This window comes from Equus quagga, chromosome 5 (genome assembly GCF_021613505.1).
Source record: "Equus quagga isolate Etosha38 chromosome 5, UCLA_HA_Equagga_1.0, whole genome shotgun sequence".
NCBI lineage: Eukaryota > Metazoa > Chordata > Mammalia > Perissodactyla > Equidae > Equus > Equus quagga.
The window spans coordinates 65415002-65483108 of NC_060271.1; the positions used below are offsets into that span (position 1 = coordinate 65415002).

A 68107-nucleotide genomic window follows, 5' to 3' on the forward strand; every position below is an offset into this window, starting at 1 on the left:
TGAGGTAGGTGTGTGCCCAGAGTGTTCAATCACAGGGTTACAGGGAGGAGCAGCAGGTAACACAGGGTCTCAGGGGCCACAGAAAGAATATTTTTTACTCCAAGTGAGATAAAGTTTGGTGGGTTTTGAGCAGAAGAATAATTTCACTTGATTTATATATAAACGTGATTCCTTGGGTGCTCTGATGAGAATAAATTGTCAGGAGTGGCATGGGGGCAAGTATAGCAGTAGGAGCCCAAGGCAGGAGCAAATTAGAATAATCCAAGCAAGAGATGATGCTACTTTGAAAGGTGGGCTAACAGGACATGCTGACAGTGTAGACATGCGAAAAGAGAGAGAAGACAAGGGTGAATCCAGAGTTTTCAGCCTGAGGAATTAGAAGGATAGAGTTGCTTTAATGAAATGAGAAAGCTTACAGAAGGCACAGGTTTGGGAGAAAAGACTAGGAGCCCAATTTTGATCCATCTGGAATTCATTTTTGCATATAGTATGAGGTGTAGGGGTAATATCATTTTTTTTCCCATGTGGATATCCAGTTGTTCCAGTACCATTAATTTAAAAAGACTTTTCTTTCCCCAGTTGGATTGCTTTGGTACCTTTGTTGAAAATCAATTGACCATAAAGTTGGGTCTATTTCTAAGCTCTCTATCCATTTCATTGATCAGTTTGTCCATTTTTATACCAATAGACACTGCCTTGATTACTGAAGCTTTAGGAACTCCATCTTGGACATGTTAAGTCTGAGATGCCTATTAGACAACCAAGGAGAGATCTCAGCTGGACAGCTGGATATAAGAGCCTGGAATTCAGAATAGAGAGGTCAGTGATAGACACATAAATGTGCTGTCGTCGCCATACAGATGGTGCTAAAAAGCCATCAGACTATGACAGAATATCTAGCAAGTGAGCACGAATTGAAAAATCCAAGCACTGAGCTGGGAGGCACTCCAAAATTAAGAAGTTGAGATGAGGAGGAACCAGAAAAGAAGATTGAAAAGGATTGGTCAGAGAAGGAAAATCAGGAGAGTGGTGTTGTCCTGGAATCCAGGAGAGGAAATGTTACAGGGAGGAGAAGTTGATCCATTGTCAATTGTGTCAATTGGAATTAAAATGGGCCATTAGATTTAGTGACTGCGGGGCTCATGGGTGAACTAAGAGCAGTTTCTATAGAATGGCAGGGGCAAAAGTCTGATCAGAATGGGTTCAAAAGATGATGGGAAGAAAGAAATTGGAGACAGCATGCATGGACAATTCCTTGAAGGAAAGAGTTGGAAAAAGGAAGAGAGAAGTGAGGCATTATCTGGAAGGAAAAGAGAAATGATAGCACTTTTGAATGCTAATGACAATAATCTGGTAGAGAAGAAAAATCTGGTGCCGAGGAGAGAGAAGAGAAAACTGCTGGAGCAATGTCAGTGAGTGGGTGAGACAAGATGGGTAGAGCACAGGTGGAGGCGTTACCATCAGCTAGGAACACAGTTCACCTAGGAACAGAAGAGAAGAGAATGTTCATGGGCACCAATGCAGAGAGGTCCACAGATGTACTGGGAATTATTAATGACTTCTCCAATAAATGTGTTATCACTTAGATTATGTAGGTTTAGAAGTTTGGGAAGACTTTGTACATTGAAGTAAGCAAGTAAAGGCTGTGGGCAGAGTGAAGCTAAAAGAAGGATGGAGACGAGTGAAATTCACAAGGCAGTCCTCTGACCATCTGCCAGTTCCTCTCCCCTTGGCTCTACTTGCCAACTCCTTCTCTGAGTTCTCAGAGACCATTGACATGGAAAAGGCCCCCCACAGACACCCAACAGACATCCCCTGCTTTTCAGAAAAACCCTGCTTCTCTGATTTCTCCCCATCCTCCCACTCTTCCTCGCCTCCTTCTCATTGCTTCTTCTTACTTCTTACCCGTTCACAGATAGGTAACATCCTCCCTCCTCCCTCTCCAACTCTTTCCATCTTCCTTATCTCTCTCCTTGGTTCCTCTCAGCCTTTCTAACTCTCCATTTACCTACCAATGTCTTCTCAGGATTTGAACAGCCCTTACTACCCCTACCATGGGGTTACTTATCTCTTATGAGAAGGTTCTATCTCCCAACTCTGGCTGGAAACTCTTGTATCCCTGAAGTTAGCAAGATTCTCTGGATAAAGTAAGAAAGAGACGGAGAGTACAGGGGCAATGGAGTGAGGGAGACAGAGGAAAGGAGGATACCAACATTTGCTAATACTGTCACCTGCCTGTATGATCACCTTTGGTCCTCACATGACACACTGAAGTGTTCCTTATTAACCTTGCTTCATGGATAAAGAAGCTGAGGCTACAAAAGTTTACATAACAAACTTAGATTTACAGAGCTCATAAAAGGGAGAACCATGCCTTAAACCAAGTTATCAAGCCCAAACCATTGTGTCTTTCTCATAGTTTTGCACATGGCATGCTCTGTGTAGGTTTTCAATTATATTGGTTTCCAATAATAATAGTTAGACCTCAAGCAACTCCTCTAAAACTAATAAAATGTTTGGACTTAGTGCTGAATAAAGGTCTTCCCTCTCTATGATACTTTCTCAAGAAAATATACAAGTTTTTATTTTACCATGGGCTCAAAGAGGAAATGAGGAACAGCCTCCAACCTACCACAAAATAATAAAATGTTCGTGGCCAAGGTTGGAAATAAAAAATATATAAAGAAGACCTTCTGCAATATTGTTGATGGCTCAACACACGCCAACTTGTAACAAGTTTTTACTCTGTAATGACAGTAATGGATACAATGGCTCAACACTGACAGAGATCAAGTCACTGAATCTTCCAACAACCCCAGGGAGTAGTTTGTAGTATAAGGAAACTAAGACTTGGAGACAATAAATGCTGTGTCCAAGATCACACAGAGTAAATACCAAAATCCTATTTCTAACACAGGCAGCCTGATCAAGAGCCCTAACTCTAAAACAGTGCTAGTCCCTTAATAACTACTATTCATAGTTGCCATTTTCAGGGGCAAAGAATCAGTGAATCTTAGAGTGAGAAAGAAGCTTAGAAATCATATCTCTCATTAACAGATGAGAAGACTGAAGAGCAGAGGCTGAATGGCATGGTCTGGACACTCATACACAGGCTTGAGATTAAAGTCAGTATTCTTTCTACCAGTTATGTTTGTACTAGTTGCAATAATGAGCTAATTACAGACATCCCTGGGGAGGAATCCATGATCCCTGCAAAAATAAAGAGTCAACCAAGCCTAAGACAACTAGGAGTATTGGTCTAGTTTGGAAAAATAACTCATTAACCAAAGGTCCCTCTTGGTACCTCAACATCTTCCACCATCACAGTGCTCAGGCCCCAACCATGCCCCAAACCATCCCCACCCCAGATTAGTTATTACTGAGTTTCGTGGTGACTGGCCTGAGAAGACTAAAAAAGTAATGCCACATTTTGAGGAAGAGTCCCAGGGACCAAGATAGCAACTGTCATAGCAACAGTCACACTGCTTTGGTCAAGAAGACTACCTTTTGGGGAACTGAAAACAGAACCTTGAGCACATCTGCTGGTTTCATTCTCATCCTCCTCCAACAGGCTGGGTGGTGCACTCCGTACCCTTTCAGAAGTTCTCTTGGCCCCCTGCACCTGGGGCTCTCAGAGCACCTGGCCAAGTCTGTGTCCAGCACTGGGATGGAAGTAACACCAACCCTAACCTTGTTTGATACCATTACTCCTAAACCCACTGCCCCATCTCCAGCCCTAGAGTTATTCTTCTGGAAAACCTCAGCCCAGAGTAGCCAGCATCCTCTAAGAGGTCTGATATGGTAACAGGATCCACAGAGACTGCACATGAGAAAGAAATTGTGAGCAAGCAGGTTCTTCATGAGGCCTACAGAGCTCCTGAAAATATCTGAGAGCAGCAAGAAAAAATTCATGTTGAATAGTTTGGGCATCTCAGGGATACGAGGCTGGGAAGGGTAGGAATGAGATATAGCAACATTTCAGAATGTGGTTCAGTAAACTTCCTAGTATCAATGACAGAAGCATTCTCTTCTACTATATCCCCCTTCCATCCATGCATATAGCCATACACACATCCATTCATCCATCCATGTATTCGTTCCCAAGTCACAGGGTTAGGTGTTTGCCCTTCTACACCAAGCAACCCTAACTACGTTAGACAAAACTTGTTTATATGATTGGATGTATGGACCCCCACCCTCATTCATTCCACAGACATTGATTAGCATCTTCATGTACCTGGCTCTGTACTATATCTGCAGATAACATAGTGAACAAGATAGAGCTCTCAACCTCAAGGAGCTCCCAGCTTAGTGTGGAAACAAGTAAGCAGAACTTGCAACATGGAGCAATGGGGTGAAGGCTGAGGTGTCTAAAGAGTTCCGTGGAACCACACAGACCTGACACCAAGGGTGTCCTCATAAATCACTCCAGTATTCAAGCCCTCTGACTGGGAAGCCATGGGTTAATGAGCTCTGATATGGGCACTCAACACTTACAAACTTACCCCTTCTTGGCCTTAGTTTCTTTGTCTATAATAAAGGAATAGTAATAAAATCTCTATCTCAATATCACTGTGAACTTTAAATGAAATATTGTATATAATCACTCAGTACAGGGCATGTCACAGAGTATGTTCTCAGTCCATGATCTTTTCTTATTTGCAATTAATAGGTTCTGGGATTCCGTGGTTGAACTCAATAGATATTCTCACTGCAGTGATTTCACAAGGAAGCCTTTTTAAGTTTTGTCTGAAATCTTTATTTCTTCTAGTTTGCAATAATACATCACAGTCCTTCTGTTCTTCTTTGCCTAATTGTCATGTAAAGGCAAGAAAAATCTCTCAATCTGAAAGATGGAGAAACTGAAGCACAAAGTGAAGGAACTATTTGTTGATACAATGTCTTACCCACAGGCCTAAGGATCGAGTTCAGTTCAGTATATTTCCCCCCAACCCATTCTGCCTGATGCCATAATGGAACATAGAAAATGTTGCAGAATTAAGGTGGAAGTTGCATTTCCCAAAAGACCAATATTTCATATTGAAAAAAAAAGAAACGTGCTCTCCAGTCATCAGCATGTGATTTCAAGTGGTCCAACCATCCAACTTTCTTCTCAATAAGAAGGACAGCGAGCTAAGGGTGTGTTTCATATCCTCGTGGGAAAGAAGACTCTGGAATCTGAGACATTACAAACTCATCTTGGACTACATGCCAGCTGAGACCTCCCTTTCCACCCACTTGGTTCATGGGCAGGCAGGTGATGGCTCATTTGCTGAAGTCCTCTAATGACTGGAACTGGTTTTTTGCCCTTCGCCATGAAAAGAGACAAATAACAAGCAGAAAACTAATATCACAGATAGAGGAGAATAAGAAAATAAACAGATAAATAACTTGGGGAATCAGAATATATTCAACCCAGTCTCTTACAACTTCTAATCCCACATGTATTCCTGGATTCCTTCATTTTATAGACATTTCTGAGCACCTGGTCTATGTGCTAGGGCCACGGAGGCGGATGAAGGAAGGTGGACAGGGAAGGGAGGACACAGAAGTCACTGTCCTCACAGGGCTGCAGCTAGACCTACAAACAGCACCTTGAGCCCTTTAAGATCCCCAGTCACCAAACAGAAGGTCAAATCTGTTCCCTGGACCTGAATAAAATGAGAAAGACCTCCTACCTACTCCCATTCAACTTTCACTGTACTCTCCACAGTCAAGGATCCACATAAGGGTTTCCAATATATATTCTCTTTTTTGCCCACCAAAGACAATAATCTAGACATGAAGAAATTCTGGATTGAGAATCACTGATCCAAGCAAATAATCTGCCCCAAACTTCTACATTCTGGAGAGATTTTTTAATTCTCTTTTTCTTTAAGAAATAGAAAGTATTCCACCTATGTGTGTGTGTGTGCAAGCATTTTATTTAGCAAATTAATGTTTACAAGTTAATTCCATAGTGTGCTTAATTAAAGTAAATTTAAAAGAAAGTTAGAGGGTAATGGATAAAGAGAGCTGAGAGGAAGACAAAAGAAAATAGATATGAAAATAATAAGGAAGGAAGGGAAAAGACAGGGAAACAGAGAGAAACTGCATAGGCTCTGAAGAGAGTTCTAATCAGAGGTCTTTCCCCTGAGAGCCTGGGCTGTGAGCTTCTGAGAATTGCTGTGCCTTGAGATGTTGCTCAGCTGGTCTGCCACTCACTGTACCAGGGTTCCATTGCTAGATGATATAATTCCAAAAAGTCTCCATTGCCTATATTAACCAGAACAGCCCACCCCGAGATGCAGTGATTTCCTCAGATTGCAGCAATAGTGAAGACAGCCACATCAGCCAAAGGGCTGGATGGTCTGAGGCTTCACATCCTCTTGTTACCTTGTCTTCTCCTCCCTTTCCCCTCCCTACTCTTCTAAGATTGTAAATGCTTGAGGACACACACAGTGTCTCTTAAATTGACCATAAAAAGCCAAAGTTCTTGAAATAAAAGAAGCTTAATAGGCATATATGAAAAATGATACAATCCAACTCTCATCGCCCCCACCTCAACACACACACCTACCCACAGACTCACTCTGTCTAGAGTGTTTCTCACTCCTGCAACCGGCTCTCTCTACCCTCAACCTCAACTCAGTTTTTAATATGCCATGTTGCTCAGAAATATAGTAACCCCTAATTATTATGTAAAAAAAAGGAATACACTTCTTTTAATCATTGTATTCTGTAGTAAGAGTTTATAAGCAAAATTAGAGTTTATAAGCAAAAATTAGAGTTTATAAGCAAAATTAAACAAGTTCCTAAAATTTATTTTTTCACTAAGCCTACCTGATATGACAGTTGCAAATAACCTTTTCACCCACGTTGTCAGATTCATGACATACTCCAAGACAATGAGGCACACATGCCTTGTTAAATGTCACACTATCAAATTTGTTAACCTTATAACTCTTATTAGCTATTTATCTGCAGGCATGTCAGAAAATCCGCAAAATTGGTTCTATTTCCAGTTGGCCTAAAGAAATCCAACCTCCTCCAGAAGATTATCTGTGAACAATGAGAAACTCTGACTTCACGCAGAGTCCACTCTCTCTTGACTCCCCACATCACTGTGTTCAGGACGAACCATCCACCACTCCCCAAGTCTCTCTGTCTTTATTTCCCATCAAAATATAGGTTCCTACAAGGCAGAGCCTTTTGTCCATTATAAAGAAACTGGCACTGTTTCACTTGGAAACCACGCACCAAAATATTTGAGGATCACAATAGTAGCTGGAGGACCTATAGAAAGTCACTCTTGAGCCAGCCCTGAAGGCCTAGTGGCTAAAGTTTGGCGCTCTCTGCTTCAGCAGCCCCAGTTCACTTCATGGTAGTGGAACCACACCACCGGTCTGTCCATTGCCATGCTGGGTGGTCGCTCACATAGAAAAGCTAGAACAACTTACAACTAGGATACACAACCACGTACTGGAGCTTTGGGGAGGGGAAAAACAAAAGCCACTCTTTATTTCCATGCTTCAGTTTATGATTCATCTACCATTTATTAAAGATCTGAACTAGAATTTTTGCACCTTGATCTTTCTATAATTTTGTCCTTATTGCAGTAAAGTATGGTGCCTCAGTTATACAAGCATTTGTTGAATAAATAAATGAGTGAATGAATAATGAATTGTTGATGGTTGATGTATGTTTGTAGGACTATTATAGGGGCTGTTTTTCTGTGTGTGTGGTTATGTTTGTTTGTTATTTGGATACACCAGCTCACAAAGTGTGACATTATTACCCTAGTTTACGGATGAAGAAACAGGACCAGAAAGATCAACAGACTTGCCCAAGTGGAAAAGCCATCTCTCAGATACCTGCCCTCTGATTTTAAGCCCGTTGCTCCTTTTGCTCCACACAACCACCTGCCTGGAACACTATTGGATCCAATGATCCAGGTCTTCCTGAAGAGTCCTGCTGTACTTGTAATCACTCTCCCACTGTGACCTTCAGGGACTGGTTGTCTTATTCCTTTGCTGTCCTTGTACAGCATGCCTGCTCTTGTACTGCCTTCAGTTCCAAAGAACGTTGCATGTAAGGATAGGGGATTGTACATTCTGGAGCCAGCCAGCGAGAAATGAAGTGTCATTTCTCATAAACCCAGATAATCCAGTCCAATTCCACCAACACCACTCCCTACCCAGCACCATGTCCATCCTCACCACCTCTGTGCACACATGATGGGCACTTCCACTTCGAATGGAAAGAATAAGTCCACTTTGAGGTATAGCGGTTTGACCAGAGGCAAGAAGTCATCGAATTCACAGGAGAGAACTGCTTATTTGCACTGAACTACCTAGAATTATTGCTCTTTCACAACTGGAAAGGAGTTTTTGTGTGTTTCTCCCCAGACAAATTAGTCAAACAACCTCATTTAGTTATAAGAATAAATCTTTTTTAAAAAATCATATGTGAAGTTATTTCCAACACTGACTAAAAAAGAAACATTGAATCTATAAAAATTCTAGGATGTATTTAAAATTTTGATAACTTTTTACTCTTAAGTTAAGAATGTTTTATAGACACAAGAGCGACTAAAAGAAGGATAGGATGACCAAGAATATTGTTTTGACAACGGTCCTAAGAGCTCAGGACCACTGAGATATAAGGGAGCTATAGGACATGAATGTCATAAGCCCTACCCCGAAGAGGTCTTTATGGAACAAAAACCATATCTTTGCCAAAAAAAAAACAAAAAATAGGTACAAACAAGGGAAAATTAGAATAGTACAAATGAGGCATTAATGCTTTGAGAAGAGTCAATTAAAAGTATCAGAATATTGTGACTTGATTTGAATTAATCAAAATTTTGTATATAAGAGCTGAAGGTTAATACATGGACTACTAGAGCTACAGAGAAATGGCCATAGAAATCAGACTACCTTCTTATTTTAAGCATTAAGGAGACTAAGCCCTAGAGAGGTGGACCGATTTACTCAACACTGTTAGTAGGTGAAGTCGAGCCAAGACTAGAAGCCAGGTCTTGAGGCTCTCTGTCCAGTTCTCCTTCCTCTAATCTACATTTTCAAGCAAACTAGGCAAGGAGGCCTAGAGAACCTGGCACACAGAGTGAGTGAAAAACGGACCCAGACTTCCCTGCGGTGGCAAGAAAGACTAGAAGACAACGTGAGCCATGCTGCTTTATTAACTTCTAGGCAGGAGGGAATGCTTGATCCTTAGATTCACTGGCACAAACACCCACATGTCTTTTGGACTAGTTTGCATTGGATTGGCTTGGATAGGGTTGAATTGATTTGATTTAAATTGAATTGAAAGCTAGAAGACCACTGAGGGTCACAGTTGTGTTGCATCTCTTCAGATTCTTTCCCTTAACAAGAACCCACCTACCCAAGCTGTGGAAGATCCAGTCCTAAGTATCTATTACTACCTACAGGGTAAGTCACTGCATGGAATCAGCGTGTTCCTGAAAAGGCAGTACATTTTTAATGAGAGTTCACAGGGAATTCTTTTGAAAATTGAGGGTCCATCTGCCAAAATAAAACATAAATCACCTCCTGAACTATCCATTTGCTTAGTTGACTGTTGATATACTCTTTTTCCTTGAAGGGATATGTGCCTCCATTGGGGCTGACTGATTTCTTGGAAGAACCAGGCATTTTCTAGAGAAGTAGAAGGACAAATCCCTGAAGCTCAGTATCAGAGCTTCCAGGGTCTCTCCCTTCCTTTAGATTCAATATCAGCTTGTAGGGAATTTGAGAAGGAAGATCCACAGAAATGTAAATGGAAGAGGACTCCAGAACCTATTGGATTTGTTGCCATTTTTTCTCTTTAAAAAAATTTAAGTCATTCACAGATCACAATGAATATCAGAAAGGAAGTCCTGCCTCAGAGAAGGCTGGAGGCTTCACCCAGGGACTGGTATAATATTCAATCCAAGTCCTTAATAAGTATGAAATTATTCAAAATATTTGGTCTATGTCAATTGTCAAAAGTGAAAGCCTAGAAAAAGGAATATTTTTGAAATTCATCCATAAGTCCATAACCTTAACACATCTATTATTTAAATTTCTCATGTCATATTCTTTTCTTTTATCTATATATCTTCACACATAGTCACAGGGGCAATTCACATCATTACTACAATTTTATGTTCAACTTCTTTCACTTGCAATTCCACAGCACTTCTTTTTTCTACTTAGATATAATATTGATCATTTTGAATGATACATGTCATTCTCTCTTACTGATAATGCATATTTTACTTAGCATTTTCCCTATTCTTTCCCCATAACCCATGGTCTTGACTCTTTCCTAGGATGGCACCATGCTGGCACAGCACTCTCTTGAAAGTTTGACTCAGAGACGATGACTGTGAGAATCTGCTCACTCTGTTTGGAGTACCTTGTCCCCAGTGCAGCAATTGGTCATGTCTTGACTTAAGTTGTTCTCTAATTCTTTTGAATGTATTTATTTTGTCTCATGAAAATATTGCTAGCTTCTTGAGATCAGAGAGCCAATTTTTCAGCCTCAAGTCTAATCAATAGCTAGCACTCATGAGCATAAAAAATGAAACATTATTTAACCCTAAGTGAACAAACATTTTCTGAGTGCCTACTGTGTCGGACACTTGCTAAGCAGCGCCACATCCTTTTCCTCACTTAATTCCCCATGAAGGAAGTATTATCATTCCTAATTTACAGAAGAGGAGACTGACACTTGAGGATCAGTTTGATCATCAGGGAAGAAAAGCCACAGGAGTTTTATAAATATCAATTTCTTAAAGTTTAATCTTTTAAGATTTAGAACTTCTGAGAGGAATCTTTAATTTTTAAGCCAAAAGGGAAGAACAGTTGTCATGGAAATAACCCTCCCAGATGTTAAATTAAATCACCTTTGTCTTCTGTGATTCCCAAGCACATACATCAGGACTTATTCAAGCTTTGAAAAGTGGTGCTGACACCTGCATTAGAAAGGGTTGTTGATACAGAACAATGAGATGTCAAGATGATGGGATGACGTACTTTAACCACCAAAAATAATTTTTAGTCCCAGCTTTCCTGCTAGAACAATATTGCTGGGAGAATTAAATAAGACAGCGTTGGCGAATCCCAAGATGTGAGCCCTAGTCAGAAACATGGACACAGAATATCAAAGCTAGGAAGGATCCTTGAGGTTGCCAAGAACAAGTCCTGTGTTTCACAGATGAAGAAACTACAGAGGTCAACTGACAAATGAAAGGTCCCACAGAAGTCTGGAAAATGCCACGATGAGGGAACAGATCTTCATCATTTCATTAATCTGAAAAACAGGTGAAGAAGCAAGAGCGTTTCCATAGTGCCACGTCAGACAGAACAGAGGCTTCTATTTTAAGAGCCTGGCCCTGCACCTGCTCTATGCAGATGGCCTTGGCAAAAGAAGAAACGAAAACAAGCTTTGCTTACGTGGCTGGCGTGAGGGTCCAGGTCACAAGTTGCTTAAGCCACAATGGAGGAGCCAAATATCGCTGCTGTGCACCCATGGGGGTGGGGCCTTTCCTCCTAAGATTCCCAATTCAGTTAGTACAGAGCTTGTCCCCACAACATCAAGGGGAAAAGTAAGGCAAAGCCAGAGAAAGAGATTCTCTAATACCCTGTCTCATGTGTCATCCCATGCTGTGCTGATTAAGCTGGAGGAATGAGAAGCAAGACAAGGTCCAGCCCAGCCATAGGCTAGAGGCAGGGAAGGTAAGAGCCCACACTCCCTACTCAGTATGTCCAGAAGAAGAAAGTTGTTAGATCTTGGAATAAACTGCCAAGAAAAGCAGAAAAATATTTTAATCACAGCTTCTTCAGTATAACAATAAAAGTGCAACAGAAAGATTGTGGACTTTAGAGCCAGACAGACTTGACTTTGAAGCCAGCTCTGCCACTAACTTGGTTGACTGGCCTTGAGCAAGTTACTAACACTGTCAAACCTCAGTTTCCTCATCCCCAGTTTTAAGATAATAACAGAGCCCCTCTTCGAAAGTTATTGTAAGAACAGTGACAACTGTGCCAGGCAGGGCCTAGGTGAAGGCAACTACTCTATCATTTTTATCAACCTACGTGCAAACATTGCTTTACAATTTTCAAAGCTTAGACAAGATCCTTCACTATTTTGTTTCTTCATTTTGTAACACAAGCAATGAATCCTATCCTCAGAGCTCCTCTAATGCTGCAGAGGCTACTCTCCAGGATCCTCCTCTTCCCAAGACCCTGCCATTCAAATCCAAAGGATTCTGTGAATTTTAGTTTAAATCATGTCATTAGACCTCCTGGCTCTATCAAAACCTCATGATTTAAAATCTGGTGTTTGCAATTATCAAAATTCACAAACTATTTATTCAACAAAAGAAGAAACAAAAATGACCAATGCAGGACTAAAGAAATTGCCAAATTTGTTAAGTAACCTCAGAAAATTCCCTGTTATCTGTCTTACTTCAAGAGTAGGTTATTCTAGTGAAAATCAATTGAGTAGATTTTGAAAGATCGTGACTGAAGTGAAATAAGACCAGTAGATCTGGTTTCTTTTCTTTAACAATCTTCTTTCTTCGATAACTCAGAAGTCATTTCAGAATCTCACAAAAAATTACTGCAGTACTAGAAAGGGGCAAAAATGTTGGCAAATTAAGAATCTATTTCATAAAATAAATTTCATTTTATGTATTCATACTTTTGCATGTGCAACAGCTTTATAAACTTTAAAGGACTTCGTAGTTGTGAGGGGATCCTGTGATTATGATCATTAGTTGCCTCTGATTTCTGAAGTAGTGCATGTTTCCTTTTGTCTGCTCCCCTTTTGCAGAAGAGTAAACATCAAATGCTTACTGTGCAGTTTTTAAAAACAAGGGTCTGGCATCTGAAGATGCACTGGAGTCCTTCCTCAGACACCACCTTGCTGACAATCTTGGACAAGTCACCGGGCCTCAGTTTCCCAGCCTGTAACTTGAGGGGGCTGGACTGGGTGATTGTGAAGCTCCCTTCCACATCTAAAATGCTGTGATTCCTACATGGCAATATGAAGAATTTTTAAGGTCCTTCCTTTGAACATGATTTCTTATCTATAATGTGGAAATAACCACTTTAATATGAAAAGAGGCTTTGCAATATTCCTTTTAGAGAGGATCTTCATTAAATTTCACCAAATGAAAGGCATAGGAAGAGGCACTGCTCTAAGGAAGATAACTAGCCAAAGAGATATTAAGGTAACAGCTCTACCAGAGACAGACCAGGCCCCGTGCAGATTAACCAAGACTCCCCTGACGAGCACAGCCTTGTGCCTCCACTGACCTTTAGGAGCTCACCACCTAAAACATGTGCTCACCCACATGGATGCTGAGAATATGCCGACAGAGTCCAAGAGCAAGATTAGATGATCCAGATTATTTAAACAATGTAGTCAGAAGGAAACATAAATTAAATCTAGAAATCTTGGTTTGAGTGTCAGCATTGGACAAAATCACCAAGACAACTGATCTACTTTTCCCTTCATCTGTGCTGTAGATACCGATTGAGAGATTTCTATCCTCAATGGCATGGTTTTAAATAGTCAAGTGGAAATAAAAGGAAATAAAACCTAGTAAAACAACACTGGTTCTCAAAACAGACTTGTACATGGTTCTGGTTCTGCTCCTATGTGAGGCTGACTGAGCCACTTAGCCCATCTGAAATAAACACAGTATAAAATTGAGGATTAAAATATCTGCTTATGTTCTATATACCGTTGAGTAATGGTCACACAATGTTCAAGAAACCTTTTGGCAAGCTTGTTATACACAACCTTCAAATGACAGCTCTCAGGATGAGAGCAGAATTCATTTCATGAAAGGCAACGTGGTGCACCTTCCCGCCCCCACCGGCAATGTGAAACAAAGCTGTTTTCTCCACATGTGATGGGGTCCCAGGTCTGCTCTCCTTACTGACTCCATGTTGAGTATTTACTTAGTCTTCTGTAATGAGACTGGTGGAAACAATTTCCCTCAACTCCCTCTTTCTGGAAAGACACCTGAAATCACACTCAGAGACAGAAAGTCAAAGTTTCCACTTTACTGTTCAGGGTTTGTGACAAAAGACTTAGAGAATCAAGTTATCAAGCAGGAACTAATACCAGACTTGAGGCCTGGAGCTAAGTGGGTTATTTCCGTATTTCTTAGTGAGATAATGTCTGCAGAATTTAGTGTCTGAAGCTCAGACATTCACAGTAAACATACATGTCTGTGTGTATGTCTATATCCTACTTAACCCTCAGGCACAGTTTTTTGCTGGCTGGAGAGGAGCGATATAGATGTGTGGAAATAAACTGCAAAATAATCCTCTTGTGGTTGAAAAATAACACTTATGAAACACTTAATTGGCACTATAAATCAGTTTAACCTTTTGAGGAGGAATTTAGTAACATATCAAAAGCCACTAAAATTCCATTCCCTGTAACTCAATCATTTCAAGAAGTCTAAAAATCAAACATCAGAAAAATCCTAAATGCCCAACAGCAGGAGGAACGGCTGAGGAAATGACGAAAAGCGAGTTCAACGGACTAACTTACAGTCATTTGAGAGGAGGCTTCCAAAGTCTGCGTGGCAACATGAAAAACTCAATTAATGAAGCATTTATAAAGCATAGGAATTTATATGCCTTACAATTAGCTCTACGTAGAAATATATATGCCTATGAACAAAGATTGGAAAGAAAACAATGCTAAGACTGTAATATCAAAGTACAAAATTGTTCATTTTCTTCCTTTGAAATTTTTGTTGTTAGAATATCATTTTTCCAATAAGTAATATTGAGGAACAGGAAAATAACGCCAGCATTGCATAGTAGACGTCAGAAGTAAATTGTTGTCTTGTTTTCAGATTCAGATAGAACTAATCCCTCGTGAGTACTAGCATTGTGCCAGGCCCTGGGCAGATCGTCCCACAGTCGTGGAGCCGCTGCCCAGCGCTCGAAGTCCAGCGCCATGACCTAACCAGAAAAATAGAAGAGCTAATTGCTTCCCAACAGTTTGAACTAAATGATTTGAAAGGTAAAATTTCACCAGTTACAGCAAACGCTTCTCAGAATTATAAACTATCTTTTATTGTCAAATGACGTGTGAACCACAAAAATAAGTTGAGCCATTCTGGATTGAGAACTGAAAATACTTTAGATTTAGACAGTTGTCTAAAATAAATTAATAAGGGTATGCTTGGGGACACAGGCAGGCATTAGTTAATAAAGTGACTTCCCTCTAATTTCTCATGCCCATTTGTCTAGTTCCATTCTTGAAAGTATCCAAAAAGACAAAATACGTTAAAGAAAAACACTGGAATGCATCAAATATTTTACTGACTTGATTACTGAGAATTTTTCCATGTAATTGTTGGAAAGGTAACACATGCACTTTGTAAACCATTCACACAGTACAAAAGAATGATCGTGAGAAGTAATTTTCTCCCACTCCATGCACCCCACACTAAGACATTTTTAATAAAGTATTTCAGCTCTAAGGTAGGTTTTTTAATAAAAGTGGGCTGAAACCAAAAACTGGTATGTTAGAAAAGACACATTAAGAAGCCAGAGTTAGAGGGACACGTTGCATAAGCTGTCCTCGTAGAGCGAAATAATTCTTGAACTACTTCTAAAACCAAAACTTTTAGAATTCACTTAAAATTACCCTTACTATAAAATTAAGGTTGTAAAAGTGTTAATTATTTTAATTACAGAAAATCATTCAGAAAAATAAGTTCTAAAGTTTAGTCTTTTATTTGGATAAATATGTTTGATCACCTACTCATTGTCATTATTTATATCTGATATACACTAAGAACGAGAAACGATCTGGCAGGATTCCCACAGAAAGGGGCATAAAGAAAATATATTTGCCCCGTGAAGTGAATTTATAATTAACGAAAACTTGCCATATGTCTGCAATTGAAACAAAATCTACAAGGTTACTTAGAGAAAGAAGGATTCCTCTTTTCTCCTCAAAACCTTTAAAATAAATAGAAAATACCCTATGCACACGTCTTATAAAAAAAAGTGATCTATTTTAGGAATGAGAATGCATTGTGGTGAATTTCATTGTATGTGAATTACACCTCAATAAAAAATAAGATTGTATTACCCCAAGAAAACTGTCCTTAAGAGAAAGGAAGTGATCTGAGGCATCAGCCCAGAGAACACAACTCTCAGGTCTGCAAAGTCCTCAAGAAGTGCTGAGATCAACATTTGCAAGCATTATCACTGGGTGAATACTTATTCAGAGACTCAACTTTTCTTACCTGAAATAGTTTACCTTGTTGAAACCATGCTTCTTTTTCACAATTAAAATTGCATCCATTGCCCTCTTTAATTGTATTTAATACAATTAATTGTATTAATAATAACTGCATTTTGCTTATGCAATCTCTTTATTTACACTTCATCAAAGCAATCTTTTCCTTTAAGAGTTTTAACTCATTTCCCAAAACAGAAAAGCATAAAGTTGTACAGCATTCTATACTTATTGAGGGAAAGGGAGCCATCAAAAAAGAAAGCACATTCTCTCAGTCAAGGAGCAAGGGAAGCAGGGGAAGACAAACTCTCTGGGATAACGTGAAATTACTCTTCCATCGGGACCTCCCTTTGATTTGCCAACAATACACACACACACACACACACACACACACACACACGCATGCACACAGCAGACTATGATGGGCATACAGCCTGGATGGACTCAAGGACCCAGCTCTTACCCGAGAGTTTCTGCACAGGCAGCAGGTTGGCAGCACTCACTGTGTGAGCCCTAGTGGCAGTCCAGGGCAGCTCCTCGCTGCAGGTGCCCTCAATATCAGAGACCTGCTACGTTTTGGCAATGTCCACTATTCAGAGTTTGACCCATTCTCCCCCAGGAAAGCTTCCCCACTCCCCAGAACAATCACCTGTGATCTCTGAGGACTTGTATGTAGATGTCCAGGGAAAACCACCCGCCTGAAGATGGAGGAGCTTCAGGCAGGCAGGAATTCCAGCCCAGCCCAGCCTGCACTTTCAGCTGTGGGAGAGCTTTGTGAACCCAGGAGAGCAAAGATAAGACTTAGGCAAGCAGAGCTGATCTACCAGAACCAGGCACTTTGAGTGAGATGGCTTGAAGAAACAGCAGAAACTGCAAATTATGAAGCCTCGCACACAGCAGTTTGAGGTACTTATTCAGGGAAAAGCCAGGATGGATTTTTAGAGCATTTGCTGATACATGACATCTAGGACTGAGAGCTCTAATCAGCAACACTGGCACCTCCGTGCAAGTCCCTTTAGGCCAAGTATAATCATACAGTGAGGATCAAGGTTCAATGGACACACATGTCAAACACCCCAACCAGACAAGGAAGGACCCTCCAGGTCCAGTGGTGCTTGGCTTGGCTTTCTCATGAGTTCTGGCAATAGCGTGCCTAAAACGGAAAGGAGGGGCAGCTCTGAAATGGAGGCTGACGGAGGAAAACCTCTGGGGACCGGGGCTAGCCAACAGGGCAACATCTCGTCTAGAGTCCTGCTGTGCAAGGGCCACCGGAAATCCCAGTCTGTCAGCCAGCAGTCGGAGTGTGACTTGTGCTAGGCTGGAGCGCCCCCTGCTGGCCCTCGTGAAGAGCGAACACCCAGCCCTTGAAGGGCCACTGACTAAGGCCTGGAGCTTAATGAAAGAGACCCAGTATACAAAACTCAGTTGTTTGACTGAATCACATCCATCCTGACGTACACGTTATCTCCCCCGCACACACTCGCTATTTTTTATTTTAATAATATTGTTTGGGTTCTACAGAAAATACAGAAAAACAAATGAAAATAGTCATATACAATTCCATTGGCAAAGATAACCACTTTTAACATCACTTAATGTGCAGAATTTTTATCTAGTTGAGATCATATGTGTGGCAGTTATTGTCGTTTACTCGCAGATCCATTTCTTGCCCTTGACTCCATTGCCAACTGGCTTCCAGCTAGACTTGCCTAATGAAAAGCACTGGCAAAAGCCTGGAGAGTGGGAAGAAGGGTTAAGCCAAGGTATTTGTCCCTCTCTGCTTTGGGGAGGAATTTTCCAGGAGTGGACACATCTCTGTGGTTCTAGCTTCTTCCAAGTGCCCAACATCTGGGTTCTGGGAACACCACCTCTCCAGCCCTGGGAGTGGAGTGGCTTCCTGCTGTTGCTCATCTCTGCGTTGCTTCAACATAATGACTGGCTTCTCTGCACTTCCATCACCTGTGAAGCATTTCCCATAATAAATGCCCTTTGTTGGAAATGCCTAGAGTGATTTACTTTCCTGACTAGATCATGACTAATATATGTCATGTCTATAATTTTTGGCTAATTTATCATTGAATACTATTCCATAAAGGTTTTTCTTGTATCTTTACCTCTTTACAAACCTATCTTAACGGCTGCACAATGTCGTGTTACATCACACTTTAACTGATTTGCATCCATCAAGTTTCTAATGTTTGCTACAATGTAACATTGGTATGAACATCTTTGTGCATAAATTTCTATCTACATTCCTAAGTATTTGCTCAGACTGGATTCCTAGAAGTCACCAAAAAGGATTGATCTATTTTAAGATTCTTGGTAAATATTGCCAAAAAATCCCCAGAAAAAAAGATTAGATCAGTTTGCAATCCACCAGAGGTCTAAAGAAAGCTGTCTCACCATGCCTTCTGCAACTCTGTTTACAACATTAATTTGTTAATTTTATAGGTTAAAAAAAAAGCATCTGGTTGTTACCATTTTAACTGAGATCTGTTTTGTTTTTACTGTAAGACAAACATGTTTTTCAGGTGTTTATTAGCCATATGCACTTCCTTTGTGGTAAATTATCTATTTTACTAAACAGTCCTGAGTGATTCTCTTATTGACTGGGTATCGGTCAGGGTTCTTAGATGCAAAGGACAGAAGTTGGCTCTGGATAAATTAAGCCGAAATGGGATTTACTGAAAGTATATCATGCAAGTCTAAAATGGATGGGAAGTTTGGAAAATTAAGTTCAGAAAGTAGATGGAATCAAGAAACCTGGTAAGCTGGAAATATGGCCAAGCTCCCACCTCTAAAATGGTCTGAAGAAGATGCCACTATTGATGCTGCTACCCTGAATGTTGTTCCTGGCATTTCTTCCACCCACCACGGAATTCTGGATGCCACTGGCAGAATGAATATTAAACTCTTTTTGTGCCTTTGTCATTCCTTGTGACAACTTGCAAACTTTGCATTAATTCCTTCCCTCATCAAGAAGTAGAGTCTATTTCTCCACCCCTTTGAATCTGGGCTGGCTTTTTGACTTGCTTTTAGCAACTGAAGTGAGAGTGGCATTGTACAATTTCTTCGGAAGCCTTGCAGCTTCCACAAGAATGCTCCTTCTGAGAATCCAGCAGCCATGATGTGAGGAAGCCCAAGATGGCCCATGGAGAGTGAGAGGCCCAGGCATCTCCCAGAGATTCCAGCCTCAGCCCAGTTGCCCCAGCTGAGGCCATGTGCAACAGAGATGAGCCTTGCCCACCAAGCTCTGCTCGATTTGCAGGACTGTGAGCAAATGAATGGTGATGGTTGTTTAAAGTGGCTAAGTTTGGGGATGGTTTGTTATCTGCAATAGTTAACTAAAACACTGCCTTAAAGTTCAAACCCCAGGCAGGAACAACCAATTGGCCAAGACCAGGTCCAAGGCCTGGCCACCAGGGAGCAGGGAGAATGGACATTTCAGCTTCAGTAGAGAGGGGAAGATATGCCCCACAGCAAGTTCCCACAGTGAGGAATTCCCCAAATAGAAATAGGGAATTCAGATACTGGGGAAGATCAGAAAAGAAAAAGCTGCTAAACTTAGTACCTGCCTTTTGTGTGCCTTTGCACATCTGTGTTTTATATACTGATCTATCTCTGCAGATACTGATCATTGTCTCCTTCCCCAGAATTATATTCCTTACTTCCATTTTATATCTTATTGTGTTTGTGAGATTCCTAAACAACTGATCATCTTAATGGAAACACTTTGAAGTTAACTGGATTTAGGAAGTTTCAAAGTTCCTGCCCTCACGGTAACTAGTGACACTCTACAATATCTCAGAAAAAATACCCACATGAGACAATGTTTCCCGGCAGTGGGAGCATCTCCCACAAGCCATACTTGCTGTGCCCTGAAACTTAAAATAAAACATGCCATCAGCCTTAAAGAAAGTCTTCAAATATGCTGGGAAGCCCCTTTGAACCATTTCTACAGATTCATAACTGATTTCCCTGGGCCAGACTCTGCCTCGTTCATCCCACCCTCCTCCCTGCAGCCAGCAATGACTCTGATCACACCATCCACCGCCTAAAATTCCCCACTGTCAGGATTAAGGCCAAAGTCCTCAGCTATGGTGAACATTGCTTTTAGTATGTGGTTCCTGCCTTCCTTTCTTCTCTCTCAACACTTCCCAGAGCCAGTGTTACTTGTCAGCCATATACAGCTCCTCCAAGTTATCTGTACCTCCTAGGTCCTCATTAACTCTTGTCTTTGCACATTCTGTTCCCCCTTCATGGAATGCTTCTTTCCACCTCGCTCTTCCCCCTACCCACCACTGCCTCCTGGTGATCTTTTACTTTTCCTTCAAGATTCCGCAACTAGATAACTACTGAGTAAGTCCCTAAAATATATATAGTAAAAAAGAAACAAAACAAAGAAAAAAAAAACAGAAGAATTAGAATGGTGACCTAAAAAATATTTGTTTAAATCCAAAGAAGCTAGTAAAGGAGGAAGAGAGGAATAAAAAGTAAAAGCAGGAAACAATGAAAACATGTATCTACATATCATAGACCAGAACCTGTACATGAATGGTCATAGCAGTATTATTCATTAAAAGTGGAAACAACCCAAATGCCAAATGTCCAATCAACTGATGAATGGATAAATAAAATGTGGTACATCCATACAATGGAATATTCTTTGGCAATAAAAAAGAATGAAGTACTGATACAGGCTACAACATGGATGAACCTTGAAACTATTATGCTAAATAAAAGAAGCCAGACACAAGAGAACCCCCATATATTGTATGACTCCATTTATAGGAAATGTCCAGAAGAGGCAAAGCTATATAAACGGAAAGTGAATTCATGGTTGCCTAGGGCTGGGGGCTGGGACGGAGGGGCCCTGGGTGGAAATAGGAAATGAACTGCTACTGGACATGGGGTTTCTCTTGGAGTTGATGAAAACGTTCTAGAATTGATTGTGGTGATGGTCGCACAACTCTGCATAGACTAAAAGCCACTGAACTGTACACTTTAAATGGGTGAACTATGGTATGTGAATTATATCTCAATAAAACTGAAAAAAGATTTTTTTTAAAGATTCAGCTAAGTAACCACCTACTCTACAAGGTTTCCCTGACTTCCCGAAGCAGAACACACATACACACACATTCATCTCAAGTAAACCTATATGGCACTTCACAAGGCCATATAAAATTCTTGTGACAATTTTTTCTTTCAGCAAATTCCAGAACAAAAGTTGGCAAGCCATTTTAAGAAAAATTTTATTATGGAAATTATCACACATGTAAAAGTAGAGAGCAGTGAACTCCCATGTACCTACGTCTCAGCTCATAGTGTCCCCATCTACTGCCCCCCCCCCCAAATTATTTTCATCAAGCCATTTTGTGCATCTCAATGCTCTTAATGCCGGGACCCAAGGCACCTAGAAAATATAAGACCACAGCAGTCGGAAGAAATTTAACATTGAGTGCTTTATGTCCAGTAAGCATTCTAAGCACCTGGCATGAATTAGTTTGTTTAATCTTCGAAACAACCATAAAAGCTAACATTATTATACCCATTTTACATGGAGGAAATCAAGGCTTAGAGGTGAAATAACTTCTCCAAAAGCTAGTGAGTGGAAGAAAGGAATTTCAAATTGAGGTTACTATCTTACTCATACTTCTCTCTCTCAGAAAGAGTAGCAGAACACAACTAAAATAATCATTTAACTTAGAAGCTGAAAGAATGGTGTTCTCTTTCCTGGAGTTAAGGCCACTTACAATGTCAAGAAGCACAGATGAAGTATCGTTGGTCTCAGGTCACACTCGGGCCACTGAGTGGACCTCCTGAGAGTGACTCAACTCTGTGGGCTCTGAGACATGTCTAAAGCCACACGAGGACCCCAGGCTTGCTCCAGGAAATTGAAGGAGGCTTAAATAAGCAAGAATAAGGACAGCATAGAGCTCCCCTTGAGTTCTAGAACTGTGTTCTCCTGTAGTCACTCACCAGTGGGGCTACCGAGCACTTGAAATGTGGCTAGTCAAAATGAGACGTACTGAAGTTAAATACACACTGTATTTTGAAGACAGTGCCAAAAAAAGAATGTAAAATATTGATTCCATGTTAAAATAGTAATATTTTAGGTATATTGGGTTAAATATTTTATTAAAATTAATCTCACCTGTTTGTCTATACCTTTTTAGTGTGGCTACTAGGACATTTAAAATTACATACGTGGCTCACATTTCCACTGGGCAGTGCTGTTCCTGACCATACACGTGCTGCCCTGGGTGCCAGCTCCCTGTGGGCTCTCACCTTGTGAAATTATTCTCACAGGTTCACAAAGAAACAGGAGGCGGCACCATTGGCACAGAAGAACATGGGCCAACTGCAGCCAAACTCAGAACAGAGCTCTGGAACCTTCAGCACTCATCAGTGACTGGAGATTGTCCAACCCTCCACTAAGAACAGCTTCTGAAATAAAATGAGGATGAACACAACTCTTCTATTTGAAACTTAGGTTGGGATATCCCTGAACCTGGGAACCCCCTCAAATGCAGTTCTCACTGTCATCAGGGAGACACACAGGGGTCTTAGTGTCACTGGTTCAAGGCCGAGAGAGATGCAGCCAGTCAGGCCTTCAGTTCCCGGAGAAGCTGCTTCCTCTCTCACCTTGCTGCTGAGCAGAGATGGTTCCCAGCGATGTGACATAAGAGAATGGGGTTTCAACACTGGATTTACTTCATTCATCAGCCTGCATAATGCACCGTACACAGAACACTGTGGACCAAGGAAGACCTTTCCCTCCCCTCTGGATTCTACCCCCACCCCAATCCCCCCACTAACCATCACACTTCCATCCCCCTTCCCCAAAGTACCTTTACAGATGTTTATTTGCAGAGGTGAACTTGGCACATTTGAATGCCAGGCTATATTGCAGTGTTTTGCTGTCCTGCAATACAATCCAGTTACTAAAAAAGCCAAGACACTGAACCTATGTCAAAACATCCCCTGATCATAGTGTTAGTGGAGAGTGAAGGCTGATGCAATCCTAAATCGGGCTGCATCAGCTAGCTGCCGGCTCTGACAGGAAGTGAACACACTCAGGCATTTGAGAAGGAAGTCATGAGAAGCGATTGTCATGGCACCAATGAAGTCCTTGAAGGCTGGAGCACGTCACAGGGTATCCGTGGCCTGATTCCTCCACCCCAGTGCCCAGTACACAACAAGTGCTCAATACCTGTTAATCAAAGGGAAGGAAAGAGTTGATCACAGAATGCTCAAGCCCTCTGGATCCTGAGAAAGAGAAACGCAGCCCCTGACAGCTGGGAACTGGCCTGGCTCTATAGTCAGGCCTTACTGTTGCTACAAGCTTGCCTGGCATCCACAGCCAGGCTGTTGTGTTCTCCTGTGGAACACAAACTATTTCACACAACACCATCAGACAAGGCCACTCTGTGACAGTGATGAAGCCAAAATCAGACAACTCAGTAATCACATCTCAACACAGACAAAACAGGAACATTGTCCAAACCACAGGAAAGACCAGGCATCTCCCTGTCCTGGCTAATGAGCGACTGCTGCTTCTTTACCAATCCCAGCTTTAGCCTCACTCCATGCTTCTTACCTTCTTGGTAAAAATGAAGACACTTGATCATAGAATTCTGCTTCCTGACAACGTCCGACCCAGACAGAGCAAAGCCCTGCTTCCTTGAGCCCTCCCCCAAAGCACCAGACATAGCCCAAATTCATAAGTGCTAAAACCCTCTGATTGAGATAGCCTGTGGCTCCCCACGGCATGTCACTTCCCTACTTCAATGGGTCAATAAAATCAATTTTGTTCAGCTACGTGTTCCTGAAGAGTCTTTGGCTAAAGAGAACTAACAATACTTAGCCATATACATTCCTTCCCCCTTAGCAATGCCTATGGTTGCCACTGTGCCCACATCCCTGGGCCTGGGAAGGGGAGAAAGGAAGTAAACACAGGAGAGGAGAAAATTCAGTGGTGGCAGGTAAGGATGTCTTCTAGGTCAAGGGCACTCTTCCATGGCCAACCCCAGATTGTGCAATGTGTTACTCCTTTCTCCCACTATAGAGAGCTTATCAGAAAACAGAAATTAATTAATATTATAGGATTGCCTATGAACCTAGACACACATACATAAAATAAACCATTTCACTAACTTCAGTACTTTAACAAATTACTTGTCACTCCAATTACAAATGATAGACACACAATTAAGGAACAAACTATTCAGGGTCCTACCAACACCTGGAATTAGGAGCAAGGCCCAGAGCCAGAGACGTCTGACCTGCTTTCAGTATATGACCTGAGCAAGTTACGTAAACTGAGCCTGTTGTTCATTCCACAAACTCAGAGAACAAACACCATAGACTGGCTGTGAGATAACAGGCCAGAGGCCCACAACAGCACCTGGCACACAGTGAGTAACGACAGGAAGCTATCGCCAGAATCACCGCATGGCCCACCTCTTCCCCACCATGCTGACAGTTCCTTCATGGTGCTCCTCCACCATGGCATTCCTCTGTCAACCACCTGTCTCGCCCAACAGGCTGGAAGCATCTGAAGCACAAAGGTAAACTGGAGCACCAGAGGTGTCTTACTCTTCTCTGCCCCACCCCTCCCTCCCTCCCTCCCTCCCACTGGGAATTGGCACCTGATGGGAACTCAAAAAAGTTTGATGAATGCAGAGTACCAAAACTTTATGAGCTCTAGCTGAAATCAAAATTGAACAGATTTCATTCAAACCTAAGTGATTTTTCCCCTTTGACACATTGCAGAAATGTGGCAGGTTAACTTAGTGATAAACCTTTCCCAAACACCAAACTTGCCAAGCTTGCCCTGTGCCCCCCTCAGACAGATCACAAGCCTGCAAATTTTTTCCACCCAACTTATTACCCACAAGATCACTTTTAACAACAATTTCATTTAAGAAACTTTAATCAAAAATTACCTCTAGAACACACTGGTGTGTATGTGCCTAAAGCATAGCGAGTGTTTTTCTTCAAGAAAACCCTCATACTAACACATACAGGAACTGTGGTTCAGTCACAGGTGCGAACGCTTACGAAACCTGCTGAGAATTTACATGTGATGTGGAGCATGCAGGTGTTTTTCAGAAACTCAGTTTAACTTTGTTGTTTACCTTTATCCCTGAGTATAATCCACCCCACAAGAACTTTAAAGGATTATTTCAAAAAATCAGCTCTATCAAGTTTTCTTGGCTAAGATCTAGTGCCCATTTTGTGCAAAACTAACCTATCATCCAGACCAAAACAGTCCTGAAGAAAACTAAAGCACTTCTAACAACAGATCTCCTAACAATGTGTGAGGCAACTATTTTTAAAGAGCACCGTGACAGCGAAGAAAAAGAGGAATCCAGCCAGGAAATAAGCCTCTTCAATGCTCAGTCCTGATTAACTTTTATCCTGCAATTTGATTCTGCAAGAATTGAGATGCCAACAAGTTTGGTAGTTACCATCCAAGCTTCAAAACAGAGGGCAAGCCAAGTGAAATGCCTGTGCCAACCAAGTACGGGGCAAAGTCAGCAGCGGGGAATCGAGGGCTCTCAGCATCAACACCTTTACAACAGGATGGATTCCAGTCCCGTCTAGAGTGATCACTGAGCTGATCACGGCCTTTCCTTACCCTGCCTGTGAGGCTTTCCGGACAGTTCACCACTCATCAGACAGACTGTGAAGACTACAGAGTGGAGAGGATGCAGAGGAAATTCAGGTTACCCACTTAACCGCTTGTCAGCTTCCATGACTACAGGTTTGACTAATAAAAACTTGGGGATAATTTGTGACTTTCATTCAGCTGTTTTGAACAATCCTCAATTAACAAATATAATGTCTTGTTTGACAAAGGTCTATGGAATAAAACCGACGTCAGGCTCTCTCAGAAATAAAGGAAATATTTACTTGCTCTTTGGTTCAAGATTTCTTGAGTGAACTCCACCCCTCATCAAAGACCCAATATAAACGGGATGAGCAAAACTGCTTCCTATTCTACGGCAGAACTACTGCAAATTCTATAAAAAAGACAAAGAGTCAAAACGGCACCATACTGTTTTATTTCAACTTTCAAACAATATAAGGAGGTGACAACTTCTGATGCCAAGTCATGCAAGTAATAATAAAAGGAATGGAAAAAATATTAACAAAAAGACAATCATTAAAAAGTATTTCACATTTCACAGCAGTGCTTTGGCAGTACTGGCAAGTATTTCTGGGCAACTGCTTCCGACAGGGGTCTGAATGAACCCCCTGATCTTAGCAGAAGAACCACCAGATTTTCTCCCTGACAGTTTACACTGGGTCACTACACACCACACTGCACCACTCACCAGACTTTTGTAAACCTCATCTTAAAATACGTAACCAGGTATTGTGCGTGATCACAACGAAAACTAAAAACTAAACAGAGTGTGGTAGAAAAGTAAACTAATGTTTCCAGTAAGGCATCAGGGAATCACTGCCGGCCGGGCCCTTCATTTTACCAGTTTAAAGAAAAGGTTTGATTTACATTTCTCAGCAAACCCAATATTCAGAAGCTTAACCAGCAGGCTCAAGTTAAAAGTTTAAAAGACAGTCCCCTTCTTTTTTTTTTTTTTTTGGTAAATGTTTCATATAAAACATGAAATCAAGTTCTACATTATAAAAAAAAACTGAGTATTTTTAATAGTAAAAATATATATGTTTATATTTCTTTTTTTAAAAAGACATTTAATAACAATACTTCAAAAGACGGGATTGAATCCAACCCTCGACCCTGCCAGCTGTCCGCCTGGCAGATCCATTAAGGCAAGGGCCCCTGGAGAGGCATGTGCACCTCGACTGTGGGCTGGAGGCTCAAGGTGAACACACTCCACTCCTACAGGGTCAACAGAAAGGCTTCTCCCTCATGTTCACTGAGCCGTCCTGCATGCCAAAGTAAACTCTCTCAGCCATGTTGATGAATAGGCCTGTATCCACCACGCCTGCAGGACAAAGCACAGAAAGAAGCATTAAGTTTCAGATTCCCAAGACAGGACAACAATCAAAGATCAGTAGGAGCAACTACCATTAGCAGCAGAGAACAAAATGACAAATATAAAGCCCTTTCCTCTCACATGACAATGAAAAGAGATTATGATTATTTTTATTTCTTCTTACAATCCTCTTCTCCTCTTCTATCTTGGCTTTCTTTCCATACCCAAACATGGAAAGCTCTGTCCTGCCTCAGGACCTTTGCTCATGCTATTTCCTTTGCTGGACTAGGCATCTTTGAGCCCTTCAAGGGGCTGGTTCTTCTCTGTGCTTCAGATATCAGATGACATCTTTTCAGAGAGGCGTTCCATGACTACTCTAAGCAATTCCTACTCCCAGTTATTTTCAGTCACACTATCCACCTTAAATGTGTTCCCCACAGAGCGCAAGAAAATATTTGCAATGTATATACCCAACAAAGGACCCACATCAAAATATATAAACAACTCTCCAAACCAGTAAGACAATCTAGTAGAAAAATGGGCAAAAGATTTAAAGAGGTACTTCACAAAAATGGCTATACAAAATGGCCAATAAACACAAAAAATGTTGCTCAAATTAATCAGTCAAAAGCGAATGCAAATTAAACCTATGAGATACCACTACACACTCACTAGGATGAGTATAATAAAATTAGACTAAGATGCAGACACTTCCACACATTCGGAGCAACAGTAATTGGCAAAACCACTTTGGAAGATGTTTGTTAGTACATCTTCTAAAGCTAAACACACTCTTACCTAATGATCCAGCAATTCTATTCCTAGGTATGTATGCAACTGTTAGACATACACAGAATAATCAAAATACATGTATAAGAATGTTCACAGCAGCACTTTCCTAATAGGCTAAAAACTGGAAACACCCAAATGCCCATCAAGGGTAGAATGGATACTACAAACATTTTTTTTTTCATAAACACAAATACAATGGAATAGTATTCAGCAGTGAGAATTAACTACAACTGTAAGCAATCTTTACCGAAAATATCTATATATATGCACATACTATAACGAGATAATACAGTTCAACTATCAGAAAAAAAGTTTGATGGACCCAGTGTGTAGGGAAAGCAGCAGCTGCATATGCTGCTAATGGGAGGATGAACTGGTGCAATCCATGGAGGGCAATTAGCCACCATCTAGTAAAATCAGATACATCATCCTTTGATCTAGTAATTCTTGTCTAGCAAAGGACTGGAAACAAAAACCCACTAGTGGGGATCTGGTTAAGTAAATTATGTGATAGCCATAAAATGGAATGCCATGCAGTTATTTCAAAAAGAAGAATGAGGAAGCTCTTTTGTGAACCATTATGTAATAATCTCCAAGACAGAAAAACATAGGAAGCAAAACACCTGTCAAGTGTGCTCCACTTGTGTAAAAAAGGATGGGGCGGGGGGAGGTCGGTTTGTGTTTATGAAAGACCAACTCAAGGACACACAGTTGTGGTAACACTGGCTGCCTCCAGACAGGGAAAAGGTGGCGAGGCGGAAAGAAGAGACTTTTCACTATTTATTCTTGTAATTTTGAACAATGTAAATTACAAAGGATAAATAAATTTAAAACTTCCAAAGACAGCCCCCAATACATAAATAATCTATTGGCAATGTGAAGCCACTAGCTAGAGAAAAGAGCTGCTGAGACATAAAGGTCCCTGGCACCACACTGTGCTGACACTAGTGGAGCCTCCCAAAGACAAGCAAAGTGGCCAAAGCCCATCCTTTTCAAAAATTCTGTAACAAAAGGTGACAGCTCCCACTTGATCCAAAAAGAAGTCAAACCAGGTTCAGAAAAGGCTTCAAAGAAAGAGCAGAGACAAATGGCAGAAGTCTAAGCTCTGAGCTTGGAGCAACATCTCTTCAGGTTACTGAGATGCTGCAAGTGACTGCACCATGCTCCCCACCCTCTACCCCCAAAATAGTGGAAAGGGCAGAGGTGGCTCCATGTGACCACAGGGGAAAGAAGCCCACTAGCTTTGACCCTTCAATAGAACCTCTCTGTTCTGGGTGTCACCCAATGGAACATCCAAAGGAGTGACCAGCCATGCAGCAGTTCAGCTGTCCTCTAAATGTCCTCACACAAACATGTGTGTGTGGAACATAGGCAGGATGACAGGGACAGACAGGGAAACTTGCCCTGCTTCTCCCTTGATCTTGGTCCAGCAGCAAGTATTATAATGAACCAAATGGGGAAGAGAAAGAGAACAAGCCACATTGATGATCTTGGTGGCAGTGTACTACAGGATTTAATATCTAGCCTCTTTTTTCACTTTCCTCACTTTAGGTTCCTAATAAAATTCTGAACTTCTCTAGGATCTGGCCTCGACTTACTGAGGTGGAGAGCAAAGTACGGGAGAAATTTCCTCACAAAGGACATCTCAATGTCTCAACAAGTCAAGAAAGGTCTGAGCCAGAGCAACAGAGCTACCTAGTGGGCACGGCAAGAAATCCACCCACGGAAGAACAGTGCCAACACTGGTGAGCTGTTTCCTCTGAGGTCCCCTGGGTTTGTCTGCATTATCATTAGGGGCAAATTCTCCATATTACTAACAGTGACCTCTACATCTTCTCTTCCTCCTGCCTTCTGGCTCTTTAGTTCTTCCACCAAAAAGGTAACACTAAGTGAGAAAATAAATATAATTCAACTCATCTTTTTTACTTAATAAATCTGGTAAAAGATTGTCAATAGAAGACTAAAATAGCAGACTAAATAAAGCTTGGAAGAATTAGCTCTTCATTACATGGCATATATTCACACCATTTTCATTCCCAAATAGCATGGATAACTTAGAATCTAGCATATTTAACTAATGGTGAAGATAGTATCCTTCGTATCCTTTTTTCCTAGGAATTTATTCAGTCAACAAACACTCCCTTGTGTGCCAGGCACCATTTTAACTCATTTAATCTTCCCAACAACCCTGTGAGGTAGGTACTAGAATTAGCTTTTTTTACAGAGGAAGAAACTGAGGCACAGAGATGTTAACTAACTGCTCAAAATTCACACTGATAGAGCAAGCCTGGGTTAGGATCCTTACCCAGGCGCTCTGCCCCAGAATCCACTCTTAGCCACTGCAATCTGCTAAACTGACCGTATCTGCCTCATTAGCCAGTTCTGGCCCATTCCATGTCACAGAATATTCCCAGACCAATATCATAAGACTAGTATCTCTCACATCTTCCTCCTCTTTTTAATCCCCTCGTATGATCCCTCAATACCTCCTCTGGCCTGGTCTCATAATTCACCTCCACACTGCCCACCCAGCCTTTACCCTAGATCCCAGGCACAAGATGCAGTGAGGCTCTCCACTGCTCCAAATGTTCACATCAGACAACCCTCCTCGACCTGGCACTCAAGGAAGTAAGAACTAAAAGTTGAGGGTCTAGAGGCAGATAATCCAGGGCTCCCATCTTGGCATTGCAGCCCTTGGGCAAATTGTTTAACCTTCCTCCACTGATGCCTTCCTCTGCAACGATCTCACCAAAACGCAGAATCAAATGAGACATTTTTTTTTTTTTAATTTTAGTTTTGTGGGTTTTTATTCCTTTTTCTCCCCAAAGCCCCCCAGTACATAGTTGTATATTCTTCGTTGTGGGTCCTTCTAGTTGTGGCATGTGGGACGCTGCCTCAGCGTGGTTTGATGAGCAGTGCCACGTCCGCACCCAGAATGTGAACCAACGAAACACTGGGCCGCCTGCAGCGGAGTGCACGAACTTAACCACTCGGCCACGGGGCCAGCCCCCCAAATGAGACATTTTTAAACACTTAGCATAGTGTCTAGATCACGCTATGTGAAAGCATAGGTCAAAAGCCACCTCTTCTCCACAGAACTTGCCTACATACCCCAAAAAGGAAGCAACTATGCACACTCTAGACTCTCGGTATTCCCCAGCAGAATTTAGCACATTCCATCTTATTTGGAGGCATGGCTTCTACACAACTGCCCACAGCTTCCCCAAGTTTACATCAGCTCTCCTTGATGGAGAGTTGGAGTAGAGGCAGACTCCACATTCTATAGATGGGAGCATTCCCTGTAACGTGTGGCACAGCATCTTGCCTGTGGTATGTATCTAACGAGTGTGGGTGAACTGAGTCATTTTTCCCCAGTGCTTAAGGAGCGAGCCCATAAAAACCAAAGAGGCTGCAGTCAAGCTCCTGGAAGGAAAGGCTCTACACAGAGAGGGTGGGCTTATTTCAAGGCAAGCCCCCTCTTACACTCCATTACCTCTAGGTCTATCCCAACTGAGATGGGTTGTGAAATGCGCAACCAACAAAGCTGCTAGGTAAGCAATAACTATTCCTGGGGGAAAAAGGCAAAGCATGAAGTTAGAAACCCCAAACATGGTATAAAGGAAATTCCTCTTTCCAACCAAGTCTCACAGAGCCCATGTCCATTGTGCCTCCTGCGGCCAGAGGCTGGGGACAGTTATGAAGTGCATGGGTGTCTATGCTCAGTGAACGCCATTCACATTACCTGGGATCATTTTGATAGCTGTGTTCACTTCACTCCATTTGTGTACCCGGTCAAACTTCCAGTCCAGGATAAAATTCCCATTATCTGTCACCACGGGACCCTAGAAGATAATTTTCCACATTTACAGAGGATGTGAATACAGGCAGGCAGAGAGAGGCAGAAAAATAGAGATGATAACCAAAGATAAGCATCTTAATTAACCCACTACAACCAGTACTCCCACCTCGTGCTTTCTAGAAGGCAGAGCTATGAAGCAGTACTGAGCAGGAGCTCTGGAGTCAAAATTTGAGTCTTGAGGGGCCAGCCCAGTGGCACAGCAGTTAAGTTCGCACATTCTGCTTCAGTGCCCCGGGGTTTGTGGGTTCAGATCCCAGGTGTGCACCTACGTACTGCTGTTCAAGCTATGCTGTGGCAGGTGCCCCACATTGAAAGTAGAGGAACATGGGCATGGATGTTAGCTCAGGGCCAGTCTTCCTCAGCAAAAAGAGGAGGACTGGCGGCAGAAGTTAGCTCAGGGCTAATCTTCCTCAAAAATAATTAATTAATTTAATTTTAAAAAATTTGAGTCCTGAAGCCACATAGGTATAGATCTCCGAGAAGCCAATAAGCTCAGTGAGACTCAGATTCCTCAACTGTAAAAAGGGGTAATGATACATACTTCCTAACACAGCTTATGTATAAACCACACGGGTAAGCAGTTACCAGAGTGAGGCCTCACAGTAACGGCTCAACAATTCTTAGCTATTATTTGAGTGAAAAACTATAGCAAGAGAACAGGCTACCGACACGACATAACGTTCTCACAGCTTCACATTAAGTACCACCAGTAATGCAAAATAAGAATGCTATTGCACCCATCACTTCCCCATGACCAGGCCATCCCTTCAAAAAGACAGGAAGCAGAGACGGGTTCTGAGGACAAACACGCAGGAGGCAGTTTTAGTTAATTAACCCAGAATTCCTGAACAGCTGTGGGCACTAGACGGCGTTTAGGACAAGTGTTGACAGAACACTACAGTCAAAGTCCTCCCTGATGACGGGAGGAGAAGAAGTGGGAGGTCAGGTAAGAACGCCACAAAGGCAGGTGCTGGAGTAATCCCAGCTGTGAGAGAGACCCTCCGACGATCTACAAAAGGGAGCCAGAGTCAGCGCTCCGTACAAGCACTCTGATTAGGACTGATTTTTAAAAAGTCACGAAAACCCCAGGAAGAAAACATATCAAAATAAAAATTCATCAGGGTAGAGTTACAGATAATTTGTTTTCTTTTCTATAGCTTCCAAACTTTATAGCTATGTCTCTAACTACAGTTAGTTTTTGGATTTTTACTTTTGCTTGTTTATTTAAGCCTAAGAGGAAAATAAAAAAAGTTCTGTGCAACCCACTTTAGCAGCTGAAGAGAAACAGTTGGACTATATTTCTGGAGTGTATTCCTGGGGAGGGGTTCATATCCCCCAAGAAATTCTACTTCTTGTCACATTTAACCACAGAATGAGAAAAGAGGAGGAAAAAAGAAAATTACATCATGAAACCCGAAAAATTTTCTGCCCCAGGAGGGCTTCCCAAGCCTGTTTTTAGCAGCTGTCAATCAGGGTGGTCCAGGCCTCACGTACAAAAGTCAGATCACCTCAGGAGGGTCACACCCCAAGGGACAAAGAGAAAGAATCATTCCTCAATTTGTACAGAGGATATGCACTGCATTAAGTATAGTCTTATCTACATTGAGTTTGAATATAGAAACCAATAAAGCCAGCACTCTAAAAATAAACCAATAAACTGATTAAAAATAAATAAATGAAAGCTGACCACTCAGTCTAGGCACAGAGGACCTAACTGAAGCAGAAAGGAAGACAGCACGCTGAGACGCTGGAATGCCCTCCTGAAAGCTTCCTGGCCACTTACTGCCTTGTTGATGGCCATTCGAAGTTCAATCGTGCCCCCAAACTTCTGGGTCACAGCTCGGCTCACTGGGACGTAGGCCATTGGGATGACCTCAATGGGGATTCCCTTGTGCCATTGATCCCCAAGGTTCTTTGAATCTTTCCTGGAAAGAAACAGTCAAAAAGCACAATAAATATAAATAAGCTCAATGGTACAAATAAACACCAAATCAGGCATGGGGTTAATTATCTGGTGAGAGGGCAAAGGAAGTGAGCAGAGACAAGTATACAGGGCTTCACACATATTGGCTATGTGTTACTATTTAAGAAAAGAGGTATTTGAAGTAAATATGACAAAAATGTTAAAATTAGATATGACTGGCTTGTGGTTATACAAGTGTTTATTATTTATGTTCTTCCTACAGCTCCAATCCTTCCTAAGTAAATACATTTTTTTTTTAATTAACATGCTCAGTACAAGTGCCTTCCACCAGACTCCTTAAAAGAGAATCTGAGAGCCTGGTCAAGCCTTGTCCACAACGCAAGTCACGTGTGACCCCAGAAGAAGCAGGGCGTGCTGAGTCACTGTCAGTGGGCAGGGCTTGCCCTGTTTCCTCTGAGGCTCCCTGCAAGGATCAAATGAGTGCTATATGAGGACGTGCTCTGTTAACAAGGGTGACAAGCTGCTTCCTCCTCCTTGCAACGGACACATGAAATAGCGATCTCTACCTTCAGCATGAAAGTTGAACATAACCCTCCAAGACACTGCCCTAGCCATCAGTCTCAGAAAGTCAGACAGTCCCTCTATTTCCTCCTCTGTAACATGGGGATGAGGCCTGGGTCTGATCTACCTCCTTAGTGGACAGTTCAGAACACTGAACACTGTACCTGAAATCAGCAATCACAATGAAGCGACTGGCATAGCCAGCCACAATTTTCTCCTGGGTCAGGCAGCCTCTGGGGACAGGAAGAAGCAAATGAACACAGGAATAAGACAAAAACTCAATTTGGGAACTAAGGTCAGATACAGGAAAGCACTCAATTCTGGCGCTTAAAGACAAATCTAATTTTTAATTCTTAAAAGAACATCCCCGACTTCATCATGCTGTGCAATGGACTGAACTGTGCCCCACACCCACGCAAAAAAAATCATATGTTGAAACCCTGATCCCCAATGTGACTGTATTCGGAAGATGAGGTCTCTAAGGAATTACAATTAAATTAGGTCATAAGGGTGGGGCCCTGGTCTGATAGGATTAGAGTTCTTCTAAGAAGAGACTCTAGAGAGCTCGCTTACTCTCTCCGCCATGTGAGGATACAGTGAAAAGGCAGCCAAGAGCCTCCAAACTGTGAGAAATAAGTTTTTGTTATTGAAGGCACCCAGTTTATGGTATTTTGTTATGGCAGCCCGAGCTCAGACACGCTGCTTCTAGTAGTAAACGGACTATGGAAACATTAGCCTGTGTCTGGGAGAAACGGTTCCCAGTCAGGCCGGGCATAACCCCATCTAAGATCCATCTGATAGGAAGCACTGTGCTCAGGGAGAAGTCATTTGAGCACGGCATGAACAGAAAGGTCTATAACTTGAGAAGTAAGGAAAAGCTTTGAACAACCCGCTCTATCCACACTTGACAGTCAGGATGATGAAGTGGAGAAAGCACAGTGAGATTTTAAACAAATTTTGCATCGTTCCATGCTCTGCTTGATTACAAGAACCAGGAGAACAGGACTTTACCTTCTTCAACTCACCATTCCCTACCCCCTAAATCAACACTTAACAAACACCCAGTAAACGTTCTCCAAATGAATGAATAAATATATCATCAACTGCTAACAGAGGTAAGAGCAGCTTTGAAGCAAAGATCACACACTGGTGCCCACAGACCTAATAATCTACTCCAATAATATGTTTCGTTTAGCCTGTACAGTTTTTAAAGTTTGAATCAGCAGAAGAATGTAGACACAGAAAACCCATTAAGATGAATAATTTCACTGAAGAGGCCCAGGTTCCTAGTCACCAGATTGCTACTAATGAGCAGAAATGCAAAGTTGGCTCCATGGCCATATGCTATCAAAATCCTAGTAGAAAGACAAACTCACATACACCACAGTGGCAATTTGCTTATTCTGTATTCCACTTGGCTTTGCTAAGGATTAACTGGCAGATACTCTTTAGCAAGAAAGTCCTCACCACACTCACCCACCGCCCTTGATGAGATTGAGGTCAGCATCTACTTCATCAGCACCATCAATGGCAAGGTCGATCTGTGTTGGGGGAAAGGAAAGATACAAAAACTACTAACAGCCTTATGAAGGGAGGCTCTGAGAAAAGTTTGAACATGCAATAGCCCATTGAATCCTTGGCAGCCTTATTAGCTAGGTCAAGTTAGTCCCATTTAACCAATCAAGGAACTGAGGCTCTGAGAGGTTTAACTGTTCCACTAGGGTCACCAGGAAACCTACAACATTACACTCCCTTTTCTCACTGAAGGGCTTCTTTGTGGACGAGCTGGAATTATTGAGAGCATGCAATCTCAACATTAGTGACATAACCCCCAAGTACAGAAATAGATATACAGTATATCCGTGGTATTAAAATTTCAATGAAGGGAATAATAATAGAAAAAAGGCTGAGAAACACTGATTCAGAAGTCTACATACTAACGTAGCAAAAAACACAGGCAATTTCAAGCAGACAGAAAAGACCCAGTGAAGAGTTAAAGTTGACACACACGTGACATGATCTGGAATTGGAAATTATCTCAGGCACCCCTATTACAATCCCACCAAAGCATCTGTCTGGGTTTGCACACTCCCTCTATTAGAAAGCTCCACGACCAGCCCCAAACGTGGTCGAGGGGCTAATGAAAGAAGCTATGTATTTCCCATCACTCCCGGTATCCTGCACGGACAATGTGGGAGCTTCAAGTACAGTTTTTTAAAACAGCAGGGGGGCCAGCCCAGTAGTGTGGCAGTTAAGTATGCACATTCCACTTTGGCGGCCCGGGGTTTGCCGGTTTGGATCCCGGGTGCAGACCTATGTACCGCTTGTCAAGCCATGCTGTGGCATTCGTCCCACATATAAAAAAATAGAGGAAGATGGGCACACATGTTAGCTCAGGGCCAATCTTCCTCAGCAAAAAGAAGAGGATTGGTAGGAGATGTTAACTCAGGGCTAATCTTCCTCAAAAAAAAAACTTTAGGGTGGGGCCGGCCCATGGCAGAGTGGTTCCTGCACTCCCCTTCAGAGGCCCAGGGTTCTTGCATTTGGATCCCAGGCACAGACCTGCACACACCACTCATCAGGCCATGCTGTGGCAGCGTCCCATGTCCCACATACAAAACAGAGGAAGATTGCCACAGATGTTAGCTCAGCAACAATCTTCCTCAAGCAAAAAGAGGAAGACTGGAACAGATGTTAGCTCAGGGCCAGCCTTCTTAACCAAAAATAAATAAATTAAATAAATAAATAGATGGGTAAACCAATCTCAGGGTGCAAATTCAGTTCAGGTTGCAGTTAGAAGTTGCCTGGCGTGGCTGGCGTGACACAGGTATAAAGCCCACAACACTTCAGCAGGGCACTCCTGCTTCCATCCTTTTACAGACCTGCCCTTTGTCTGAAGTTATGGCCTGCAACGCTCCTCCCCGACCCTGCACTAACCCCAGGGCCGGGCTGGGGTTACACCAACTCTTCTGGGGCCTGGAAGGCAGCAACTATATCTGTCTGGGTTACAGGCCCATCTTCAGCCCAATTCACGTCCTCACAACATTGAACAGCTGATTCAGCTTATGCCCTGGCTCTCCCACAGAAATCTCCCAATGAGTGCTTACCACAGTTCTTCCTTAACCCCTGAGGTCTGTATATACCATGATGACTAGGTTACCAGATCACTATCAGGCCTCACCCCACAGGCCGCCACCACCCTGTCCCACTCTCCCAATCCAGCCTGGCCCCTCCCATTTCCCCACTCCACACCAACACATTCCGCTCACTTGCTCCTAATTTCCCCAGCTAATCTGGGCACTGTCCACATATGCCCACGGCTGCCTGGAATTACTCCCGGGGCTTCCATCTACCCCACTCGGGAATGGTCTCCTGCCCTGGCCTTCACAGCTCTGCTCAAACTTTACCTCTTCCCACAAAACCCTTCTAAACAGCACTGCTCTATAGCCAGAATCACCTGAATTCAAATTCTGGCTCTGCCACTTACAAAAAGCATGGCCTGAAGGAGGCCAGCCCCGGGGCTGAGTGGTTAAGTTCGCACACTCCACTGTAGGCAGCCCAGTGTTTCGTCAGTTCAAATCCTGGGCACGGACATGGCACCGCTCATCAAGCCACGGTGAGGCGGCATCCCACATGCCACAACTAGAAGGACCATAACTAAGAACACACAACTATGTACTGGGGGGCTTTGGGGAGAAAAAGGAAAAAAATAAAATCTTTAAAAAAAAAAAAGCATGGCCTGAGGCAAATGCTTTGTCCTCTCTGTGCCTTTTTCCTATTTGTAAAAGGGGACAATGATGTACCCACCCTCAAGACTACGGAAGATTAAATAGTTTATTACAGGTACAGCACTGAGCACCATACCTAGTATACAGTAAGGGCTCAGTAAATGCTGGCTGTAAGCATGCTGCTCACCCTTATCAATTCAATCTCCTCCGGATTTGCCTGTGTGTTTAACTGTCTTTACCATAAAAGCCAATTTCAACCTGCTTTCAAAATGTCCATGGCTGCCTCAGATGATTACTTCTTATCTCCCCTTAGAGGTAAGCTCCATGGGCCGGCCCGCTCTTATACCTCTGTACAAGAACTGCAGGAAGTCCTGGGTCCAGCCTTAGACTTGACAAATCCCCCTTCACAACACTCTTACTGAGCCCTCACAGTTAAACCACAGAGAATGTACTGAAAACTAAGGAGCTCTCCACTTGTGACCTCAGCCAGGATTCATACTCAAGGTCCCAGGAGAAAAGCTAGTATGACTAACCGACCTTTCTCCTAGACTCGACGAGATATCCAGAGACCAAGAACAAGTGACAGCCACGAAAAAGGAGACAGAAAGAGACAACAGCCTGACTCTCTCTTACCTCTGGGTGTCGGTCCAGGTCACTGAGAGTTAAGCCGTATTGCAGGATGAGCTGACGGGCCTGCAGAGGACAGGAAAAAGCATCCATAATCATTTACTCGGAGCACATGGCAAAGATTCTCAGAATTGACTTAAGTGTCCAACACTGAATCCTGATCAAGGTTCCCTCCCAACCGCCAACCTGGCCCACCAAGAGATAGGAGATCTAGCCCCAAGAATGGCAAAACTAAGTTAATTCATCCTGGGAGCTGGAGCCTTGAAATGACTGCAGCCCTGGCCAACAGCTTAACTGCAACCTCACGAGAGAGCTGAAGCCAGAACCACCCAGCTAAACCACTCCAGATTCCTGACTCTTGGAAACTATGAGATAATAAATATTTGTTGTTTTAAGCTGCTAAGTTTGGGGGTAATTTGTTCCATAGCAACAGATATCTAATAGAGATGATGTTAGACAAATGATACGAACTGCATATAGTTCAGTGTGAATATCACGCAAATAAAAGTGTGTGACATTTTATGATTTCCACTGACTTTAAAAGCATCTCCTCAGGACAGCAGGATTTCAAAGGCAAAACAGGCAATGTAAAACTACTCATTTTCTAGCATGAAGCAGGAATCATGATATTGTTTTCAGTCCCCTGGGTGCCCACCCACCTTGTTCAGAGTCCCCAAGAGATTCAAGTTCAAGGAAGCTCTGACAGCATGCGCTCTCCTACCTCCCTATCGTGTCTACCTGGAATCCGTCCACCCCCTACTTTGACAAGCTGGGGCACACACCCGCATAGAAAGAACCTAGCAGCCCCTCAAATACTCTCTCCCTTCACCAGAGCTACCTGCAGCCTGCCAGCACTGAGCCTCCAGGATTGGGAGGCTTTCCTAAGACCCAGCTGTCCAAAACTAAGTCCACAAAATCACAGGAGAACCAGCCACCCTCAGTTCCAACCTTTAACCTCAGTTCACAGTATCGCCTTGACGAATCCGAAGAGATTATACACATAGCCTTCCCCAGCATGGCGAGATGAGGGACGGCGGCTGTCTCTATCTGGGCACCTCTCTTCCCTCCCTTCCTTAACTCTACTCTTCCTTACCTTTCCTCATATTTAACTGGCCCCACTGCTTTCCTCCACCAGCCCTACTATTTTATGATGAAAGAGCACTAGACATGGACTCAAACTACTGTACATGCATTACTAACACAACACTGACTGCCCTTCAGCCTCAGTCTTTTTACCTATAAACGGAGATAATACACCTTGAGGATAGAGACTATGTGGTCATCTCTACATACCCCATGGTGCCTAATACAAGATACACTGAAATATTCACTCAGTGAAAAATCAATGCATCTAAAACCACACTTCCAAGGAGCAGTGCCCAGTCAATAAACCCCCTCCTGCTCCTGGCTCTCTCACCTAGAACCACCCTGGTGCACAGTCCAAAGCCACACCTCCATGTCCTCAGGGACCAGGAGATTCAGCAGGAACTGCCAAGACGCAGAATGGAAAACAGGACATACCTGGAAGGACGTGGGAATACAGACGAGGTTCAGATTCTCTTGTTTCACTCTTTCAGCTGTGGAGACAAAAGCTGTGTTGGTGGCTTTTCATTCTCCTCCCTTTACTTGTCATGTCATGTGCACACTTGCTCAAATCCAACAGAAAAGAAAGGCCAACCCCCCCACCACCACCACCAACAGCTGTCTTTCATTGTGTGTCTACACCCTTGGTGAAAAGGTTGGTGAGCAACGTCACACGTCACACGTCACAAGATAGGGACACTAGAAAGTCTAAGAAGGTTAAGTACTAACCACAGAAAGAGCAGTGTGTTTGCTATTAGTATGTGCCTGGCAATATTCAAAGAACTTCGTACATGTGAACTCTTTTAATCCTAACAACCCACAGATAAGTTACAGTTATTATCCTCATTTTACAGATGAGGAAACTGAGGCACAGAGAGGTAAAGTAACTGAGTAGTTACACAGCTCACAAGTCGCAGAGCTGGGATATGATCCCAGGCAGTCCAGCTCCACAGTCTTAACTACATTCCTATATTGGCTTTTACAGGGAAAAGGCGAGAACTCAACTTTTACATTTAGTAAAAAATATAATCATTCGTAGACCCCAGAAAGCAGTTAAAGGGTGTCTATTTATTCATTTTGGATTTGTACCTTTCAGGAAAACTTGATTTAAAAAAAACAGTCTTAAGGAAAAAACCGTCTTATTAAAATTTCAAGTCTTTTTAATCATTGGTCTGGATCGTGGGAGGTTTAGATGTCACTATTATGAAATCTACAGTAACTCTTGCACTTAAAACTCTCCACATACTCAGTGCTAAGGTAAAAGGTGAGCAACACTAAAGCCCCTGTAGGGCCAATGAGAAGGCTTCCAGAAGCCACCACAACCACTTCTTAAAGACAAAGCGTTCCTGGACTGTCTCCTGAGCACTGCCCCTTGGCACCTAGAAGAATCGATCAGCATTCAGGCAAGCCTCTCCTCTGGGTTTTGTTCTTACAAACAAGAGCAGGGCAGTAAAACCTGTTGAGCAGCCACAAGGGCTAACAATTCCTGAGCCTTTCCTCAGCACGGAGACACCCTAATCAGAAGGAAGCCAGCACCTGCATGAACCAGCCAGCAACTGCAGGCGCCTCACATCCACTCCAGGGTCACGGACAGGGCAAGCCTGGCTGGCCTTGATTTGTTTGCCTGAGGAATCCACAGGCATCAGACACCTTGCCTCAGGGTCCTTGCAGGCACACTCAAGACCACTGATGATTAAAATTCTGTGGAGACCTCATCCTAAGTCAGCTCCGCCCCTCCAGCTGAGCAGAGTAAACAAACCCAGGGTATCCCCAAAAGTTAGTTAGACAGGTCCAAGAACCCCTCTCTCAGAGAAGAGCAGAAACACTCAACTGACCTCAGGCAGGCAGTCCTGCTCCCCAGCTCCCTGCTGCTGGAGCCGAGCTAGGCAGGTGCCAAACCTGTGCCCCACTTCCCCTCCTCCTCTACTTTCCCACCCCCATCATGCCACACAAAACGCCCAGTAGACAGCCCAAGAACATACCTATTCGTTGCACAGCATGGACAATTGTAGAACCACTTCCAATTCCCAGTACTTGGTTATTCTGCCAAAAAAGGGAGGAACAATCAAAACTAATGTCATATTTTACTCCCTCTTCATCCCACTTTCTCAAACTGTAAAATTATTATTAACGGCAATTCGCCAACATGGGTGCAAGGTAGGTACTGTGCCCATTTCACAGAAACATAACCACTAAAGCTCAAAGCTGTCCTTTATCCTAGCGCCCTACGGTAATTTATCAGCACGGTCCTCCTTTCATCTCTGACACTGACATCACCATTTTCTCCTGTTAAAAGATAAACGGAGGCATATCAAAAATTTTAAGAGTTTATTTGAGCAAAAACTGATTTGAATTGGGGACCATCCAACCTGGCAGACAGAAAGAAGCTCCTAGGAGCTATACAAAATGAAAGACATTTATAGCCAGAAGGGAGTAGGAAGGACAGCATATGAGGCAAAAAAGCGGGTTGGTTATTGTAAGGTTACTTTCCTTTAGGGGATGGCCGGGGTCTATCAGGCAGATTACCTAACTAGTGCCCATCAGGCAATTCCTGTTTGAATGGTTTAAGATTCCATTTCTGGGAGAGCCAAAATTGTAATTCAGTCTCGGTTTGGTGATATGCGGTTTAGCAGAAGTGACTCCATTTTAGGCCTGTTGTCTTGTTTATAACACTCTCTACATCCTATCAGACAAAAGGCTTGGCTTACTCACAACACAAAGCAACTTAAGTTGGCCTCGTAAAAATGGCCTGCAGATGAGCACTGAAAGATTCCTGGCCAACTCCAGGAGGGTGATCAGAAAGGAAAGGCCCTAAGAGAAAATACAACAGATTCTAGCTGCACCCTAAGAGCAGAAAGCAGAGGTTTCTGGCTTCAGTGCCTTTTCACACAAGCTTAACATCTAGAGGCAGGAGACTGACCACAGGCACCTTCAAGTTGGTGGCATCAGAGGGAACCTAAGAGACACAGCAAGCCCACCATCGAGAGCTCCCCTAAAGTCAGTGGAAGAGGGGAAAGTCTGATGGAACCTCAAAACAGCAATTCACATCATCTGTCTAGTTGATGCCAAGGGGTCCTCATTTTGTACAAGCCTGCCTCAGAGAATATGGGAAGAAGGCAACGACTTAGTTAGGAACATGAGAACTAGTCTTCATCCACAATAGGAAGGATTCATAAGAGATGTAGAGCACTTCCTGAGTACAAAGGACAAGAAACAGGCATCACACTACCGAGCCTGCCGTCTTAAGAAAGGGGGAAGGTACCTATCAGCAGACTAAGGGCGGAGTAGGGGCCCAGCGAGGTCAGTTAGACCACAAACAGTAAAACAAGGTCAGGGTAGGAACAATCAGGAACTAATGTGGAGCTCAGTTCCTAAGCAACTCTCTGGAAGCAATCTCCCACAAAACAGCTAAAAACCAAAGCAGCAGCTACCATTAAGCACCTACCAAGAAGATTTATAAATGTTAATACAAATCAGGGGCCAGCCCCATGGCCAAGTGGTTAAGTCCACGTACTGGAGTACTTCAGCAGCCCAGGGTTTCGCCAGTTTGGATTCTGCGCATGGACATGGCACTGCTCATCAAGCCATGCTGAGGCAGCGTCCCACATAGCACAACCAGAAGGACCTACAACTAGAATAGACAACTAGGTACTGGGGGGCTTTGGGGAGAAGAAGAAGAAAAAAAAAGGAGATTGGCAACAGTTGTTAGCTCAGGTGCCAATCTTTAAAATGTTAATGCAAAGCAAATCTCACAACCACCCCCTGTGACCTTAAGACCCATTATCCTCCCTTTAGAAATGAATTCAAGAATGTAAGGAAAAATTTAAGACTTAGAAATGAGCAAAAGAGAGGCCAGCCCCGTGGCCGAGGGGTTAAGTTCTCGAGCTGGGCTTCAACAACCCAGGGTTTCGCCATTTGGATCATGGGCATGGACCTAGCACAGCTCATCAGGCCATGCTGAGGCGGCATCCCACATAGCACAACCAGAAGGACGTACAGCTAGACTATACAACTACGTACAGGGGGGCTTTGGGGAGAAGAAAAAAAAAGAGGAAGATTGGCAACAGAGGTTAACTCAGGGCCAATCTTTAAAAGAATAAAATAAATAAATAAATAAATAAATAAAAAGGAAATGAGCAAAAGAGATTATTGGACACCCTTTCAATGGAATTGAAAGAGTATTATCTTCAGGTATTATCTGACCCTACAGGAGTGTGGGTCTTTGCCTTGGACTAGGCCGCTTTACAACTCTAGATAAGTGTTAACAAAGCAAATAATTCTTGTCCATAGAAATGCAAATTAATTGTGAGATCCAACTGGTTAATAACCTATAGATAGGTCTTGTAAATTTATTTTAACATTTCTTGAATGCATATAAATCTATGGCTCTTTGGTTTTTCCTGTGAACAGGCTGTAACATCTTTTCCAGTTCCCTCATTAATTTAATGAGTTACATAAAATCTTTGATATGCTTATTTTATATCTGAATAAGTATCACCATTTTACCTTTTTTAAAAAAATTATCTTTTAACGATATCCATTATTCCCCCTACACAACCTCACTTTGAAGATACAACTTCAGGAAGTTCAATTAGCTGAAACATCATTTTATTTCAAATTTCTTAGAGTTCCAGCAACTGATTAACAACTAACCCATTTGGCAAGGGGAAGCCCATAGTGAAACTTTCTTTGTAGGAGGAAGAAAAGTCTTAGAGGCCCCTCAGGACAAACTGAGGGCTACAGCCAACATTCCTCACACCCCACAGGACAAAGGACACAAGAATACACAAGGCCAGCCCCTGGTCCCCATATGGTCCTTCTCAAAGTGAGACTCTATCTCAAAGTAGAAAAGATTGGAAAGAATGACTCACAGGTGAAGGGAGTTACAAAAAGGAACAAATCAAATGCTAATGTCCCCAATTCTAGCTGGGCCTCTGCTACCTACAGAGAGGCCTTTACCCATCAACCTCTGTGTTTGCGACCTGACAGAAATCACCTTTACTAGCTCATAGTTCCAAAGTCACCAAATACACCAAGGGGCACTCAGAGCAGAGCTCAGGTTAAGTCAAGATTCCATCTGCAATGATGACCTCAAGAAGGCAACACATCCAATGGTCGTTTGGCTTCCTGGGCAACAGCAGTCTTCAAGACGAGTAAACAGCACATCACAACAGAAAAACATTCAAAATAGCTGAATTTCTGAACACGTAAAAATTTTCAAGTAATGAAAAAATGTCTTGACTTATTAATGCCTAGCTAGGTAGACTTGACCTGACTTTCACACCTGACCTAAAGCTGAGAGCTCTAATTACAGAATCATTCAACTGCCAGATTCCTCATTACCATGCTCTGCCATAGACTCACGTCACCCAGGAGGCAGGTGGCACACCGATGAACCTGGATGAGTCAGACAAGCTCTGTGCAAGGCTCTTCCTTGGCTCTTGGAGAAGGCCAAGAACTGCAGGGGCCTGCCAGGCCCAAAGCTCTTCAACCATGTGGTCCTGCTACCTTGGAATCGATTGACTGGCCCAGGAACCAGTGTTCTAGCCAAAGCCAAACAGAGGTGGCCAAAGGCTGCTTGTGCGCAACAGCAAAAGGCTGCCAAGCAGGCAGCTGCCAAGCCCCTTCTAATGGGCAATACTAAACCATATGTTGTATGTGCAACATCAGAACTTCCCTCTCCTTCTCCAATGGGGTAACCTTGGAAATATGTTTTCTGCTGACCAACTGGAACCACTGCCCACCAACTTCTTCAAAGCTAAGCCAGTCAAAACACAAAGCCCAGGCTCCAAAGAGAACAAAGGGGCTACAGACCTTCAGGAGAGCATGGCCCTGCATGGCGACCCATCCTGGGTGGCTACTCCCAGAAACAGGCAGACCTGAGTCCAGGGTGGCTACCCAAAGGATTCAGCTGAGAACTCTCCAAGTTCTCCATCCGCCCAGACATGGAAGTGGTCACCACACTGGAATACCAATAGGCTAAGGAACTGGAAACCTGACACCCCAGAGATTCTAAGCAAAGGACCACCAATAACTCCACAACCTCCATATTTGCATCCATACTCCACACAATTCAATGAAGATTTACCGGCAGGCCCCACTGTGACCAACACTGAATGAAGATAAGGTTTACTACCCTCTAGGAGCTTACCCTTTAGGGGGATGGCAGAAACAAACACACAGATGACTAGGACATAAGACACCAACATAAGGCACCTAAGAGGTATAAAGTGCTACAGAAGCAAAGAGGAGAACTCTTCCTTCCCTTAGGAGGCTAAGGAAAAACTGAAAGGAGGAAATGGCCCGTGAACCAAACCCTAAAGGACACACACAATTTTAAGAGGCAAACGCAGAGGACAAGAAAGAGCATTCTAGGTCGAGGGCGGTGATGTTAAAACACACACTATATGCCAGCAATCTGACTTTTCCAATGTTCTGGAACATGGGAGAGAAGAGAGCATAGAAGGAAACAAGACTCTGGCCTTAAGGACAAGAACCAGAGCCTCTTATCTGTTAGCCCCTCCACCGGGCTCAGTACCTAGCTTGCAACAGATGCTCCAGATGATGTTACACAAAGGTTAGAATGAGGCCACCTGAGGGCCACTGCGACAAGAGCAGATGAGAGCTTCAGAAGATAATAATACATCAGTTGGGAGGTTCGCAGAGGGGACAGGATAAGCACAGCTGCAATCCTCTGGCCATGCGGAGAGCCTAAACCAGGAAAGTTGTCAGGTCAAAGGGAAAGGTCAACTCTAAGAACACTCCAAAGGACTTGGTATATAACCTACCTGGATAAACTCACACAAATGAGTAAACTATTTCAAGACACGAAGTGCTAGAGAAAAACAGCCTTAGATGGGGCAAAGGATACCCCCCGGGGAGGGCAGCTAAGCCTTGCCAATTAGGCACATAACTACGCTCAAGAAACGTGTGGACTTGAATTAGTCATCCTGTTTGCAGGGTATCGAGGACCTGACTCTCCTCCTCTTGGCCACCACACCAACTTCCTGACACATACTAAGCACTCAATAAACACCTGGCAAACAAATGAATAAATCAATGTCAAAGAGCAGAAAACACAAAATTCAAGTAGTATTGGCATATCAGGAAAGAAGTTTGGTAGGAAAAGTGGGTACAACTAAGACTGGGGGGAGGTGCCCCCAAAAGGCCAGTAGACATCTCCCCAGGATGACCTCATAACTTCATGGAATAATGCGGCTGGAATCCAGTGTTTTAGGGCTCTAGCCTGAGGTGGGGGCTTGCAGATTTCTATTTAACCAAATACATAACCATAAAACGAAGGTCAGGGAGACGTGCCACCAAATATTAACGTAAATAGATTAATAGGAAAACTAACTTATAGGGATTTTCTAACTGTATAGATTTCATTTACCTATTAGCTATTTGCTTTATCGAGGCATTTTGAAATTTCAGCTTATTGTCCCAATTTTACAGCTGAGGTACTGAATCCCAAAAGTAGAGCCAGATCACACGTTTCACATTATCTCTGTGAATTCCCATAGAAAATCCTATTGCTAACCAGATTTGGAACAAGTTACACCAGAAGAGGGCAGCTGTGGAACTGGTGGAAGGGCACTGGAACAGGAGTTGGGGCACTGGAACAAGAGTCACTTGGTTTGGGTTCTGGAAGATCCTTGGCCATTCCTTCTACAGAACACGCTGTGCCACAGGTTGCCACACTGGCCCCTCCCACTTAACCAGGCTGTCTGAGGATCAAACATCATCTATCTATGCAAAATTGTAGTACACTAAAGCATTATCCAATGTTAAGAACTATCATTAGAGGAAAAAAGGGAGTCTGATAACACTTTCTAAGAAGTAAAAAAGAAAGACAAAAAGCCAGTAAAGCCAAGGAAACTCCACCCAAGGGCAGAGATACTCCACTGGCTCCCGAAGTACTGTAATTAAGATAATTAACTTGATTGGTGATAGGAAATCCACTCAGGTTAAAAGACTCCACAAACAGCACCACACCCGCCGCTTGACAAACAAGTGGGGCCACGACGTCACCGAGTAACAGCTAAACATCTCTGCACCGCGACCTTAAACAACAACATCCTCCAGACTTCAAGTGTCCACCCGGCCCGTCAAAGGGAGTAGGTTTAAAGCCCTTTGGCTCTGTCTCTCCTTCCCTCTGGTGATTACACTCAGAAGCCGGCGCGCGCCAAAGGACAACTTCCTTAGAATGAAATTTCAAAGCAATTTTCAAACCAGCTCTCCACTCACTTCCCAGGACACTGAAGAGAAGGGAAGACCTCTCGGCAGCTCCAGAACTCATCATTTTCCATTTGTCGATAAGGAAGCCACACGGCAGTCCCTTCCAGTCCCATTCCAAACATGAGACCCAGGCTCCACTTTGTAAACTGTTATCCAGCCAGAGAAGTCTTAGGTAGCTCAACCTTTAAGGGACTCGCCCCCAACCGATTCCATACCTAAAAGGTCTTTAAGAAGCTGGGAAGAAACGGGTCTAAAGCGGGGTAAGGTGCGCACTCTCCTCCCTCTCAGGCAGCCCCGGCCCTGCCAGCAACGAGTCGCGCCCGGCAGTGCTCAGAGCGCGCAATATGAGCCTATCACGGCGAGCATAGACGCCCCACGCCCTGAGCTGCTCACCCTCACGTGGTTCTCCACGGCCGCGCGGCCCGCCAGCTTCTTGGCCTCCTCGGCCTTAGACATCGTGGAGGGGGCCGGGCACACGCTATGAGCGTCCCGGCCACTGGTGTTTGTGTTGCCAGCGCCGCCGCGGGTCCCGAACTGCGCGGGCCCCAGCAGCTGCACGTGGGAGCCCGGGACGCCCCAACCGTTCCCGCCTCCGCCAGAGGCCGCGCCCCCGGCCCGCCCGGGGAGCGGGGCCAGGACCCGCCCGTAGAGGGTGCTGAAGGGCCCCGGGCGCTGCATCCCGACGCCTCGCTCCAGCCTCCGCCACGGACCCGCCCCCGGTTCGTCCGGAAGTCTGGTCGCTCACGTACACAAAGCTGTTCCGCACCCACTGCTGCGCGGGACTTGCTGGGAAATGTAGTTCTATGGCTTCGGTAACCCGAAGCCGCTTCCCAGCCTGAACTACCAGCCCCACAATGCTCCTCGACCGGGTGCGCAAATTGCCGGCGGCCCGGCTTTAGCGAATCAGCCTGTATGGCCCCAGTCGCCGCGGTTCAGTGAACCTTAGGAGTTTTTTGTCTGAGAAGTGGGTGTTAGACCTGACCCTGTTTTTCGCAGCAGTAAGAACGTGGCAGTGGACAAGACTTCAAGGCGGTCACTCTTCTGGAGACGTCCTTTTGGGAGTGACTTCTCCGCGGGCTCTGGCGCCCGCTGAAGTCCACTTTAAGACCCCAACAGGCCCAGGACTGCAAATTTAGAACATCTGCCCTAGATGTTCTGCGCTCGGCAGTATTGGGTGGCGTGCTTCGTCCGTATAGAGCTTGGACCCGAGCATAAGTGTTCTCTGCAGAGACCCCGCAATCCTTGTTGACTAACAAGGGCTTTAACTGGACTTAACAACTTTCTCTTTACTTCTCTACTTGTAAAGTGCCTTACTGTAGGGAATAGGAAGGGGCAGAGAATTATTGTCCCCATTTTACAGGCGAGAAAGCTAATGCTGACCCCAGCCATACCGACTCCTTGGAGGTCCTTAAAGAGCACGTAGCCTTTGTGCTTTTCGTCCATGTTGGTGGAATCCCTTCTGTCTGCCTATGAACTCATCTCCTTCAAACACTGCAAGCCTTCTCCCTCTTGTGTGTGCAAGGCACCAGTATAGGCCGCTGTCATCGCTCTCACCGGAGTTCTCTTTGCTGCGTCCCATGAAGCTGTCAGCCTCTGGACCTCCGCCTTAGTCTGCAGGAGGAGAAGTTGTTTGAGGTGGTATTTGAATCCAAGGTTTTAGGCAGAATTTGGAAATTAGTACAAAGTTCTGGCTAAGACGAAGGAAAAAGTATCTGGACCCCTGTTACAGTTGGCCTCTTCACAGTTGAAGCCCTCCTTAGGCAAATTTGTGACCTTTTCTGCATCCTCTTGGGGGCACTCTTTCCCCCATTCAGGCTCCTCTACTCGCCACCAAAGAGTAATGGAGCAAAAGTTGGTGGCCAATCTCTGCCTTACTCCTCCAACCTCAGGGCATTTGCACGGGGTCTTCCCACCATCTTAAATGCTCTGCCTGTCGTTCTAGTTCTGCCCACCTCTGCGTTACCAGCTCCATCTTATTCTTTAGTCTCAGCTGAAATGCCACTTCAGAGAAGTCTTCCTGACCACCCCGTTTAAATTGGGTTCACCCCTACCCATCCTCTATCACTTTACCCATTGTTTATTTCCATCACAGAACTTTCCTTGATCCTTTATTTCTTTACTTAGTTTTGTACTTGTCATCCGTCGTCTCTAGAAAATAATATTTCTGAGAAGAGAGAATTTGCTTTCTTTCCCTACAGTATCTTACATGTGTCTGATAGGTAGATGGTCCACAACAAATACCTAAAGCATGATTAAATGATTGAATAACAGAGATTTCATGCCTCAACCCCACACTTCACCTTCAGCTGTACAGAATTGCAATCCCTGCACACGTGCTCTTACCGCCACGTCTTTGCACACACTGTACCCTTCTAACTCTCAGATGTTCTTAAGGACACCACTCTATCACTTGTTACTCTGCAACCCTGAACCCTTCTGCTAGCTGGATTGGCTGTTCTTCTGTGCTCCCAATCACCTCTTCCCTCTCTGTTATAGTCTGTCTTTTTCTCTTCACTTGACTGTCTCACTCAAAAGACCAAGTCTCTTGATGGCAGAGACAGTCTATTCCTCAAAGAATGCACACTGCCTAGCGCAATATTTTGGGAGTGAGCAGTGTTCTACAAAGGTCCACCTGTCTGTGCCAGTTTTCCCTTTTCTTCTTGTCTCTCTTCTCTCCACTTTGTGATCATTTCTCATTCCTGCCCCACTTTTAACGCTTCTCCTTAGGTCTACCAATGATGCCCAGTGACTCTTGTAGCCATTTTGAAATCCTAGTGGCAGCTCAAGAGGCTGAAGACTATGCAGATCCTTGGAATAGTATGGGCATTGTGTTCCTATGACACTTCATTTATGTATTTATTGATAATAGTGCTAGGCACCATGCTAAATGCTTTACAAATGTTATCACATTTAATCTTAACAACTCCAAGAAGTGGGTACCATTATTCCCATTGTACAGATGTGGCACGAAAGAAGTCCTAACTTACCCAAGGTCACACTGCTCATAAGTGAAGCTGGGCTGCAAAACTTCAGTGACTCTAGGACCACACTTTAAAGGAATCACCCAGATGGAGATTTATTAATTGCCCACGCACACACCAGTATAGCCCTAAACTTTGTATAAACCACACAGGTAATGCCTTTTCTCTTTAAAGTCACAAGTAATAGCAATGGACCTTAAGACAAAATGGTTAATAAGGGGGAAAAAAGAAGGGGGAAAAAAACCTATAAATGAGGAAGTGCTAAATGAAAGGAAGCAGTTTTGGGATGCCGGACCACTTTCAGGATCTCACAAAGGTGAGATCACTCTACTTTATAATCTTAGTAGCCTGCTAAAAGTTCTATTTTTTTCTGGATTACTCGCATCAGAAAGAACCACCTAGGGCTCATTTTTCTCTCTTTCATGGACCCTAATATCCTTGGAAAAGGGTTTTCAGGGCCAGAATGAAGGATCACAGGGTCAGGGCCCACCATCCTGCACTATTACTGATGGTGAGAGGAAAGGCCTTGGGCACCTTGCCCCGCTGATGACTCTAGTGTGGTCCAGTCTGAGAGAAAACAAAGGCAATGGGGCACCATGATGCTTCTCGTAATCCCAGAATGCAGGCTCCCCCAGGGAGATACACAGCCACCATTGTGTGCCTGCCTTGGCTTCAGTGAAGCAAGAAAAACTCCCTCTCCACTTCCCCACCTCCTTTCGCTCTCCCTTATCCCTCTCTTTTTCTTCAGTGTGTTCATTTGGAAGGGAACCCTCAGGGAAGACTGTACAGAGCTACAAAGCAGATGCTGAAATAGATTTGAGGATTCTACCAGAGACTGGCATGGGGCTACCTCAAATATGCCTAAGGCTAGAGTTTGGGTTACCCTAATTTTATTCAGCAGTTAGACTAATTTAGAAATAGGCACTCAGGGCCGGCCCGGTGGCTCAGCGGTTAAGTGCACACGTTCCACTTCGGTGGCCCAGAGTTCGCCGGTTCGGATCCTGGGTGCGGACATGGTACCGCTTGGCACACCACGCTGTGGTAGGCGTCCCACATATTAAAAAAAAAAAAAGTAGAGGAGGATGGGCACGGATGTTAGCTCAGGGCCAGTCTTCCTCAGTGAAAAGAGGAGGATTGGCAGCAGTTAGCTCAGGGGAAATCTTCCTCAAAAAAAAAAAAAAGAAAGAAATAGGCACTCAAGCTAGCGTCCCCTTAGCTTACTTCCCCTTAACACATAACTCTCACACCCTTAGAATGGTCTTCTGGAGCCTCAACTTGTGTCCTCTGTCACTTCATCTCCTTTCTACAAGGGCAGGTTTTATTGTCTACTAATAATTTTGACTGACAGTTAAGGCCTTGGAAGAGGATGGGACCTTATTATTCTTGATGGTCCAGTGATCAAAACGAGCCATGGTTAATACATCAGTGTTACTGCCTTACTATACTTTCAATACTGGAAGGGAGCGTAGGGCACTCTGTTTACCAAAACCAGGTCTTCCAGCTGGTTGACCACATGGTCCCGAAAGGAACAAAATATATGTATAGAGCAATTCCTTCCTGCTGTGTGAAACCATTCCTTGCTTAAGGATCAAGCTACCTTTTGAAATCTTTACAGCAGGGGCTGTCAACCTGGAGTGATTTTGCCCTCAGGGGATGTTTGGCAATGTCTGGAGACATTTTTGGTTGTCATGACTGGGGGGTGCTACTGGCATCTAGTGGGTAGAGGCCGGGGATGCTGCTAAACATCCTACGTGCACAGCCAGCCACACACACAAAGAATTTTTCCTACCCAAAGTGTTGATAGTGCTAAAGTTGAGAACCTCACCTTAAAGACCTCTTGAGTGGGGATTCGTGGATGATCCTCTACCCTCTGCAGCTTGTTTCACCTGCTTCACCACACCCAGAACTCCTGCATCATCGGCCTTCTCCAGTCCCCTCCTGTCACCAAGTAGCTCGCCACCTCCCATCGCCACCACCACTGTTGGTTGTTCCTTGTTCCCCAGAGCACCCTCAGGAGTTCACCTCTTCTCTTTGGTCAATATTGTCACTCAGTTCCATTGATTTTTTTCCTCCAGATGAGGCTGGAAGAAGCTTCAGATCCATGTGGGTGGAGGAGGAGGAAGATGAAGGAAACCAAGCTTTGACTGGAGGGCGTGGGGGTGGGGGGTTCCAAACATCCACAAGGTCCATCCTTTCCACACCATCAGATGGATCAGTTCTGGCCCTCACGCCTGCACTGTTACCCCTAAAGCCTGTCTCTGTTCAGCCTTGAGCAGCATCAGCCTGATTTACCAGGCACCTGCCCTCAAAGAAGGGAGTGATTTATGTCCCACTTAAAGAAGGAGGCAAGAGAGGATGAAAATAACCTGTTCTGCCACTTTAGTATTTAATAAGTTCTCCAGAGAAGTCAGAGGGGCACTTCTAAGACTGCACCACACATTTTAGCCGTGGACCTTCTTACCACTGACTCCCTCAGGTCTCTCCCCACTCAGAGTACCACTCCCCCAGTCCTCAGCCTTCCAATCCCCACCCACCTCATGCCCATCATATCATCCTATTCTGCTCTAACATCATCTCGCTGTGTTATCTGTTTCTTTGTTTGTTACCTGTATTCCCCCTTGTAGAATATAAGCAGAAAACTTGCCTTTCTTATTCACTGCTGGATCCCCACATTTTCAGAATGAATGAATGCAGGACATCAGCCCTTGGCTCCTCCTTCCCCTCATCCTCCAACTCCTACCTTCACCCTCACTCTACCTCAGACATGGTATGGAATTACCTCCCTTTTTGTTAGTTTACAAGCAGTTTAAGAGTTTAATAAATAGTTTTACCAAGAAACCACGATAAAACAACAGACCAAGGTAACTCCATCCCAAATGTCTGTCCTGCATCTCTGAAGCTGTTTGCTGTATATGAAGCACACTGTAGGCACTACTGGGTGCTCTGCACAGCATTCCTGATATCTTACAGCAACTGTTTCCTTGCTGATTTCCCTGACTCAAGGCACAGCCAGAGTTTAGAGGGGAGGGGCTTCTGGTGGAGGCCACTGGGGCTGGGTGTCACCACACATGGGTGGGGTTCAAGCAGGAGAAGAACAGACCCAGGGTCAGCCACCATTGTTCCATTGTTCTCCCCACTAGACGTCTTGAACACCATTTCAAGTGGCCTGACATAAAGTTCTATTACTGGGAAAGAAAGCTGCAGGAAATGAGCATAGTTTCTATTATTACAGGGAGGATGGATGCAAAACAAGTTAACTTTCTCAGCATGTTTTTCTTAAGTTGGTTAGAAAGTCCAGACTCTCCCAGGCTTCAATTTTTTTCTAAATTATCATCTAAATATTCATTGCGTTTATGACTCAGATGTTTTGATTATAATTTTTAATAGACTTTATTTTTTTAAAGCAGTTTTACATTCATAGCAAATTGAGCAGAAAGTACAGAGATTTCCCATGTACCCCCTGCCCCACACATGCTTTCCCCAATTATCAACATCCCCCACCAGAGTGATGTATTTACTACTGCTGATGAACCTACATTGACATCTTATCACCCAGAGTCAATAGTTTGCAGTAGGGTTCACTCTTGATGTTGTACATTTCATGAATTTGGACAAATTTTATAATGACATGTATCCACCATTATAGTATCATACAGAATAGTTTCACTGCCCTAAAAATCCTCTGTGCTCTGCCTGTTCATCCTTCCTTCCCCCAATCCCTGGCAACCACTGATCTTTTTACTGTCTCCATAATTTTGCCTTTTCCAGAATATCAAATAGTTGGAATCATATACATACTGTATAGCCTTTTCATATTGGCTTCTTTCACTTAATAATATGCATTTAAGTTTCCTCCATCTCCCTTCATGGTTTAATAGCTCATTTCTTTTTAGTGCTGAATAACATTCCATTGTCTGGATGTACCACAGTTTATCCATTCATGTATTAAAGCACATCTTAGTTGCTTTCAGGTTTTGGCAATTATGAATAAAACTGCTATAAACATCCACATGCAAGTTTTTGTGTGGAAATAAGTTTTCAACTCCTTTGGGTAAATACCAATGAGTGTAATTGCTGGATCATATGGTAAGAGGAGGTTTGGTTTTGTAATAAAACACCAAGTTGTCTTCCAAAGTAGCTGTACCATTTTCCATTCCCACCAGCAATGGTTGAGAGTCTCTGTTGCTCTGCATCTTCATCAGTATTTGGCATTGTCAGTCTTCTGGATTTAGGCAATTCTAATACATGTGTAAGTGGTATCTCATTGTTGTTTTAATTTACATTTCCCTGATGATGTAGGGTATGGAGCATCTTTTCATATGCTTATTTGCCATCTGTATATGTTCTTTGGGGAAGTGTCTATTGAGGTCTTTGGCCCATTTTTTAATCAGATTGTGTTCTTATTGTTGAATTCTAAGAGTTCTTTGTATATTTTGGATAACAGTCCTTTATGTGAAATGTATTGTGGAAATTAATAAAAGAAACCCTAACTAGATTGGAGTCAGGAAGGCCTGTAGGGGGAGCTCTCATGCCCTAGCACACATTGTCAATTACACCAAACAGGGAGAGACAGCGGTTTGCATCTTAGACAGGAAGTAAAATTAGTTTACTACTGTAGAAAGATTTCTCTCCCCAGCTGGCAAGAGCCCAGGCAATGGGAAATGCTGCATCTCAACCAATGAGAAGCTGTTGCTGCCCTGAACTGTTACTTTCCCCCAATCAACTTTCATTTAGAACAGCCCCTCCCTACTCCCTCTTTTTCTCTGTAAAGGCAGAGAAAAAAATAAAAATCTGGCACTTTGTTTTCCAGATTTGCCTGTTGTTTGCCATAGCATGCACATCCCAAGTTGCAATTATTTTGGCTATTCCTAAATAAACTCATTTTGAAATAAAATAACAAGCAAATTTGCTTTTTAAGTTGACAGTCTTTTGCAAATATTTTTTCCCAGTATGCGGCTTGTCTTCTAATTCTCTTGACGGTGTCTTTCACAGAGAAAAAAAATTTAATTTTAATGAAGTCCAGCTTATCAATTCTTTCTTTTATGGATTGTGCCTTTGATGTTGCATCTAAAAAGTCATTGCCAAACCCAAGGTCATCTAGATTTTCTCCCATTATCTTCTAGGAGTTTTATAGTTTTGCATTTCATGTTTAGGTCTGTGGTCCATTTGGAGTTAATTTTTGGGAACGGTGTAAGGTCTGTGTCAAGATTAATTTTTTTTGCATGTGGATGTCCAGTTTTCCAGAACCATCTGTAACAAATTCCCTCAGCACTCAGTGCCCAAGAAACCTCTGTTTACTCCTCCTGGTTAACAGATGTGCTTCTGGCTATTACACAACAAAACTCTGCTCAGGCTTTTCAGAGGCTCAAAGCTTCCACTTTTCAATGATGGAGTACAGCTGGTGGATTTCTTAAGCAAGTTTTCTCTACTGCTTGTACATTTCCTATTATCCCAACATGTTTGAGGTTATCTTGTATTTGTCCCCTTATGTATTCACCTGGGACCAAATATATAGGCAGCGCTGCATCCTGCATATTTTATGAATGCCTTTCATTTTTACCCTAGAAGTCTTTGAAATAAATAAGTTTATCCCAAACCCACTCTATCCACTAAGGAGAGAAGTCACCATCTGTTTTTTCAATTATGCTCAGCTGCCTGAACTGGCTCAGGCAACATGCACCAGATAATACAGCCACCAGCAATGTAAGGGAGCCCAAATTTGCTAGCACCCTACAAAATTTAACACAAATTTCTTCCCATTGTCAATTTTTTCCTCTCCTTAAAGAAATCTACCCTTCTTTGTTCCCATAGAGAACACATCTTCTCTCTCCCTTTTTCTTCTCAATCTACTCAGCCTAAACAAGGTTTCCATTCAGTTGCCTTATATATTCATTCCACAAATATTTATGGAGCATTTGCTACATGCTGAATGCTGCTCTAGGCACCAGGAATACAGCAATGGGCCACACAGAAAAATGTCTGTCGTTTTGAAGTTCACATGGAAGTCCAGGCTCCTGCGTCCATTGCCGAGGCCAGGGCATCTTCCAATAGAAATGATTCGGTTCCCTTAGCACTTCAAAGGTGGATGAGGCTGTTAAAAGATAATTCTCCAAAAAAAGTAAAGTATGACTCTCACAGAGATTAAAAGAAAAAGTGAACACGTTAATGATTTTCTTTAACTCACTAACAAGGAAATTGGTGAAGTGTTACCACTAGTTTAAAGAAGTCAAAAAAATCACAAATTTATGTGGAGTAAAAGAATATTGAAATGAATGTGCCAATGGAGGCAAAACAAATTGCTCCACAGTGGGACAGGAAGACAACTGAACCTCTGCTAGACAGAGCAGATTTTGCATATATATAGACAGGAATGATGTTGTATTGCTGTTGGTTATGTATAATTTACAGATCTGCAGAATAGCTTTCTTAGAATCAGATAACCCAGGGGCTGGCCTGGTGGTGTAGCAGTTAAGTTCACATGTTCCACTTCAACGGCCCAGGTTTCGCTGGTTCGCATCCCAGGTGTGGACCTACATACCGCTTGTCAAGCCATGCTGTGGCAGGCAGCCCACATATAAAGTAGAGGAGATGGGCACGGATGTTAGCTCAGGACCAGTCTTCCTCAGCAAAATGAGGAGGATTGGCAGCAGATGTTAGCTCAGAGCTAATCTTCCTCAAAAAAAAAAAAAAAAAAGGATCAGATAACCTGGAAGAGTGTCCTCTGCAGCCTAAACAATGCATAGTTTTCCACTGAAGCCCAAAATTTCCCCTACAATTCTAAGGTCAAGGCTCCTATGTGCCCTATCTCTCTAAAGCCCCACAGGGAGCCGGCACAGGATTTCTCAGACTTGGCCCTATGACACTTTGAACCACATAGTAATTCTTTATTGTAGGGAACTGCAGCATCCCTGGCCTTCACTCGCTAGATGCCAGTAGCACCCCTCCACCAGGCAGTTGTGATAATCAATGGTGTCTCCAGACATTGCCAAATGTCCCCTGGGGGGCAAAACTGTCCCAGGTTGAGAACCACTGAGCTGGTGATACAGGCACACGAATACTGTGGCACCAAACCCAACCCCACAAACTGTAGAAAACACAGATAGTCCTGGATAGCTGCAGTCCTCATACCCAATATTTGTCTAAGGATCCCATGGACATTGGAGTATGTTCAGATTTGCCCTCTCCCCCAGGCCACAAAAACAGCTTTAAGTAGCAGCTCAGTTTTCTCCAGCCTCTTTCTCCTCCAGCATCCCCTCTACCTCCCTCCATCCCGCCCTAGCCTCCCACCCCAAGTCTTCTGAGAAGAGTCTCAGCTAAACCCATTTAACCTTTCACCTAGACCCATAGCAAGGACCACATTGTACATAGCAACTCTGGAAAACTATTCATGAAAACAACACTTACCCTTCTTACATGTAAGGTACTGATATTTTCTATTCTTTTTTTTAAAACAATACTTGAGACCTACCAAACTGATTTCACAGCTCCTAGTGGGTGGAGACCAGCAGTTTGAAATACACAACTTTGGGGCCTCTATAATACAAGATCAGAGAAGGATGGAGATACCCGGATGAAGGATGTATGAAGAATGAAGCTCATTTTACATTGAAGAGCAGACTGTGGAGTTGGAAGAAAAGCCTTGCAGGCTTTGATTGGAAGCAAGTGTGGTTGAGTTTTCTTCAAGAAGCTGTCCCACCCTGGTTTTTACAAACACCCACCATCTCTCCAAGACCTATTTTTGGGACTGAGTTTTGTTTATGACAAAGGGCTTTGGGCAGAGAGTCCACGTCTCTTTTTTGAGGAACCCAAAGCTGCTTCCCTAGGTCTTTCCCGCCCTAAGGCAAACATGCCTTTCCTTATTACTACCCTAGAGACCTTGCCTCCCACCCCCCCCAACCTAATGGAGTAACAGGTGAATGTGCTGTGGAAAAAGGATATTGTTTACCCAAGACAAGCAGGTTTTGGTGGCCGATTTCGAACCTGTTTTCCCCTGGGCTCCACATCAGTTCCTACTGGCCTTGACTTTCCCAGGGCAAGAAGCCCCTCTCAGGGAGGTCTTCAAGTTAGGAAATCTCTCACTTTTGGGCAGCAGAAAACTCAGCTCAAACTGGCCCCAGCCACAAAGAAATTGATTGGTTCTCAAAACCAATCAGCTTGATTTCTGTTTCAAAGGATGTAATTAAAATCCATGTCTCAGCTTGGCCTCCTCTAGGTTGACTCCAGCCTCAGATGGACTTTCTCCTTACATCTCAAGAGGACTACCAGAAGCTTCAGGTAAGCGTCCCTCACCCTCTGAGCAAAAGCCCTCAGCTTTACTTTAATTGGACCAATTTAGGGAATATGCACACTCAGAACCAATAAGGGGTGGATTTTGCTGAGTTTGAGCCTCAAATTCTTCAGGAGCTAGAGTAAGCTTCCTTGGAAGCCCGAGAGCTGCGTAGAGGAGGGGTGGGATAAAAATTAGGGTACTCTTACTGGGTGGAAGAAAGAAATGGATGCTAGGAAGTTGAATATAGCATGTGGCTGCTTGTGCGTGGGAGTACCAAGACTATCCATCAATCTTTTGCCTTGTGTCCATTGTGTTTAGTCCTATTGTATTTGTGTTTTGATTGTAGGCTGTTCCAAATTCTTTTTGGAAACAGGTGGAGTTATAAATACATCAAACAATCAATAAAATACTAAAATGGTTTGGCATCTCCCATATACACAACCACCATCTGCTGGCGTCAGGGACATGGTCTATGAGTGAGCAATGTGGCAAAGGGGTAAAATAGCTGGAGTTGAAATATTTTTGTAGGCAATTTTTATTCTGTATATTTTACACAAAACAAGAGAAAATTAATTTACAATGCTATTCTGGTTAAATACTCTTATAAGCAACCCTAGATCATTGGAAATGTCTATATTTCCCTGCAGATGATAGATTTAAGCAGCCAACAAGCAAGAACCATTTGCAATGAGTGAATGAATGAACAAATTACAAGCCAGAGTTTTAGGAATAGTCCTCTCTTTCACTGCATCCAATTAATCACTTTCTACCTACACATTCTACCACCTTTATAACGCTTAGACCCAGCACCTTTCTTTATGTCCAATGGTACTTCCTCAGTTCAGGCATTTATCAATTCTAGATTACTGCAACAGCGTCATAACTTCTCTCCCTTTCCACAGTTTCAACTCCCTTCCACAACCTTCAGAGCAATTTTTTTTTTAAAAAAAAATATCTGATCGTGCTATCCCTGTTTAAATCTTACAAGGAAACCTCATTGTCTTCAGGATCAGTTCCAAACTTCTTAACAAGGCATGCAGGGGCCTTCCAGGAGCTGACCCTTGCCTTTCCCTTCAACATCCTCCTCCTTTACTAGCACTCTCATTGTCCAAACACCAATCACAACCAGCCAATAGTTTCCCTAGCACACCATGTTCTGTCATGTCTTCATGACTTTGCAAGAGCTGGTACCTCAGGCTAGAATATCCTCTCTACAACCCCTCCATCCCCCCAGGCTTCACCCTCATCTGGTTAACTCCTATTCATTCTCTAAGACCCAACTCAGGCCTCATTTACTAAATAAACTTGTAGCAGTACTACTCACACTGATACAATGTATGTATAGCTGCCTATTCCTATTTTTGGCCACTAGAGGGCAAGCTCCTTGAGGTCAGAGCCTAGAGTCTGCATCTTTTATGTCTGTATCCTCAGGACTTTACACTAGCACAAGGTGGGCACTCAGTATGTGGTCATTGGATGGGTGGATGGATGGATGATGAATAAACAAAATCAGCATGTTAAAATTTCAGTACAGGGGCTGGCCCGTGGCCGAGTGGTTAGGTTCGTGCTCTCTGCTTCGGTGGCCCAGGTATTCACCAGTTCAAGTCCTGGGCGCCAACATGGCACTGCTTGTCAAGCCATGCTGAGGTGACATCCCACATACCACACTAGAAGGACCCACAACTAAAAATACACAACTGTGTACCGGGGGGGCTTTGGGAGAAAAAGGAAAAATAAAATCTTTAAAAAAAAAAAAATTTCAGTACAACTTAGATATTGTAGAACTGCTTACAGTTTATTAAAATATAATTTAACATTATAATGTTGTTAAAAAGAAGTAAAAGATCCAAAATGGAGTTACTTGTGTTAAGCCCCATGTTAGCAAACCAACACTTAACACCTAACCTCACTGCAATTCCAGCCCCTCCGGGAGTGGAATTTTAAACCAATCAGTCTTGGAATTTCCTGAGCAACTCTTTTAGGTAGGTAATCTGCCTGATAAGACCCCTGCCATTCCTGCCCCTAAAGGAAGGTGACCTTGCCTGAAATAATCTGCTCTTTGTTTTTATAACTTCCTCTTCCCGCCCTCTTCTGCCTATAAAAACTTTCCATTTTGTACAACTGCTTGAAGCTCCTTTCTACTGCTGGATGAGATGCTGCTCGATTCATGAATCATTGAATAGAGTCAATTCAATTCATTGAATAGAGTCAATTAGATCATCAAAACTCGGCTGAATTTTTGTTGTTTAACAACATACATGATTTAACATATCATGTCATATAGAAACTACATAATGTAATGGAAAGAATAAAGAACTGGGTTAGAAGGACCAATCTTTAGTTCTGTCTTTGTCACGAACAAGTAGAGGCTGCCTGCATTTCTCGGCTTATGGCTCCTTCCTACATCACTCCAACATCGTGGTTCGGTGGTCACAGCTCCTACTGCTCACTCTGATCTGCTTCCCTTTTACTAGCAGCTTTGTGATTACCCCTGGCCCACATGGATAATGCAGGATAATGGCCCCATCTCAAGAAGCTTGACTTAATCACATCTACAAAATCCCTGTGGCCATACAAGGTGACATTCACAGGTTCCAGATATTAGGATGTGGATATCTTTGAGGGGCCATTATTCAGCCTACCACAGATAACCCTAAGCAAAAAGAAAAACATTAAAAAAGAACCTCAACTTAAACCTCCCACTTTCTACAAAAATTAATTCAAAATGGTTCTTAGATTTAAACATAAAATGCACAACCAAAAATTTTTAGGAGGTTACTGAAAGGAAAATCCCTGATTCTTTTCTACTCTACTACTACTCTCAATACTTTACTTTTGACATCAGAGGTGGGTTTTTTTCCCCACACTGACCAATTCTCTGATTCTATGCAGACATCAACTGGGTGTCTACGATTCAGTTCAATTCTGACACTATTTACCTACAGTTAACACAGACCCCCCAGGTTAAGGGCTCAGTCCCACAAGACTGTCCCCACTTCAGATGCCAATCACAAGTCCCAGGTTGTCACCTGAGCTTCTGACTGACTGGCTGGAAATGGGAGGTTCCCACAACCCCTTCCTTGGGTTCAATAATTTGCTAGAACAGTTCACAGACCTCAGAAAAATAGTTTACTTAGTACATTATCAGTTTACTATAAAAGGATAGAATTTAGGAACATCCAGATGTAAAAGATGCATAAGGTAAGGTATGCGGGAATGGGCTCGGTGTGTCCATGCCCTCTCCAGGGACACCATTCTCCCAGCACCTCCACGTTGTTCACCAACCTGGAAGGTTTCCAAACCCCTTATTTTAGAGACTTTAATGGAGCCTTCATTACATGGGCATAATTGATTAAATCATTGGCCGTTGGTGATTAAATTCAATCTCCAGCCCCTCTCCCCTCTCCTGAGGTAAAGGTGGGGCTGAAAATTCCAACACTCTAACCACAGGCTTGGTTCCCCTGGCAACCTGGCAACCAGCACTGCCCTCCATCCTTAGGGGCTTTCCAAAAGTCAGCTCATTAACAAAAACTCAGGAATGGTTGAAAGAGGCTAGTAACAAATAACAAAAGACTCTCCTTTTACCTTTATGCACTGGAGCTATTTCAGGAGCTGGAAACAAAAACTTATTATAACAAAAGACACTCTTATAGCTTTTATCACTTAGAAAATTACAAGGATTTTTAGAGCTGTGTGCCAGGAGGAGGAATCATGGGTGAAGACCAAAATGTATTTCTTATTATATCACAATACCATGATTACACAGGACAAAATTTTGAGGACCCAGGGCTTGGTAAAGAGCTCTTAAGCATAACACCGAAAAGATGATCCATAAAAGAAAAATTGGTAAATTGGACTTCATCAAAATTAAAAACTGTTGCTCTGTGAAGGACCCTGCTAATGTTGAGAACTACAGACTGGAAGAAAAGGTTTGCAAACCACAGATCTGAGGAAGGACGTGCACCTAGAAAATGTAAAGAATCTCAAAACTTAACAGTAAATAAAGATAACAAAAATCAAACAGTCCAATTAGAAAATAGGCAAAAGATATGAAAAGGCATTTAACTGAAGAGGATGCACTGAAGGCAAATAAGCGCACGAAAAGATGGTCAACATCACCAGCTGTTAGGGAAGTGCAAATTAAGACCGCATTGAGATAACACTCACACCTATGAAAACAACTAAAACAAAAATGGACAATACCAATTGCTGGCAAGGATGTGGAGAAAGTGAATGTCTCTCACATTGCAAGTAGGAATGTAAAACAGCATACCACTCTGGAAAGTGGTTTGATAAACTACTTTAGTTAAAAAACAAACATGCAACTACGATATGACCCAGTAATTGCACTCCTGGACATTCGGACCAGAAAAATAGACAATTATGTCCACACAAAACTTATGCATGAATGTTCATAAAAGCTTTATTTGTGATAATAAAAGCTGGAAACAACTAAAATGTCCTTCAGTGGGTGAATGGTTAAACAAATTGTGGTATATCCATTCCATGGAAACTGATTCATCAATAAAAAATAATGAACGATTTTTTTTCTCTAGTGGTTGTCGATGAAAATAATCCATAACCAATCTGTAAATGAAAATTTGGGTGAGTTTATTCTGAACTGAAATCTGAGGACCATGGCCCAGGGGCCTTTCTTCCCAAAGGAAGAAAGGGCACCGAAGAAGTGGGGTGCACAGAGTGGTTATATACCCCCAAACAGGGTGTTTCACATATGATTGAAATGTCCCTCCCACAATAGTCACAGGATTGCCCTGTTGGCACAGCGCTTGATGGACACAGCAGGTAGTGGGTCTGCTATCTCGGTGGGCGTAGCAGGAGGCAAGTCGATTGTCTCGAGCTGGGCGGTCACAGGTGAGCACAGCAATCAGTTTCAGGCCTAAGGAAAGATGCTTAATCCTTAAGGAGATGCCAACGTTGGGAGGGGGAGGGAAGTTGCACCTTTATCTCAAGGGCCTTTGTTCTTGCCATAGGGAATCTCTAAACCAGATATACAATGCATGCTCAACGGCCTCGGTCAGGCCCTTTTGGAAAGACAAGGTCAGGCCGAATTAGGTTTATACCACATGGCTTCCTCATATTCTCCAATATATCCTATTGCTTGCCATTTTTATTTGTCATGGTCATAGCGAGGACTGCAGCTCTAGTGGAAGTTATAAATGTGAGTTGACTGAGATCTCCCTTCTCCCTTTACTCGTTTTGTTTTGTTTTTTTCTATCACTTGGGACTGTTTATATAGTAAATAACAGAAAACTCACCACAAACTGGTTTAACCCATAAAACGAATGTGTAGCTTGTGATTTGAAAGTCCAAAGGCAGCATGAACCTCAAGATAGGTTTGATCCAGAGTGCGTTACTCTTGATACTCAGGCCACCGTCTCCAGGTTGGGCACCAAAAGTTCCTAGGCTGCTTCTTCGGAATCTTGGGAGAGAGAAGGGCTTCCCTTTGGCCAACCACCCCACAAAATTCCTGAGCTTCCCTTCTGATTGGACCAACATGGGTATGTGGATGGGGAATGCCAGGGCCCATTCCTCAAACAGTCCCTGTGGTACAGGAGAAGGTGGGGGCGGGGGGGTGGGGTGCCCACCATACCTGGTCAGTCAGCTGGACTGCTGGGCTTCAGGTGTGCAGACCTGGAGTCATGTTCGGTTTCCACCCTCATTGCTGATTCAGTATCTAGGCCCTCTCTTCCCTGTAGCTGTTCCTTTGCAGACATGATACGAGTCTAGGCCTCCTCCCATCACCCCACACTCAAACTACTACAATCTTTTTTTTTTTTTTAAAGCTGCTTACTCAGTCACTAGCCACTTTACTCACCAATAAATTTTTCTCTATAGCTGCTCAAAAGCTCAAAACATTTAATCACAGCAAAGAACACATAAATTAGCTGATGTGAAAGAAAAAACTACTGATACACAAAACAACTTGGAGGCACCTCAGGGCATTATGCTGAGTGAAAAAGCCGATCTCGAAAGGTCACATACTGTATGATTGCAATGAAATAACTTTGTCAAATGCCATTACAGAGCTGGAGAACAGATTAATGGTTGCCAGGGTTTAGGAATGTTACGGGGGGAGGGGTGGGGTGTGTAGCCTTTTTGATTGTAATTAGTTTTTTTATTGTAACTGCCTGACATTACACTTTTGATTGCCAAGGCATCCACTTCAAAGATATGCATCTCAAATAAACACGTTGCCAGCTACACAACTAGGTAAAGAGCCAGGCCCTTCCAAGCATGAAGGGCCCCTTGTAGGAACCCCTGGGTGACCTAGATAACTGACCATTTGAGTGATCCTGCTTTTCCCTTCCCATGCGTTAATTCCTGAAAGAGTGAACCTGAGAAACCCTAGGCACCCCACCCTCAACCCCAATAAAGGCAGAAGCCCAGGTCTGCCCTATTTCTCTCCACCTGCAATGTTGCTGTGTGGCCCGGGCACGCTGTGTTCCCTCCAGGATCTGTGAGTAATCAACCTTGTGTTTTTAAAGTTCTCTGTTGGTTGTTGCTGAGGTATGTCTTGCAATCCTAATAAGAACCACAAGGGCTTGTCCAGCCACAACATTGTTTCTGAAAGGGGAAATGTCCAGAGGGGCTCACCATAAGCAGTAGAAGCCCAGGTGACTGCATCAGGCATTTCTTTTTTTTCTTTTAATTAATTTAATTTTTATTAAGTTAATGATAGGTTACAATCTTGTGAACTTTCAGTTGTACATTATTGTTTGTCAGTCGTGTTGTAGGTGCACCCCTTGACCCTTTGTGCCCACCCCTCACCGCACCTTTCTCCTGGTAGCCACTAATCTGTTCTCTTTGTCTACATTTTTAAATTCCTCATATGAGTGGAGTCATATAGAGATTGTCCTTCTCTATCTGGCTTATTTCACTTAACATAATTCCCTCAAGGTCCGTCCCTGTTGTTGCAAATGGGATGATTTTGTTCTTTCTTACAGCTGAGTAGTATTCCATTGTATATATATGCCTCATCTTCTTTATCCAATCATCTGTTAATGGGCACTTAGGCTGCTTCCATGTCTTGGCTACTGTAAATAATGCTGCATCAGGCATTTCTAACCAATAGCACCATTATCAATAAGCTGAGACCAATGTAAAACAGTGTGACAGTAAAGAGGGTCTTTGTGGCGATGGAACAGTTCTGTCTCTTGATTGCAGTAAAGTTTACATGAATTTACACATGTGACAAAATAGCATACACATATACTGTACCGACGTCAGTTTCCTGGTTTTGATATTGCACTGTGGTTATATAAAATGTAAAATTTTTGCAACTTCCTGTGAATATATAATTATTTCAAGATAAAATGTTTAAAACATAAATTATATTGTATGTAAACTATATTGCAATAAAGTTAATTTTTTTAAAAGCAATCTGTTAAAAATTTGGCAAAATGCAGTGCAAAGCCTGAGTTCATGCTTTGGAGCCTGGAAGAATTGTGACTTACCCTTTCCTTTCTTGTTTAATCTCAAAGAAATGTCTTAACCTCTCTGAGTATCCATTTCATTGTCTGTAAAATAGACATGATACTATCCATATTCCAATGTTGTTGTGAGGGGAAATAATCTGTATAGAATGCCTAGCTCACCTAAGTATTACACAGATTTTAGTTTTCTTTTTCCTTTCGCTTACCCCATTGTGAGATTTCTCATATAAAAAATTTCACAAATCTCTTAAAAATATTCTTTGTCAGGTTTTTCTATTTTAGTGGTTGGCAATATAGTCACAGCATAGAGAGTCTCCCAACCCTTATCTTCTATGATTCTGTGCACGACAAATTCACCCAACACAAGAATTGTGTTTACCAGGGAGCAATGCTAAGAGTTACCACCAGGTGGCAGACCATCCTGTCTAGTGAGGGATCAATTTGGTCACCCGAGGTGATGGTAACCAGCTATATTTAGAGCATGCAGTCTTTCTCTGTTTCCTGCTGAGAAGAATTTCTAGAACAGCCTAGTTTCTTCAGATTTTCTGGCCCCGAGGTTTTTTTAATGTGATCCAATAATGTACTCGGTTAAACTTGGTTCAACAGCATATCAAATATTTATTAAGTTCATATGGCAGATGCTGTGCAAAGGGCAGGGACCAGAGCCATGCTAAGTGTTCAGGCTGTATGGCTTGTTTGCTTTTAGGCTGTGTGTGTGTGTGTGTTTATTGCATTCCCTATCAAATCCTTCCAATATAAAGTCATACAAGGTATTGCAAAAAGTATTTGTTCTTTGGAACCTAACTTCTACAACCTGGGCAAAGCTAGAAAGAATAAGATCAAGTGGACAAAAGTGATTCCATTAGATTTAAAACCAACTATTGCACTTTATCAAGACATCTGGGGTCAACTGATCCCAGTTTTCCTGGGACTTTCCCAGTTTTAGATCTGAAAAATACCATAACCCATGAAACACCTCAGTTCCAGGAAAACTGGGGTGGTTGGTCCCCCTACCTAGGAAGGGACCTTTCTCTTCCTCCTAGCCTGAGGGGATTTCAGAACAGGAAATAGGAGGGGATTTCAGAATGACCTTCTCCTGGGTTGTCACTTAGCCTGTCTTGTCATGGGGCCTGCCGACCAGAGCACCACGTCTAGCTGTCAGGCAGACCTAAAGCTACCCTTTGAATCCTGGGACAGCATCCACAAGCAAATCTGAGACAGAAAGCCTGGGAAAACGCAGGAGGGTCAGAGGAAAGCCGCTCTGAGGAAGCAGCTCAGCTGCATTCAGGCTGAGCCCTAAACGAAGAGAAGGAGGCAGCTATCCAAAGTTCTGGGGAAAGCATTGCAGACAGAGG

The 68107-nt window shown here is 43.1% G+C and overlaps 1 protein-coding gene across 2 annotated transcripts; it reads right to left on the bottom strand.

Annotated features, from left to right (window-relative positions):
- Positions 1-26323: 26323 nt before the first annotated feature.
- On the bottom strand, positions 26324-48762 carry RPIA (ribose 5-phosphate isomerase A). 2 transcript variants are annotated; one of them, XM_046663076.1, is made up of 9 exons: positions 48442-48762; positions 41793-41853; positions 40249-40304; positions 38734-38793; positions 35849-35913; positions 34537-34605; positions 33671-33812; positions 31771-31870; positions 26324-27245 (listed from the first exon to the last, which is right to left on the bottom strand). In XM_046663076.1, the coding sequence occupies exons 1-9, from the start codon at positions 48724-48726 to the stop codon at positions 27148-27150; spliced, it is 936 nt and encodes a 311-aa protein (XP_046519032.1). In that variant the 5' UTR covers positions 48727-48762; the 3' UTR covers positions 26324-27147. The 2 variants fall into 2 exon arrangements, with proteins under 2 accessions (XP_046519032.1, XP_046519033.1); XM_046663077.1 differs by lacking the exon at positions 34537-34605.
- Positions 48763-68107: the final 19345 nt, after the last annotated feature.

What these genes read in the sequence shown, in the direction of transcription:
- RPIA (XM_046663076.1), bottom strand. Translation starts at nt 48,726, where the DNA reads ATGCAGCGCCCGGGGCCCTTCAGCACCCTCTACGGGCGGGTCCTGGCC. An exon ending in CCATGCTGTGCAACGAATAG is followed by an intron (nt 40,305 to 41,792) that starts GTATGTTCTTGG and finishes TTGTCTCCACAG; the next exon opens with CTGAAAGAGTGAAACAAGAG. An exon ending in GTATTCCCACGTCCTTCCAG is followed by an intron (nt 38,794 to 40,248) that starts GTATGTCCTGTT and finishes TGTCCTCTGCAG; the next exon opens with GCCCGTCAGCTCATCCTGCA.